This window comes from Antennarius striatus, chromosome 19, assembly GCF_040054535.1.
Source record: "Antennarius striatus isolate MH-2024 chromosome 19, ASM4005453v1, whole genome shotgun sequence".
Classification (NCBI taxonomy): Eukaryota; Metazoa; Chordata; class Actinopteri; order Lophiiformes; family Antennariidae; genus Antennarius; species Antennarius striatus.
Window position 1 is genome coordinate 7918743 of NC_090794.1, and position 72089 is coordinate 7990831.

Sequence of the window (72089 nt, forward strand, 5' to 3'; positions counted from 1 at the left end):
CTCACATTTAGTTTCCAGCCAAAAGATCAAGATTCTGTGTGTCTAAATGAGATTCTTTCTCAAAGGCACCTTTTCCTTCACCAGCCTAAATTTACCACAATGAAACATCAACTCTTCTTTCCATCTGCATGTGTTGCTCTCTGAAACACTTGTGTTCACTCAGCCATCTGTTAAAGTCAACACCCACATCTGTGCCATTGTAGAAAAACTTTGTACATTGTCTAATTCTCAAATGTGGTTTCAATTTGCACTTTATATCTGTTAAAATCTCTCTGGAGAAATGCACCTGCAGTAAATGTGTATTTTTAAAATAGTGTTTATACCTTGCACTTTTTAATCATAAAACCTCACATGAATATTTTTGCCAATAGGTCTTGAGTCCTTTGAACTGTAAATGCACTTCTTGTTTTGTCCACTAGAGTGCAGCAGCTACCGCGGCAACCCTTGCTTTGCCCACAGGGGTCACCCCATATCAACAGCTCATCACCAGCCAAGGTAAAACACAGCATTATCAGCAAATTGAAAATTTAACTGCCTAATTATGTACGTAAAGCTCTTAAAATTTCCTGCCTTCCAGGTCAGATCCTGCAGGTGGTGCGTGCTCCTAATGGGGCGCAGTATATAATCCAGCAGCCTCAGCAGCAGATCCTCCTGCAGCAGCAGATGCAGCCTGGTGGTGTTCAGGCACCAGTCATTCAACAGGTATTCACATGTAAAAGCTAGCTTTTCCAAAGGAAGTGAGGCCCTTAAAAATCATAGGGAAGTGGACGTACAATTTCGTCGGGGATTAATAAAGTATATCTATCTATCTATCTATCTATCTATCTATCTATCTATCTATCTATCTATCTATCTTTCTTTCTTTCTTTCTTTCTTTCTTTCTTTAAGGGCAACGTAGATGATCTTTGTTGTTTTCTGCCACAGGTTCTGGCTCCTCTACAGGGGGGCCTGCCCCAGCAAACAGGAGTCATCATCCAGCCACAGCAGATCGTGTTAGCTTCAGGAAACAAAGTTCAAGGCAATACACAGGTTAGCTCTTCTTCACTACCTTCATTACAGATTTAACTGATATTTCTGGAGGTCTACTCTGAATTTAAATTCATAGTTCTATTGTCTAGCTATTCCCTGTGTGTAATGGTTGTGTTATCCTTGCCTCACTGGCTGCCAATGAAGTCTATGCCCGTCAATTACCGTATTGGCCCGAATATAAGACAACTCTGATTATAAGACGACCCCCTCTTTTTCAAGACTCAAGTTTGAAAAGAGACTTTTTGAACACTAAATTTAATTTTTATATAGAAAATAATTACAGTACATCTGAAACAAATGATTATAACAATATATTCAAGAGAAAAAGCATGTTATTTTTGCCTCATTCAAATCATGCAAAAACTATCACATCTTAATATCTAAACATTTAAATATGTAAACTAAAGTGCAATCCCATTTGTAAATGAATGACTTCTGGTTTTTGAAATGTAAATAAACCAATCTACTGTGATAAAACAACAAAATTGCAATAACTGCCTTAACCATCAAAGTGAAGTCTAACTGTAGTCTTGAAACAAATCTGAATAAGGAAAAACATCTCCATCTCCGTACATTACACTATGTGACACCATATTTCAGAGCTGCTTTGCAGTTGTTTGAAGACTCTGCCTCATTTATCACCATCATCTTGAAGTTTGCATCATAACTTCTCCTCAGCTGCCGGTTAACCTGGCTGGTCTTCGGCCCACTTTTCCCCAGATTGTCGCTACATTTCTCCATCTCTTCTCTTATTTTCTTCTCTTTTCTTTCTTACCACTATTTTTAGTTTTCTTCGTGACAGGGGTTCGCTATGGCCTGGGGAGTTAAATTCAGCATTCACTTTAAAGATATCTGGCGCCATCTAGCGTTGTGAATGGGTATATTGTCTAGACTCTGAATGTAAGACGACCCCCACTTTTTCAGTCTTATTTCAATTAAAAAAACACCGTATTATATTCGGGCCAATATGGTATATTTTTCAACGGGGAGGACTGGGAGACGGTCTGGCAGAGCTTGTCAGTGAAAATCAGGCTTCTGATCATGGAATTTTGCTTGATTTAGAATACTTTTTTTCTGCATCAGTAGGGTTTTATTAGACTAATACCTGGCATCACTCTCCTCATGCGGCGCCTTCTTCCCATTAGGTGATGCAGGCAGCAGCTATGGCACAGCAGCCCGGACAGACAGCTACTGCTCAGGTTCAGCAGGCCCAGGGTGCAGCTGCACCACAGGCCCCACCTCAACAGCAGCCCCAGCCTCAAGCCCAGCCTCAGGCCCAGCAGCCTCCCATGATGCTGCAGGTGGACGGTACAGGAGACACCTCATCAGAAGATGAGGAGGATGAGGAAGAGGAGTATGACGAAGATGATGAGGAAGAAAAGGACAAGGATGGGGGAGAAGATGGGCAGGTGGATGAGGTAGGTGCCGGAGGAAACCAGTGTCAGATTTAAAGGAAAACACCAGTATATACTGTATCATTGATCACTTTTTAGAGCAGCAACTTCACTGGGAGATTGTTCTGTTTTAACATTTCTGAACTGGGATTTCTGTTTCAAAAGTTTATTGTGCCATGCCCAGAACATTGAACATTATTCAACTTCTTGTGTGTGGTTTCCTCATCAGGAGCCCCTGAACAGTGGGGATGATGTCAGTGATGGGGAGGACCAGGAGATATTTGATACAGAGAATGTAGTGGTGTGCCAGTATGACAAGGTAAGAAGTGATCCACTGAGTGAGTAAGAAGCAATCAGAGTTGGAATGGGAACAGTTTATCTCTTGGGATTTGTGAAGAAGAACTTGTAGAAGCACACAATTGACTGTTGGGAACATGAGCATAAGGGTAGCTAGCAGATCTGAATGTGTAAAGAGGGATCAGAACTGTCTAGGCCCCGACAAAGTAAAGTGTTACAGACCTTTACCTTCAGTGTGTGGCAACCTATACCAAGATATATTAATGCTGTGCCATACAGTCCCTGCTGTATTGGAACACCAATGCTAAATCAAGGCCCACTGGTGAATGCTGACCGATATCACAGTGCTGCATTTGTAACAGTCATTTGAAACAGTGTCCACGGTATCCATTTTTCCTTGACACCCACAGACATTCATTTCCTCCTCTCTGCTCTTCAGATCCACAGAAGTAAGAACAAATGGAAATTCCACCTGAAGGATGGGATCATGAATCTGAATGGGAGAGACTACGTCTTCTCCAAAGCCAGTGGGGATGCCGAATGGTGAAGTAGTACAAAAACAGACAAACCAACAGGAGCAGAAACTGTCTTAACTGCTTTTATCCAGTTAACAGACACTTCAGTATCCTTCCATATCCTGAGACTGGATTAATTTCAAGAGTCTCCTGAGTCTTTGAGAACTCTGAGAAACCCAGTGGACTGTGAGGTACCAAGGCACAGTCAAAAAAAACAACAACACTCTACTAACCTTGCTGGATGAGAGACCTACAGGGAAGGGTGCGCCTGTAAACTGAGTGTTCTTCATTTTTTTTTCCAGGCCCCTCTTCCTTATTTCCTGAGAGAATTCAAACACATTGGAAAGTAAGCATTTTAATCGTACAGGTGTAGTGGACCAGATCAGGTTGACCTAACCTGCCCTGCCACAGGTGGTCAGACGTCATTCTATTAGCTCGTAGATGAGAAACACCTTCATGATGCACTGTTTTAGGTTGACTGGATTGACTTGTGTCTACACTTAAGTCTAAGCTTAGTGCCACTAGTCAACATCGCTGCCTTTTAGTATGACCAGAATAACCTTTTGGCTCCTCGTTTTTGTTCTTGGATCGTAAATCTGTCTCAGAAGTTTGTGAACATGGTGCTCCAGACTGTTTTATGTAGTTTATGGCCTGTTGTTTTAAAACATATTTTTAAACACACTTAATGAAGGAATACAATAGAGACGATCAGAAAATAATTAGTTATGCTTGTTTAAATGCTTTCCCCCCATATCTTCTTTACAGAATTTAATCCAAAAAATGCTCTGTCCTCTGTGTGTTCACTGGAGCGTCATTCCACCTTTTTAACCCCAAATTTTACAGAATTTAATCCAAAAAATGCTCTGTCCTCTGTGTGTTCACTGGAGCGTCATTCCACCTTTTTAACCCCAAATTTTTAAAAAAAGGAAAAAAAAAAGGAAGAGCAGAACCAACACTGAATTAATTTAAGTATAACGTCTGTTAATGTTTAACGTTGTCCTTTTAATGTTTCCTCCTCACTCTTCCTTTAGCTCCCTACAGCCATCTGAAAATTTGCACTGTCAGTTTGTTGATTATTTTGTGAGGTTTGTCAATCAATAGCCACAGTGTGCTCTCTTCTGTGTGTGTGTGTGTGTGTGTGTGTGTCTGTGTGTCTGTCAGAAAGACAGTAACTGATTGTGAGTGGTCACGTGTGTGTATGATCACTGATGTATGTATATTGTCACTATTTTCTCTGGAATTGTATGGTTTAGTTTTTTTTGCAGACATATTCTCAAAATGTCACAGTTCAAAGAGTAACATGGGTGATTAGATTGTTTTGATGGCAGATAGGATGGCTGTTTTATTCATTCTTGAAAGTTCAGGAAATGTTCTATAATTCGAAAGCTTGGAAAGCCGCGCCAAACTGTGCTCTTATCTTAAAAGTGTTCCTTTTTTCTGTAGGCTGGACGAAGCTCCATAGTGCTGTGTTCCAAATCATTTCGTCCGCCATGTGCTCCATGATTAATTTTAGCCATGATTTTAAATAACAATATTTTCTACTGAAGTGAGTTAAACTCTGTGGGGGCGGTGTTTCTCTGCAGCTTGTTTTTAGTGCCCCTGTTGCAGCAATTTCAAATAAAGTATGTGTATTTTGGCTATTGTTGATTTGGTTTCTGAAACCCCATTAATGCTTAAGGGAGCAGTGATAAGATAACTTGGTCGAAATGAGAATGATCTAATTTCAGAAAAGATCTTTTAGCTTTGTAGCATTTAGTTTCTTGTGACTAAAATGTAATTGCATCTTTTTAAAATATTTCCATATTTCCACTGAAGATGACACCGCCATAAAAATGTTTTCATCTAAATAGACATTGGACCATCACTTTCAAATCACAGTAGTCCTCCGTGGTCATTGGTATCTAAAGTTAGACCCACGTGTACTAGCTTCACTTTTTTATTTTAATCTTATTGATGAATGTTGAGTGTGCCTTTTGAATATTATTTCGGCTCTCCATTATTTACAGAAGATCGATGAGCTTTTAAAAAGGTTGTCTGCTATGATGTATTCACTGCTTTCTGTTTTGTCGTGTTCTAGCTGCTGTCCTGATGATTAAGGATCTGTATTTTTATTTGTTTTTGTTTTTTTTTTAAAAATTAAATCAAGTTTGGAACAAAACTTGAAGGGGTTTGGTTTGAATCGATTACCTTTAAGCAAAGAAGAAAATGTAAACCGGGCGGCTTGGTAGCACAGTGGGCATGCTGTTGCCCCACACCAAGAAGGTTTCAAGTTTGAGTCCCTTATGTGCAGAATTTGTATGTTCTTGTGTCTGCGTGGGTTTTCTCCAGGTTCTCTGGCTTCCTTGCACCTCCAAAGTGTACCCCGTCTCTAGCCCATAGTCAGCTGGGATGAGCTCCATCACATCCGTCACCTGCAAAGCGGAAGGAGCTATTATGATGGTAAACTATGTAGCCACTGCTGCCCTGGGGCAGACTGACGGAAACTTGGCAGCCAGTCCGTGCCAAAGGCTTCAGCGACCACCAGAACATTCACACACATTCACACACAAACGAGTACCTCACTGGAGGCATGGAGGGTAAAGTGTCTTGCCCAAGGACACGATAGATGACTGGGGGAGCGGGAATCAAACCACCAATCCCACAACCGTTGGATGACCCTTTCTGCCTCACAATCAACAGTTTGTGAGGCAAACAGTTTTTTGAGGAACTTTCAGTGTGAAGCTCTGAGCTAGGACATTACTGCACAATGCTACCATAGCCTGAACGAACTCCCCCTCAGGGATGGCCACGCCCTTGGGGATGTCAACCGATGAATATCGTGAATCACTCTGTCCAACCACAGAGCGCAATTTGTGATATAACAAATTGCGCTCTCAAATTCCAATCGTTTTGATTCAGTCTGGGCCATGAATTCACAAAATTCCGAATATTTATTGATGCAGGAAGTGTTTGTTTACCAGATTCTAGGAGTTGTTCGGGTTATGGGGGACCACTATGTATGAAAATTTGATTTTCATAATAGGACCCCTTTAAAATAGGTACCTACCTGTAGTGAGGTGTGTGGCTAGCCCAAGAATCATTCACTAGAAGCCTGTAGAGGGTAAGACTTTCCATCAAGTATCAGGAAATCCTAGAAAAACATGTCTCACCATGTTTGAGGATGGATATCGGGACATCCCAAAGACCTCAAAGACCACTGAGGCTGGAGTTCAGGAGAAATCCTGGAGTTTTGTTATTTGGGAGTGGGCATTTTTCTGCCCTGTTTGTGCCCCATAGAAAATAAAATTTGAAAAAGACAGTGGCATTAGAGATCTTAGGCCTTTGCTAATAAAGAGTGGATTAAAATTCAAAAGGAACATTGTCAAAACATGATGTCTGGGTATGCATCATGTTTGAAACAAAAGTCTACAAAGTACATTTGTTATTACAGGTTTGAATCATTCAAAGACCGCAGTAGTCTGTAAAAGTAACACTCTGTATTTGTGAAAACATTTATAATAGTGTTCAGCAGGTAGAGCTTCCCCATCTTTATTATCTTTTGAATTTAGTTGAGTCTCTAATCTTTCCAGATATCCCAGCTAGCTATTTAAGCAAAGGTACGCGAGGGGTAAAACCCCAGTTGGGAATCACTTCCTTACTACATCTAATGCAAAGCAAGACCCAGATTGTACCCCTGTCTTCAATTACAATTTTCTAGCTGGGTAATCCAGTCTGGATGTCTGTCAGGTTAAACTGAGCATGGGTACTCTCCCTGCCTTTCCTGTTAGTCCTACCCAAACTGATAAAATCCCCTCGTATTTTCTCATAGGTAATTATGAGATAAAGGTGTGGTGCTGTCTGGTATTAACGTTGAATCTGAAATAACATGGAGATTTCTGCCCTTGATTGTCAATGGATTTGAGGCAGGCTGTCACTTCTACATCGAGTCACGTGTCACAAAGACTTAGTCAGCCCTGAACAGATGTAGTGGAAGTGGAATGTATCCTGGGCTCCCTCTGATGAAGTGAACCCTGTTGCTACTCCTGGGCACTCAGACATAAGAGTCTGAGCTGCTGGCGAATGAGGCTTATAATGAAGCCCTGGAGATGTCTCGTTTAGATTCTATAGCTTTCTCTCCTTCCCAACTAACTGACACTGACTGCCAATCAACTGCATGGCAAAACGGAGTTTGTAGGTTTCAATGGAATGTACTGACCTGCTCTGTTTTCTGTGGTATGTTGAGTTTAATAAAGAATTTGTAGTGGAAACCTTTCCCTTCCTGTTTCTCTCCACTGTCTCAAGCCTTTTATAGAGTCCCATTATGATACACTGTAAAAGTCAGAGAAAGTATAACTTTATTTTAAATGAAATTTTTAGATCTAAATACAGTATAAGCAATAGTCTGAACATGTAAGTACACCTCTGACTGAGAGCTAGATTGCTGTGTCCAATCCCAGATAAAAATATGGGAATTGGAATTAACCAGACCCTGATTGCATTTTCTGCCTGTGAATTTGACTAAGAATAATAACAATGTCTAACTGTGTTTTTACTACCATGATCATGGATCTTCGATCCACGTTTCTTAGTAACTACAGTTCTTGAAAAAATGAAGTGGAGTAGGAGCAGTGCTTCATATTAATCAGACCATATGCAAGTAGCTTCATTTGGCCAACTACAAGCATCAAATTATTTGTAGATTACTTTTGTAATTCATGAACAATATGCTATTTTGATCCCTGGTCGTATACCATTCAACACCAATGAGCCTTTCATGTTGTACTGTGTAAAAGCAGCTTCTTCACGGATCAACTTTGCCTAGGTTAGAGGCAGCATAGCAAATGTAAAATGTGTGTCCTGTGTGTTCAAAGCAACACAGGAACAAATGTTTTTCACTTTACAATTTGCACTGGTGGACATTCAAGAGCTTTCTGTGAGAGAGTAACTTGATTTTTCAAGGAGATCTATGTCTCCCGGTCTATGAAATGGTGTTACATCATAAAACCAGGGATCTTCTGTTCCCAAGAACAATGGATACTTTAAGTCACTGACCACATCTGATCAGTTGGGCTAGTCTACATTTCCTGACAGAAATCTCATTTGTCTGTTCAGTCCTGCTCATAGATTGCTTATTTGAGGAAAGGCTTATTGATGGGTTTATTTAAAATACTGGGAGAGGAACAATCACAGAGGCCTGAGAACCAGTATCATGAAGAATTTCAAAATAAATCCACATCTAGATCAGATTTATTTTACCCTTTCTTTGCATTGGTCAATTTATGAAAGTGAATACAAACAATTCAATAATTATTAATGAAAATCCTGATGCCTTTAAAAAACATTGTTCATTCCATTTAATGATAAAATGTGCAGCAATTAAAATTTTTCTCGAACTTGCCATGCACACACTTGTGAAACAACTATAATCTGTGAGTTCACATGAACTGGCAGTGGAAAGCAGGAGGCCCTCATAAATGCAGCCAGGCACATCATACTCCAGTTCTGTGTGCTTAGCATTTGAAGAGTCCACACTGGGCTGTTGTCAGCTTGTGATTGCAAGAGATGGAAATGAAGCTTAGGAAAATATTCAGCCGAAAATGATGTCCTGTTAGTCTGCGAAGAATTTATAGTGTATGTCAAAACTGGAACACAGAGAAGATGCCACTCTTGATTTTTTTTTCATCTTTAAAGCTTGAAATCCTTCCAATTTTGAGGTTTTGAACATTTCAAATTCACTAATGCTTCGAGGGTGCATTAGTTTGAGAGTTGGGAATGTTATATTTTTCATACCGAAACAAATTATCTGCAGTCTGGTCAAATACCTTCACGGCTGCTTTGCAAGAAAAATCAAAAAAGGCCTGTAATGATCCCTTTTTCCTGGAAAGCCCCTCCTGTTCATCTATATGTTTCCTTGAGAAAATGTCACCCACCAGATAAAATGCTAACCAGATGTTAAGCTGCTATTGGCAAAGCGTGTCTTTTAACTCAAAATGGCTCAGTATTGCACCAGTTGCAGTGGCGCGGCTCACGCGTGTGTCAGCTGTACTTGCTGTAAGCTCTCCCTGCAAAGGAAAAGCTATCTCTGCTGATTGCATAAGTCACTTGTTTCCATAAGAGGATGGAAAAATATCAGGATCATGCTGGAAAAACAACCATGACATTCCAAAGGAGAGCCAAAGCTTTAACAGAATATATTTGTGGTTATCATACCTGTCTGTAATTTGTAGAAAATTGCTAATACTCATAATGTGTCCTGTGTTTACTTTTGTAATTGGAGCACACACTCTCAGGAGATGAGGACTTGCTTCTGCAAGGTGTTTTCACGGATCAAGTAACAGTATGTGGTTACATAAGAAAAAACCTTAGATTCATAAAATACATGTGTACTTTTGTTCTAAGAAAAATATACATCAATTAAGTGCAGGTATATGCCAACTGAAAGTAGAACATCAGATTCAAAATGCAATGTAGAAACATCATCCAGTTCTATAATGTACTTCTATACAAAGAGACAAAACTGTTGGAAAATATCCATAAATCATCTAAAATTATAATGCACTTTCATTTTGTAGAGAGTTATTGACAGCATATATAACACAAAATTAAATGCATTTTTCTGATTTCTTTAACTGGATAAAGTTTACACTGTGAACGGCACTGAGCCAGCAGGCTGTCCTTTGACACAATAACCGAGTATAAATAGGGTTCCATAGAAAGGCTTTCATCTCATTGAATTTAAAAAAAAACAAAAAACAGCAAAAACCCAACAGTAATAGTAATAATAATAGTATTAGTAGTAATAATAATAACAATAATAATAATGCCAATCTAGAGTTTCAGACAAAATAGCTTTCAAAAGACCAGTTTATATATTTGAGTTTTTATCTTAAAAATTTTTTTTAGCAATTTTTGTTCTATTTTAAAAAAGTTCATAAAAATATAAATGAGATTAATTGTGTCTGATATTTTAGTTACATGTGATTTTCTCCAACAACTGGACCCATAAAATCATCACAGATTAAACAAATGAAAACAGCTAAACTTGGCCTGAAAACTTAAGCCAAATACTGCAGATTTTGTTATATTTCCAAACAGATCTGTCCACAAACACTTCAAGGCCTCTCCCACCTGAAACTGTCTTTGCTTTTTTTTTTTCTATACCTCAAGCTCATGTTCACCTCATGTGTTGAGGCTCTGGCTCTCTTCAGGGCTTGTGTGCTGGTAGATTGCTTGATTGTAGTTATGGTCAGAACATTTCTTCAGGTGCATGCGGACCTCTTTTTGACCTTTCCTCACCTTATCCTTGTCTCTACGAACCTGAGATGTCCCGCTGCTGCCCTTTGATGAGATAGTCTGGCCTCTGAATAGTTGGGCTCGTTTCTGACAAAGACCCACCTTACTGAGGAGAATGAATACGTCCCCCCTGAAGGCTTTAGTGAAGATTGCATAAAGGAATGGGTTGGCACATGAATTGAGTGGGTAGAAAAGCACCAACAAAATTTTGGAGTTGGAGACTGTGATGAGAGGCCGGTTTAGTGCAGCTGACATGGCATAAAAAGAGATAGGTGCCATACACAAGAAGTCAGTAAAGATGAGCACAGCCATGCGTTTAGCAATGTTGGTATCCTTGGATCCAGAGTGGTAGTGAGGATTGTGCACAGCGCAGTAGATCTTGAAGTAGCAAGCACAGATAACAAGAAAAGCTAGGATGTTGAGGACCAGAACTGACAATATATAGATCTGAGCTGCTGTGGACTGGGTATCCATTGGGAGACAGATGCTCACCTTCTGGTAACTGCTTACCCCAACCAGTGGAAGCAGACCCAAAAGGGGGCAGACAATCCAGCCACCTAACATCACAGCTGCGGCATGGTGAAGATGCAGCTTACGATCCAGTCGCATGGCAAAAGTGATAGCATACCACCTTTCCAGAGTGATGACTGTCAGTGTGTACACTGATAGCTCACTTGCGAAAACCGTAAAAAACCCTGCAAGTCCACAACCAGGGCCCGTTTGCCAGTCTATGGCATGGTTGAAATATTCGGCTTGTGTGTGGAGGTCTACAGAAGCAATAAGCAGCAGATAGATCCCCATGCACAGATCTGCAAAAGCCAGATGACACATGAGGAAGCGGGACACTGAAAGCTTGTAGTGGCTGGTGAGCAGCACCAGGAGCACCACCACATTTCCCAGAACAGCCAGCAGACTTACAAACCACACAGACACTCGCAGGAAGCCAGAACCCATTATGTCCTCACAAGGATTGAACTCATCAGGGACCGGTGCACATGCCACCTCTTCTCCTTCCTCACACACCACATAATCATAACGGTTGTCAAAGTCCTGGCTAGTGTCCTCCTGGGGGTTCTTGAGGGTCTCTCCAAAACCCACATCCTCATCTGGCTGGCCACCAAAGTAGGCGTGGTAGTGGAGACTGCCATAGAAGTCACTTCTCCTCCAGTCTTGCTGGGACTCTTTGTGACCTCCATCATATGGTTTCAGGTCTGGAACTGTCTCCACTACATTGTCTCCTTCAAGGGAAGGCATGCGTAGAGGCCCAACAGACCGTTTGTGATGCTGGTCATAGAAAGCAGTGAGGTTACAGATGATGTTCTCCAAAAAGCTGAAAATGAAAGACAGCAAATGCACATAAGATTGAGTCTATGTACAAAAGGATGTCATCCCACTAAAAACACACCAAAATCCAACAAATGTCACGTCAAATCAAATAATTCATACATTTCATTGAGGAAAAGTGATTCTTGTTTTGAAAGTGATTATTAGTCTAGGTTAACCTTCCTCTTATAATAACAGAAATGACTGACGCTAATAATGGAAGCACTGTAAAAAGTAATTAGTAAGCACACCAGAGGGTTGATTCAAACCCTGGCAAAATCAGCATACGAGTGCAGCTGCATCATTCGCTCTGGTGGGTCATAAAAAAAATAATTAAAAAAAACTACAAAAGTATTCTGTTAATCTTTTTGTGATGCCTCCAGGTGTCTGTTCTTAGTCTCACTGAGTGCTTTAATTTAGACCAAACAAAAGAGAGACTTGACAGAAGCTTACCCTCGTTTCTTTTTGAGGTTCTTGAAGCCACAGCAGTGGCTGGGGTAGGTGAGGTTGGCGATGGTGAGGTGCTTGAAGGTTTTGATGGGAGGCAGTTTCTTCAGAGCCCATGCATCACGTGCCTTCAACTCTCTGAGATAATTCATACCAGTGGTCGGGAGGGATGTGATACCTGTCATGGACACATCCCTTCATAAAAGACAGGGGATCATTAGGTTTAACAAGATGTGTTAGACAAATTAGAAAATATTTTTGTGTTCTGTTGCAATATAGAGAGTTTTGATAAAGAGAAAGTCAAGGAGTGGTAGACCCATTGATTTATTCATTTGACTTTTTCAGACAGAGAATCATTCAGTCAGTCAGTCAATTGGTTAGTTGAACATTGGTATCATTTAGTTTTTTTGAGGAAAACAAACACATAGGGGAGTGTCAGGGATTATGAGAATACCATCAAGTGATCTTACTCTTCTTCAGGTCTAAATAGGAAATTTGACCTACGTGACCTACGTGACCAAAATCACTGAAAGATAAAGGAACTTTAGAGTCCCTTTGCTTGATAGTTGATAGCATTCAACACTGTACTTATTTTATATTGAAATTAATAAGAATCCTTGATATTAACAGTATCTGGTACCTTTCAAGGCTGAATATAAGTACCATCAGCAGATCTATCGAGGATACAGGCTAATTATGGCCAGAGAGCTCAAATAATGAGGAAACAAACACCCTCCATCTGTTTTCAAGAGTGAGATCCTCACATTTTCATCATCTTAAAACAATTACACATGGTATTTCTAGAAATGCCAAGCCAAAGTCAGCTCAAACTCATTTGGACAAAGACATACAGTAAGTTGACAACCTCACCAATATCCTGTGTGATCCCATTATCAGGATGTTCCGCTGTTCAACACCAGATACTCTCCCCTTCCACGGGTCAACAGGGGCTGTGATCTCATTTGCCTTCCTTAGTTTCTTAGGTCATTAAACTGCTAATACCCTTGCAATGGCTGGTTAATTTGATTAAATAAAAGAAACAAAAGCCAAACAATTCCATATTTAAGAGCTCAATGTCTATTTATTTAGTCCCATATGCTTGTCTTGTGTTTCTATCCTCTGCTCTTTTTCCTCTCGTAGGGAATACTGAGTAAGGCCATAACAAAGAAGTAGCACAGGCTGATTTTGTCATTGCCAGATGTTTAGCTCATGACCTCATGGAGCTGACCTCACTTAGGACATGTTCTTCAGTGGAAGAGAGGAAGAGGGCCTACACACAACACTATTTACTTAGACAGACAGTGGGGTGATAAGAGTCAGTGTGGCAACCAGAAATCTGTGGAAAGGGGGTTTGGAATTAAACACTAAGATTTGGGAACTCAGGTTTGAAAGCCTAGAGAGGGACAAAAAAAGATAGCAGTATCAAATAGAGGTCATTGTAATTCCTCATTCACATCCTCTCACACAATGGGGTTCAGATTTCCAGGTCAAAGACACAGCTGCGGAGGGACAGTTTCCATTCTTTGATAGTCTGCCATTACTTTTCACAGACACATCTCACCTGGTGTATATTTTATGAATGGAAGAGGAAATTGTTGAAATGTTGACATGGTGGGAGTAATGAGATCACTAAGCCTATTGCTTCCTGGTGTGATCTAAAGATGCTTTTGAAATATACCACTGAAAGTGTAATACTTCCTTAGCTATGAGTAAATCGACTCCACACCTTATATCTGTCTGGTAAATACAAAACTACAGCCAGTTCATTTTGACATAAAGTCTGGAAACAGGAAGAAACAGCTAGTCTTGTTCTTTCCAAAATCTGCCTAGCACAGATGAGTATTGGATCTTATTTGTCTGATCAAAACTCAAATTGGTAAAAAATTATTTTACCCAAGAAAATGTCAATATATATTCATTTAAAATTAGGTTATGTAACAGAGGTTACCATCAGCACAAGTGTAATTATTGTAAATACTGAAACATTTTGGAATAAATTATGTCAGGTCATCCAACCTGGGTTTTTGGGTGACAGACTAATAGAACCTACTAGAAGCTTTGTCATCTGAAGTTTCCCTTAAGATAGTTGGCAGGAAGGGTCTCACAGTTTTATCCACTGAAAGTAATAAGTAGTCTTCTGGATGAAACCATCTCAACCTGTTCTCAAACAGAAAATACCAGCTCTCTGGCTTGGAGCTGGGCATGTTTGAAGGGAAAAAAAAGGAGCAGAAAAAGAAAAACGCATTCCATATCTGGATTTATTCCCTAAACTGAAATCATCATACCAGAAAGTTTCTGCAAAGCTGCATTCTCAGTCATTCAACCTGTTTTTCATAAGATAATAATCAAACAAATATGTGAAAAAAGCAAAATAGTGTATGACCAAAATTTTAAAAAAATGTTCGGCTCTGCTACATTGACTGAAACATGAATAATAACCTAATGTCTAAAAAGTGACTATACAATTATACAATTATACAATCATACAACAAAATTGTGAGGTCAGATTGAGAGTTGGTTGGGCCGCTGCACCCTGGGCGCCCTTGACACTGTTGGCCAACATGACCTAAGGGTCCTTAGATGCATGTTTTTTTTTTATCATGATGGAGGGAAACTGGAGTACCCAGAGAAAACCCATTCACTGCAAACTCTTCACAGAAAGGCCATGTTGGAACTGCTGGGTTTTGAACCCATGACCCTCTTGCTGTGAGGCAACAGTGCTAACCACCATGCTCTTTTGTAAAACCAGAAATATAACTAATATCTGACTTACAGGTGAAATTTAGCTACCTTACATTAAGAGATCTTTACCAAACTTAGATAATATTAGCTGTCCTTGTATACTGGTCATACTATAGCATGTAAGTCTATAGCTATACTTGTAGAAGAAAATGGTTTGTAAAAGAGTAAGAGTTTATTGACTGCCCATCTTTTAAAACCGTTTTTGTATTAATTTAAACACGCTTTTAACATTTAACTGAGATACATGTTTGCAAGACAAACAATAAAATCTGTAAAGAAGTAAGTTTAAAAATTGTGACAGGCCTGTGGGAGATGATTAAGGTTGATTTAAAGTTGCTCAGACTGGTAGAATCATGTGTACTAACACACATTTTTGATGAGAGGGACTCAAGCTTTTCCTCAGGTACTTACAGAAGCATCGGACCACTGATGGTGCCAGAAAAAGCCCGATCGTCCATCTTGGTAAGGTAATTATTCCTATGAAGATCACTGGAAAGGACAGCACAAATTTAAGCTTATCAAAATGAAAGTTCACATTTCAGTCACACTGATGGAGGCAAGACATGGCATAATATTTTGTCAAGCCTCATTCACAGCACATTTCTCCAGTTTCAGAGATGAACTGTAACAGAAAAGAGTTTTGCTAATTCAAATTAGTGTGCCATATTCTTGAAACACCCTCATTGCACATTTCCCTGACTCCCTTTAATCTAATAAGGATAACAGACCTACAGAGATTGACCAATGTGTTTTCCTTGGTCAGCTGTACTCGGATCACTTCTCCCCTCAAACGCCAAAGCAAACACCCATGTGCAAAGAATCACTAGTGACAGTAATGGATTAATTATCCTCTTATAAGGACCTGAGATGTCTGCAGGTGTGGTAAAAGAGGAGAGGGCTCTTAAATCAATACCATTCATACCTCATATCGTAAATATGCTGGATTCAGGACTATTGGGTGAAAAAATGTCCAGAGTACCAGTAAAAAAGAAGCAACACATGTCGCTTCTCTCCTAATGTTTCCTTCTGGTGGCCTCGAATGTTCAAGCATGAAACTGATTTTGTGAAGTCTGACAGGACCTTGGTTCGATGTCGCTGAGTGTATGGGAGATATAAACTCCTCATACAGATTTCCAGATACCCTCTTTTGGAAACATATTTTCCCATGGGAACCACAAGTTTCTGACTCAACATATGCTCTTTTTCAGCACACATGAGAATTGCTTTTTTTAGTGCAATCTTTCGGAAGAAAATACATATGCCAGATGTCGGAAATAATATAGTCCAGGCAACATAGTGAGAAACCTATTTTTCCATGATTAATTATCTAATCTATCTATCTATCTATCTATCTATCTATCTATCTATCTATCTATCTATCTATCTATCTATCTATCTATCTATCTATCTATCTATCTATCTATCTATCTATCCATCCATCCATCCATCCATCCATCCATCCATCCATCCATCCATCCATCCATCCATCCATCCATCCATCCATCCATCTATCCATCCAAGACCTACAAGTCAAGTGACTTTGTTGTACCAGTGAAGATATTAAATAATTTTATTAAATAAAAATATAGTAACCAAGAAACAACATGTTGATACTGTTTTGATTATTTAGTGTGTCTAATGCTAATGAGGAATGTTCTTTGAATAATAATAATATTAATAATAATAATAATAATAACAGAATATCAGTGTAACACCCAAAATATAATAAAAATTCCCAAAATGTCAAATTAATTCAGCCAGGCCTTCAAGCACATCACAAGACAATAAATACGCACACTTGATCTAACTTTGTCCCATTGAAGGCATGATGTTGGATTTCTCTGAAGCCATTTCCATACAGCATCCTGGAAGAAAACATAAACTTACACAGAAATATAAAAAATAATACACCAAATACAGTTTGTCGTATAGCTTTAAAAAGTAACCTGCTGAATGTAAATGTTTTCCATGTGTCTCTGTGCTTCACTGTCTCTAAGCAGCAGTGAAAGAGATAAGTAGCTACTTATTTTACATTCTCTGGTGAAGTCTGTAATTCTGCGGGTTTTAGGCCAACAATTTCTGAAACATGCAGTTTTCTGAATCAAAAGTGCAAGCCCACTTCCATTTCTATGAAATTTAACCACATACATGTGGCTGGTTGTTGTGTGTGAGTTCCTGTGTAGTTGTTTTAATATCTTTGTGAGATTTGAGTAAGTTCAGAGAGAGAACACAATTTAAAAATGAGTAATTCAAACCAATTTCAACTCTGTCTAGTCGCTATTTTTGGGTTTGGACTGCATTTGTGGGATAAAGGAGAATTCCAGTATTATAGCAGTCATTATGTGTTTACTACATTTTTTTTTTTGTGGTCACATTTCCCACATTCATTTCTGTATGATACAAATACTGTATATACATAATTTTATTTGTGTTCTTTATTACATAATATAATTACATACATAATTTTATTTGTGCTTTTATTTGTGCTCTCATGTACATGATATGTATGTGTGCATTGCTGCGGGGTTGCCACTGAGGACAGCTCACACTGTCAGCATGTTGCTGGTAATTCCATGGAATGAATTAGCTGGGATCTCAGCGATGAAAGGGTGATCAACAATTTCCCTGCAAAGTAAGACACCGAACATATTGGAAGTGAAGTGTTGTTGTAAATAAATACATTTTGTTGGAAAATGGCACTAGGAGGAATATGCCTGATAAAGTCATATGACTCAGGAGAAAGATTAAATTAGAGATGAGTGGTTGATACAGACATATAAATATATGTGTATAGTTACAGCAGTTTTATATGGAAATTCAGGTACTTATCTGTTTGATAACAGAAATGCAAACACGCAAAGTTATCTTCTCATTAGTGTATGAAAACAGGGAGACCTTTCTCCCAAAATGCCACCTTTTTCTTATATAGGAATGCAAAGAAGGACAAAAATTTAAGAAGTGGCACACATTCACAGTATAAAAAATAATTGATGAAGCTGCTGATGAGTTATCATCATCATTTATAATAGAATGATGGCTCTGAATTAATGTGACAATGAAGTGGTGCCATTTAAATAGCGATTTAAATAAGCATAAATTCTGGTATGTGGGCTTTGTCTAAAAAAAAAATATTGAAGAGAAAGAAACTTACAGGATGAAATACATGTCAAGAGAATGGATGTTGCTCAAGTCAGGAAAGAAAGTGAGGCCGGTGTTGAAAATTCCCCTGAAAAGACCAATATAGAAATAAGCATGGTTAACAATGGACGTAACAAAGAGTAAGGACATAGAGCTGTCTTTGCTTATTAATATAGCAGAATGTAATGTGTCTTGCTAATGTTCAATTATTTTGCCAATTTAGTTCAGTGACAAAATAGGTGATGAGTCTGGAACTAAATAGGATGAAAAATACTCACAGGTATTTGAGGCTTGGCAGGTTTTTAAAGGCCTCTGGGTCGATGTAGGTCAGACTTTTTGCATTACGTATCTCTCTGAAGACAAATACAAATTTAAAAAAAAGTGGAATGAAAATGTACTTCCACATAAAATTAAACTGATTCAGAACATAAGTAAAAGACAGCAGCATGCTGGTCGTGTTAAAAGAGTGAAAGTCACACTGCCTCAAAAGCTGCTGACAGGATGAGGAATGTAGCTGCGATAGAAGGGGAATTCAGTCACTGCCAGGACCAGAAGTAGAGTCCAATTAGTGTTTCATTAGTGTGTTTATTCTGGTCCACCCTGTACTGGACCGAACACCTTTCTTCTATTTGAAGCCGTGTACTTCTCTGGAATATGTGTGTCCTCCTGTACACACCTGAAAACCTCAGCCCAGCAGATAAAAGTCACCAGTAGCCTCTGCGAGAAGTTGTCTTCTCAAGGTGAGGAGCTCAAATCTTTGCAACAAATATAAGAATACTAGAAAGTTGGTGAAATAGGACTCCTGAGAGATCAATTTCTTTTTGCTTAATTTTAAAACAATAAGATTTGTGTTTCACTGTGTAGTTTTTTCTTCAGCCATGGTGCCTTTGGCTGGTCATAAAATGCTCTGCGCTCTTGACTTAAAAGATAGAATCAGATTTTTTCAGCCAAATCAAACTGTATCATCGTCTCATGAGAAAATGACTTGTCCTGAATATAAATGGAGAAAACTAAATTGAGCTGACAGAGATCTGTCTATGTCTAATGCCCTCCGTACACTGTGACAGCAGTATTTACACGTAAATTTGATTTACTTTTGACGTAAATATATTGATTAACTCAGTTGTAATGACAAAATGTTCACTCCCCTTTATGCCACATATTTTCTGCTGTGAACGAACAAGAATACAGAAACTTTTATTCAAAATACAAAAATAAATCTTGCCCGTAAAACCAAGAATTCCTAAACCCAGTTGTTTATCTTAACGGTAACCAGTTTCATCCAACCTTGTTTAATTTCTCAGTCCTAACTGCAGTCCTGGATCCACATCTGCTCTCGACCTCAAGCAGCTAACAGGAAGGAGAGCATTAATTTGTGTCTGACCCTGAACGAAACCTGAGAGAGATGCTATTATCTGATGTATGGTACTACACCACACCAATCAGCAGCAAATAGGCCCCAGAGATCCAAAATCGACCTCTAGAGCACAGATACAAACCTTAGCTGGCGGCTTGAATCATCATTTCAGTCTGTATTTTAGATTTTTGGTATTCAGCGGCTAGTATGAAAAGACTAAAAGGAAGGATGATGAAGACACAATTTCAGCCAAATGATATACACACGCATGTCAAACTGATTTCCATGGATTTTTGTTACAGACATTGTCACAAAATCCCCCAACCGCCCACCTTCAGTGCAGTGATTTAAACAAGTGGCACACAGACAAATTGCTGTATTACAAGAAGCTGAAAATCAGCTTCAAAGGCTGAAATTGTCTTTCAACAACAGATGAAGTGCAAACTAGTTCTACTGGAAAGTGTGTGGTCCAACTGGATATCCTGTCATAAAGCTATACCATAATGGCAAAAAGGGTGCACCTTGCTAGACTTTCCTCCTGAGCTGCTTTAGAAGAGCTGAAGCATAAAGAGGCCAAATGCTGACAGTTCTTTTGCTCTAAAATGTGTATTCTGTCTCTTTAGATCAGGTTCAATAATAATGGTCCAGGCAATAAGTAATTTCATTAAACTGATTAGTTTCTCATCTAATTTGCATTTAGCACTCTCATAAAAGAGTGCTCAATTCATTTTCTTTAATTGCCAGTGAGAAATAACTGCTCAGTGCCTCTGCACTGAGGGGCAGCAAGTGGTGTGAAATAGAGAAATAAGCTCCTGATGTATTTCTTCCTGCAGGCAGGTTCAACATTAAGCATTTGTCTCTCCACGGACCAAAGGAACAGTTTAATCAATACAGATCAATAAAGAGCATGGCTTTTTCCTGTAGTTACTCACATGTGGGTGATTTCCATGAGGCTGTGGAACGAGTGTCTCTCCAGCCTCTGCAGCATAACATCCACTGATATATATCTATGAGGAGAACACAGTCCTAATAGTCATGCTATTAGAATTATTGTTATAATAGAAAAATGTGGGTGCATTTTTAACCATTTGTTAAATGAAAGTGCTGCGCCAACATGCAATAGAAATTTAAGACCCACTTTCTTAAATTACTTCAGAGTGAAAGGCTCTAAATACTATTCTAATGCTTGCAACTCTATCCTGAATTTATTGACCCACCTAATCTAAAGCCTCCAGTCACGGGTAATTTTACAGGTATGTGCCTCACATATACATTACCTAGTGATCAGTCACTCTGCTTCTGTTTGTTATTTCTTGGTAAGAAGTATATGTTTCAAGTAAACCAGAAACTCCCCACATGAACTTACCTTAAAATGCCTTAAAACAACAGAAAAAAAACATGCCAAATGAATTTTGTTTACCTACAGCTATCACAGGTACTGTACTTAATAAGCAACAATATTAAGAAAACATCTTCTAAAACTCTGGCAGACATGCAGTCTATTGTTATAGGGGCAGCCGTAGCTCAAGTCCACTGTCTTGGGCTGGGGACCGGAGGGTGGCCGGCTGCTTCAGACTCAGAAAAACCGCCTCCGGCTGCCTTTTAAGAATGACTTGAACGAAAAAATTTAAATCAACATGCTGAGGATTGGGATTCCAGAGTATATTTTACGTCTATACAGAGAATTCACCCCAAATTTGGACTATAAAATGACCACACATCCAAAATGCTGTGCTGAAGTACCCAGACAATGTACAAGCCCCACTGTGGTTGAAGGACCTGCATTCCAGCTGAAGGAATGCATTAGTACTTCCACTTGTGATTAGGAGCCAGAAGTGATACTAAGCATGGAGCATGTCATCTGTCATCTAGGTTGGGAGACAAAAAGGAAAAGGGCAGGCAATTTGGAACAGGTTCCCATTATTAACCCGAACATATAATGGGGGGATATAGCTGTTGCTTTGTCTGGCTTTATGTCTGCAAAGAATTTTCAGTTCAAAATGGGGAATAATACAAAAATCATGGAATATTTTTTCATGATACTTGGCCAACACATCAACCATAGGCAGGGAGAGGCATCTTTTGCTATTTTGGGGATTGTAATGTTTCCTTTTCTCCACATTGTGGAGAAAAAATATTCAACTTGGACTATTTAGTGCGTATTTGTTTCTGAAGGACATTTTTTCATTAGCATGATTTTGATAGATATTTCTAATTGACTGCTGAACTGACAGAGTTTGTGTTGATGCAAATACACTAGGGAGGAAAGCGTAATCTCCTGACAGCAAAGCTGTGAAAGACAACAGGTGGATGCGCTCAACTGTGAAGGGCTTGTGATTGAAAAGCAGGTAATGAAAAGTGTTTGGCCTGGAACATAACAACTCCAATGAATAAATCCCAACTCACATCTTTGAGATGTTAACCATACTGGAAAAGGCATCTGCTTGCACGGATGATAGACGGGTCTCGAACAGCCATCTGGTTAAGAAATAGAAACAGACGTTGTAGTTGTTACCATCTCGTTTTGTTCTCAACATCTGCATGACTGTAAGGACGTATAACATTTTCAAACTGTTAGATATTTTTTGTAAAATGTTATGTTTACTTTCTGGAAGTAGCTGTGACATATATTCCTCTCTCCTGTGTGTACTCAATCTGGTAAACTGTCATTTTAGCTCATCTTAACACAAGGATTAAAAACGTGTATTTTAAATGTTAAACAATTACTTCAGCACTCAAGAATATTAAGCATGGTAGAGATTTTTTTTTTTTTTACTGACGGTAAAATGCACCTAGTACCTGGTGAGAAATAATTGTGCGAGTGTTGCCATGTCCCTCTTGGTTAAGAAATTATACAATGATTATTTTAGCAGTTATTAAAATACCAGCATGATTCAGTTATTGATATAATGTACATCAACATCAATAAAGCAAATCTTTAAGTTGAGATGAAGTGAATGAAATAACCCTCTGTAAAATAAAAACATTAGCTTGAAATACTTTAAAGTTATTCAATAACACTAAATAGGGTGCAGGCACAGACAGTAAGAAGACAAAACAAGGTGAAAAAAAAGACAGACAAAAGTTCAACAATTATACATTTTAGAACCAGATGAAAATTTTATTTGAAGCAAATGCTGAAACAAACATGCCAATTCAAGAGAATGTGGGGAAAAAAACAATGAGTTGGAGCTGACTGGACCTGAGATGGCAGCCAAATCAAACAAGTTCTGGGTCTGTTTAGGACACCCCAAGTGTGTGACACACAAACTAAAAAAACCTTCAGCGCTGTTCATGATCAAATTGTACATAGGAGTCAGATACTGAAAAGACATTTTCTATATTTTACATTTATATGCAAAAGATAAATCATTGGGACATATAGAGCTCTGGAAAAAAATTAGGAGACCAAAGCAAAATTATATATTTTTTCTGATTTTTATTTATAGGCGTATGTTTTTGAGTGAAATCAACTTTTTTTTTCATTATTTAAACTACTGTAAACATTTCTCCCAAATTTCAAAAAAAAATATTGACATGTATAACATTTATTTGCCGAAAATGACAAATAGTCAAAATAATCAAATAAGAAAAGAAAAAGTTAACATTTATTTCAGAACATCATAAAACTAATACTTCAACTTAGTTTGTAAATTAATATTTGGTTGGATAACCCCTAATTTTTTAATGACAGCTTGTATTCATCTTGGCATGCTCTCCACCAGTCTTTCACAATATTGTTGGGTGACCTTATACCATCCCTGGCACAAAAACGCAAACAGCTTAGCTTTGTTCAATGGCTTGTAACCATCTTGCTCTTGATCACATTCCAGATGAGTTCAACGGGGTTCAAATCTGGAGATTGGGCTGGCCACAACAGGGTCTTGACCTGGTGGTCTTCCACCCATACCTTGACTGACCTAGGAGCATTGTCCTATTGGGAAAATCAGTCCTCTGACCTGGGAAACATTATCAGCGCACAAAGAAGGAAGTTATCTCCAAAAATAACCGTGTGCATGGCTTGATTCATATGTCCTTTGCAAAAATGAATCAGCCTGATTCCAGCATTGCTGAAGAATCCCAGACTATCACCAATCTTCCACCAAATCTCACAGTGGGTTTGAAACACCCTTTCCAGGTCTGGCAAAGCAGAAAATTTGACATATCAGAGGAGATTACCTTACTCAAGTCCTCTATGGTCCCACCCTTATGGTCTTTTGGAAACCTCACTCTGGCTCTTTGTTTCTCACTGATGAAGGGCTTTTTTCTAGCTTTACCCGACTTGAGCCCTGCCCCTAAGTGCCTGTTTAGGATGGCTCTCGCCGTGCACTTCACTCAAGCTGCCATTTGCCATTCTTTTTGTGGGCCACTTGATGTCATCCTACGATTCCTGGGTGACATTCAAATGAGGTGGTGGTCATCCCGGTCAGTGCAGAGTCATTTTCGCCATCTGTCAGACTAGCTTTTTTGTCCCCAATGTCTGCTACTTGACCTTGTTCTTATGAACCTCGGTCTTCGGCATTTTAAGGTGGAAGCAATCTGACATTCACTGTATCCCTCTACTAGTAGAGCAAGAATTAAATCATTCTAAACCTGATTTTGGGTTGCTGGCCATTTGCTGTATCATCAAAAAACAAGTGAACACTTGCATTTGTTGATAATCTCCTCTGTCCTCTCTTTTTTCATGAACATCTTTAGAACTTCTGCAATGTACATGTGTAGTGTCAATCATGATGTTGTCTATTGCTTTTAAAGTAAGTGTGAAGAGATGATACCCTTTTCCATATCTCAGTACATTTGGATGAACAAACATGACCACTATGGTTGGGACAAAAAATTCCACCAGCCAGCAACATAAAACCTACAAATACAGTAAATATATCACATATCTGTTCTTACTATTAAAAAAAAAAGAAAGGTTAAAAATTGTATTTTATGGATGCATAAACCATAATACACCACACTATATTTTTTGGCCAGGACCTGTAGATTCTTTCGTCTCCTATGGTTGCCCGATAACTTACTTGGCTAAACTTCAGAGATTCTGCTAAATGGGTTCTGTTAGTTTTGGAGTGAGCTGTTTTCCCATATTTCCAATCATTAAGACCTAGTGAGCCAGCCAGCTGTAGAATCACAATTAGAGATTATGAGTGATACTGATCCTCTCCTCAACCCCTAAGCAGCAACACTAAAGCACATAACTCTTACTTTTGCTTGTATTTTGAGATTTGTTTCACCGCTGGGATCTTGCTGCAGATTTTGTTGTGGTGGATTTAAGAATCAAATCATAGCCATGGAACAGCTAAGGATGGCAGCCATGTGTGTTGATGTCATGTTGTATTCCACGGTCACCTGCAGGACACGCAAGTTTGTTCCAATGCATCCTGTCACAACTGGCAACAGTGATGTGTCCAATTGGAAACAGGTATAATAGTGACTCAACTACAGACACAATCTTTAGTCACCTTTGGTTAATTAGAGGAACAATAGACTAATTCAGAGGCTGAGGCTTAGCCCATGAGCCTGAATCACACTCACATTGAGTTTTTAGACACTCAGTCAATGCAGGAGCAGAGCACCCTGCACACGTCTGACAAACTAAAACAAACCAAGGAACACAGAGCAGACCCTGACACCAAACACGGCTGTGAGAACCACAGTGTTTCACTGCCACACTCAAACCCAAATAACCACCATGAATTTTCCCTCTGAAGAGCGAGGACGATGCCAACGAGTCCATCTCTGATGCAGAGACGTGTACTTCCAATTTGTACTTTTGGATGGAAATTCAAGAAACCAAACAGGTTGAAATTGAGTTTGAAGTGACAGAAGCCACATAATTCATTATATTGTCAGGACTGGATTGACAACATGTGTTTACTATGGTGCTGTCTCATTTTGAACTGTGGTGGCCTTCGGTGGCAAGCCCAGGGTGAGTTAATTTTCTGATACACATTTCAAACATTTGAGTTATTCAATGTAATCTTCAACTCTGTAGAAGTGCTGACATTCCTAATTTCTCAATGTCTTCTCAGTCTGACTGCTGGAATATGCACCACAGACTCACTATTTCACTTTGTTTTTCTGTCCTGGTCTCATTTTACATTGAGTGTGGAAAGAAAAAAGAAAAGAAAAACTTGGTCAGAATAAGCGCTCGTGTGCACTGATTTATCCATGCAATGATTTTGATGCTTATAAAATATTACATTTCTAATTATTTTTCATAATTTCATGAGGTTATTATCGTAGAATATGCAGTAACAGTAACAGTTTCCATTACATGATCCATCCGTATAACTGAATGGCTGGGAAACCGTCAGTATTTCCAGTAATCTCAGCTATGGTCAAGATGTTCAACATTCTCTTACTTTACAATTAATCCCAGTGCTCATCTGTTACCATTCAGGGAACAGCTTCGAAATGTAACTCATCAGTCAGTTTTATTAAATAAGAGGGTGAGGGACAGCAGATATCACAAGTTATCACGTTTAAAACTTCAATCCAAAAATTCAGAGGTTTCTGAAAGACTGGAGCTGCCGTGTTTTGCACTCTTTCCTTTGAAGTCTTTTTTTCTCTTAATTGTTCTCACATGGAAGTCTTTGGGTGTTTGAGAAATGTGCTGTAAAACATAAATATTGCATCTGAATGCATCGTCCAGACGCAGGCGAGAGTCACGCTACACAGGCTTTCAAAAGTGTCTGTGCTTTTCTTTCTACCTCTCTGACTCCCAGTGACACATGGAGACTAAAGGTTCACACACACACACACACACACACACACACACACACACACACACACACACACACACACACGAACACACACACACACACACACACACACACACACACACACACACACACACACACACACACACACACACACACACACACACACACACACACACACACACACACTCACACACACACACACAAAGGACTCCAAACAACACAACATGCACACTCAAGCACAAGCAGACGTCTGCTTTGCATTCACATTTTTTCTAGATAAAAGTTTTATGTAAAAGATTTTTCTAACCAAACTTTCATTTGGAAAAAAAAACTGCAGAGGGTTTTTGGCCAAAGTGGGAAAATCTCTGAAATGTCATATTAATAAAGAAAGGTTTTAATGCAATTTTAATACCAAAAAACATTAGTCAGTTACAAAAATGCCAGTTTCTCAAACAGTAAGAGGATAATTCTGCCATCATTCTTCCCACAGAGAGTGTTATTAATATTCTTGTGTACATTAAGTCCCTCCCATGTAAAACTTTTTTTGTTTTTTAATCTTACAAAGGGATGAACAAGTGTCTTAACCATCTTAAGCCACTGCACAAATCCCATTTATTCTACATTTGTCTAATGAGATGTATGATTTTATTTTTAAAATCTACAATAAAAGTGAACTGCACTGTTTTTCTTAGGGCAGTAGGGTCATTCATTCTTTATTGTAAGAACAACGAAATAAATCACGTGTCATCTGCCTGGACATCCCTCCATCCAAAAGTGGTATTTGGGCTGGTGGGACACCCCATTTGCAGGGGTGGAATGATGCTATCATAACAGGTGCCCTGTCTTAGCCTAAATTGTCACTATTGACCTCAATATCAATGGACATTTTCTTAAATTTTCATACTTACACTGTCAATATTTTGAATAAATTTAAATTTTTAACTGATGACTTGAAGACATTTGATCAAAAATCAAATGTAGGAAGGATCAACATGTCACTGAACTTGATTCTTCTTGGAAAGAGTGAAGCCTTGTTCTGTATGTAATGCAAACATCTTTTACCTCTTCTGAGAAACAGCAAATATCAATATTGATTGTAAATACTAAATAAAAACTGATATTTTAAAATGGACTTTAACATCACCAAAAAAGCAATTCGTACAATCTAATGTCATTCTCATGTCCAATTCACTCTTCACAAATGCTGATTATATAGGAAAATAGCCTTTCTGTCTTTTCCACTTAATGTTTTCACACATGTCCCTGAGCTCTTCTGAAGGGCACGTGTTTCCATTTGTCAAGGCTGTGGCAGTCTGGTCGCTCTCTGTTGTATAATTTTCATAATGTAACCAATTTAGGAAGTGTTGAAGACATTTCTCAGAGGTGACTAACATATTGCATCATGTTGGCTCTAAGGATTTATGGATTTAGATTTTTGGGGGGAAGGTAGGGGGTTGGGGGGGGCAATAATAAGAAGATGACTGGTGTGCACAGATCAGCTGTTGGTTTGCTCAGTTTGTGTTGTGTTGTTTTGTGTTGTGTTGTCTATGATTTTCCACTGCTAAATACAATTGTGTCTTACACTCTAATCATATGGATGTGGATTTATTTTTTATACATATAATATATTAGCTATGGACAACCCTTTTGCTTTTCTGCTGTTTTACTGTAAATTGAGTATTTAAGTTTGTTTGTCACACAAAACACATGATATCTTTGTGATTATGATGGATAATTATATTTTTTAGACACTCCAAGATTATGCAATTTATAAAAAAAGCTCCATAACTGCTACTGTATTCCCATTACTCATGTGTGTATATCATTAGTTTGGACACATGTATGAGCAAATATACTGCAGACTTAATTTCAAGTCCTCTGTGTTGTGAGTTTCTTCTCATTCATTTACTTCTCTTTGTCACTGTCTCTCCCTGCATCTATTATAGTAAATATAGTACATGTAGAGTAGTAGTAGAAATATAGTACATGTACAAGTGCAAGATATGGGGGCAAATCAAAATGCAAAAAAATTACAAAACAATTTGTAGTGATAATTAAAAAGCTGAATCACAAAGCACGAACAAGTAAACCTGAACCACCACAAACAAAAAGAAACGTATATTGTTGATGGTTTTTTTTAACACCTATTCAGTTATATTTGAGTATTTTGTTGTTGCATAATGTCTTTATAATGATGGGTTAATTGGTTCGGGTTTTAATTAAATACAACACATATTAATTTACTTTGCAGTTATTCATATTCTGCAGTTAGGCCTATATATTTTATAAACGTTTTTCATTCAAAAATTTATTTCACACCAAACCAAGAATAAAAGTCAAATGAAAACTGGAATAAAGTTTGGTATTAATACACAAAACAATACCCTACCTTATGATGGAAAAACTACTTAACATCACAAGGTCTCTGTGGGAGCACCTTGAAGAGCATTCATGACATGAGCCTATAATGATTTTTCCTCGGGGTTGAGAGCACTTTACATTTAAAAATGCATGAAGAAATCTGCAGAATCGTTTTCACAGATGCGCGCTTTTCGCCTACTCACAGTGTCTCCGTGCTTGCTGGAAATCTGGGGAGGATATCAATGTCAAAGCAGGAGATTGTGTGAGTCCTCCACTCACAGCATTCGCAGACAGCGGGGCAAGAGTCAGCCTCCGACGCGGCGCTGATAGGGAGGGTGATGAGCGTAAACAGCGCGCATGTTATCACCTGCATGCTGGTATGTTGCTCGCTGTCGCTATCGGTTCAAAATATCCCCAGACTGACTTTTCCACCTGATAGTCCTCTCGAAGTCCTGAACAACAAATACAGAATACAAATTTATGTCAACCAATGTAATTATTTTTCCCCTGTATATTCTCCGGGTAGAACCGGTCGGGCTGCAGTCGAATGTTATGCTGTTTTCTCCTCAGGGGCCTCAGGAGTTTCTGTGTTGTGAAGGTGGGGATGCTGTAGGACGGATAGCTTCAGCTCTGTAGAGGGTATGGAGGTGGTCTTCAAGTTGAGGGGAGGGTGGACTCTTGTATTAGACTCAAGAATAAAGTTGCTTGGTGTCCTCTGTTCTACAAGAACAACAACAGAAATGAAATAAAGGAGAAAAATCTTAAAAGAAAAAGGAAAAAAACCTGATCTATCTATCTATCTATCTATCTATCTATCTATCTATCTATCTATCTATCTATCTATCTATCTATCTATCTATCTATCTATCTATCTATCTATCTATCTATCTATCTATCTATATGATATACTCCAAGATAAATAATATTAAAAAAGTAAAAATAATACAATAAGAATAATGTTAGTAAAGTAGTAATATTAGTAGTAATATTAGTAGTAATATGAGTAGTAATATTCTTTTTGAGTCTACGCTATGACAAAAGTGAGTTTTATTTTGTTATTTTTTCTTACTGAAGTTTTTATTCTGTTTTGTAATACTATGCTCATTTTTCATTGTTTTATATTTGATTTCCCTTTGAGGCGCGGCAGTCCTGGCGCAAACATCTGCTCCTGGACCATGTAGTTAGTAAATGCTACATTCCCACGCTAGTCGATGGTGCCGAGCCTACAGTTCCCGTCGTCCTTTGAGCCACTGGGGTCGTTTGTTTTCCTAAGCAGACGCGGCTAGTTCAAGTTGCCATAGCACGGCAAAGCTGAGTGTTATGTGTCAGTTATCGCTCCCACGGCGAGGAAAACGCGAATCTTTTTGAACATGCTTACTGCGGTAGAAATTATGTCTTTTATTACGTTAGACATATGCAGTGTTTTGTAGTTTTGCGGGTTTGTTTGAAGCCTAAACGTTGGCTAACGTGGTTTTAGCTAGCTAACTATCTAAGTAGTTGCCACTTGTTGCTAGCCAGGAGGAGCATCAATCACAACCATGTCCTGCAGTGATTGTTTAGGAAGAGGACGGTGTTAGTGTTTTGCTCTTCAGATAACGTTCTAACCGTGTATGTTTCTAAGTTAACAATGACAAAGCTCTCGTTTCTGATAGGTATGACAAAAATATCTAGTGCAAAGAAAGTTATTAAACAGCCTTTGTGCTATAACCTGATTAACTCTGCGGTCAACGATTAGCTGACGTTTCCCAAAGGCAAAGCTTGTCTTGGTCACTAATCGTCAGAATTGTGTAGTCAGGCTTTGATTGTTGTACTCTTTCGGGTTCAAACTATGGATACATCCAGTGATTCTGACTTACATGACAATCGAGTGCAGAGGCCTCGGGGGCGTGCAGTCCCCAGCAGAAATCGACGGGACAGAGCCGGAGCCGCTGGTAATGGGGGAGGTGATCGACCAGCAGACATCTCGGAGAAGATGAGCACGCTGGCTAACACTTTACAGGTAGGAGACAAGAGACTGCTGCTCACATTTCATCCACCTACAAATAGTGGACACACTTCTGTGTCCGGTTGACATACAGTCAAGTACTCCACTTTTTAACTGATGCGTTCCTTATTTAAGAACTGTAGGTGACATCAGTATAATACAAAGGTATTATACATACAGTATAATACCTTTGTTTTGAGTATTCATGCATAGCTTGCATTGATTATGCTGAACTCATATCAGTCATTGCTAATAAAGGTTGTTTTTCTTGTAGGACACCAGTAGAAACTTGACTAAAGTAGACCACATGCTGGGCCGATACAGAGACCATACAGATGATCAGGCTGAAGCCATGGCACTGGTCAGGGTTATATTAATCATTATTTATCTTCTTTTAAGTCACTGTCTAATTTCTTTGTTCTGTTCCAGTGAATTTACTCTGATTTCTCTTCTTCTGAACTTTATCACTCATCTATTTCACCTTCTCAGATCATTTTAGGGGATTGATTTTTGTTTTATGTACTGTATTTCTCCAGCCTCTCCCTGTTCTTATTTGAAACTACTTACATTTTTTTGTTTTCTAAGTTTAGTGTTTGTCTGCTTTTTGGCACCAGCTCAAGGAGAATCTGGAAGAGTCGATAAATCAGCTTCAGTCTCAAAGGCTGGGCAGATCCAATAGTGCTCAGAGCGCTTCAGCTTCAGCCTCAACTCTGCACTCTAGTGATCTGGATGCCGACTCTGGGTCAGGTACAGAGAAAAAAATAATTTTCTTGAGAACAGAACACAAACTCATGAAGAATTCACACATACTTTCTACACGTCACTAAGTTTTTTCTTTGAGTAATATTTTTGAAGTGCTCATTTCTTCTTTAATACTTTAAACACATGTAAATGTATTATTTCAGATGATCTGCGATTCTACCCCACATCTCCACTGAAAGACTATACAAGCACTCCAAGAAGGAGAAGGAGGTCACGGTCTGCCAGTGTTCATTTCAAGAATACCGAGCAGACAGCAGAGGATGTAAGAAATGGGGAAGGACCAGCTCTCAATCAGTGCTTCTTGTGACTGTCATGTAGTTTCAGAGAGTTTCCACAAATGGGCATACCGAGTTAGCAGTACATCTGAAAATTGTTATGCTAGCTGTCATGGAGTCTTAAAAGATTTGATTCAAGTCAAATATTGTTTATTAATATTGTACTTTTCAGATACCTTTGTTGTGTTTAGGAGCCCATTTGCATTTGTAATCAATTGATTCTGCTCTAGCTACCATACATATACTTTTTTGGAAAGATGTATCAATTTGAATTTATATCTGTGTATGTCCCAAATAGATTCATGTGATGCATCAATCTTTGAGGGATCTACGCTGTGACCAGCAGAGACTGTCTGATGACCTGGGGAGAGAAATCCTTAGAAGGAATAGGTAACAGAAGGACACGCTGACTTCCAATTTGTGGTTTTTCCATGTAAGACACTAGATTATTTCAACTTTGTCATTATTATGGCACAAGATGATTGTTAGAATTGACTTTGAACTTGAAACAGTGTTGTTAAATGAGCAAGTGCTATAAAATTACAAAATTTATCCATAATTCATCAAGTGAAGCAATATGATTATACTTACGTTTTGATAAATAATATCCTACAGTAGGATTTTTAAAGTGAATGACAAATATGTAAAATTTTCTTTTTTCCTACAGGAAGGATATTGACACCAGGCGTGCAATGGAGAACATTATAGGCCACGTGACATCTTCCCAGAGAAAGGCCTCAGTGAGTTGCAACTGTCTATTTCACCGTACTTGAATTATACCACCTTATTTTATGGTTAATGCATCCTAAATTTAGAGCCATCTCAGTCACAGTCATTGAGAAATTTTCCACCAATTGTGAAAAACGGAATCCTGGAGCACGGCCGTAGCTCAGTCCACTAAATCTTGGGCTGGGGATCGGAGGGTGGCTGGCTCAAGACATATGTTAGGCAAAAAATTTCGTGTTGTGAACTGGCAGTTGAGAGGTGTCAGTTCACCTCCCCGAGCACTGCCGAGGTGCCCTTGAGCAAGGCACTTTCCCTTTTTTTAAATTGCTCATTTGGGTCCCACCATGAAGGAACTACACAGGCCTGTAAGCATGCAGATGAGGTGTGTGTGTGTGTGTGTGTGTGTGTGTGTGTGTGTGTGTGTGTGTGTGTGTGTGTGTGTGTGTGAGTGTGTGTCACGGGTCTGTACACATACTGTATATACTATGCATGTGATTAACAACATAGATTAATTAGAGTGGACACATAATTTCCTTTTGTCAATTAATTAAGTTGATTTAATCTTTAATCTTAATGTTTATAAGTGGGAAAACCTGCAAAATTGGCAATGTATCAAATACTGTACTTCTTTTCCCCACTGTATTTGTTTTCCATGTTTATTTAATGTCCTTATCTTCAAATGTGACCGCGGTGAGGTCAAACTCTGCAAACGTTTCAGTTCAGTTTCTAGGCTGCTAACTGTATATCGCTACTCTGACAGATACACTCCACCTAATTAAAGCCAACATGTTGGGGGAAGGGAGTTTTTTGTTGTTGTTTTTTTAAAACATGTAATGATGTGCACTTCATCAGATAAAGTTGAGGTGTAATTATTTGACTAAATTCTTACATTATGAATTTATTGCTTCCAGTCAGTGTGCTCGATATTTTCCTCACATACACTTTTTATTTCCTGGTGTCTTATCTATCAGACCTTGCTGCCATTCGTGTGACCTAAAATATCTTCCATCTCAACGTCTGCAGATCCCGTCTCGTGTGGAGCAGCGTCTGCAGGAGCTGGAGAGAGAGATGCAGACTGAGCAAAGTCATGTGAGGAGAGGGAGGAGGTCTGATCAGCGGGCGACGGTTTCAGATGAGCTACCGGAGGTGACACTCCTTCCCCTCACAATTCAGATATTTTCACACATCTCACTGCTGACTTTTTGTGCTATGTCTTGATAGAAAAATTGTGAGCAGTGTACACACTTTAATATAGGACCAATTATTTGATATTATGACATCCTATTTTTAAGAAAAAAATTAACATTTTAAAATGTCACAATGATGATTAAGATTTTTTCGTTCAAAACTTGCATATGTCACTTTTACTATGTATCCCTATAGCAAAAGTGAGATATGCAAGTTTACTTCTCTTTTCATGAAGTTTTTTGGCGTATTTTAAATCTATATGCAGTATTTTGTTTTTCTTATTAACAATATCAAACTAAATCAGTGTTGAATTACTGAAAAGCTCTCAGCTTCAGGGGGCGGTAACCCCCTCAACCCCCTGCAACATTAATAGTTGAGCTGAAAAAATACTTCCTGTTGTTGTCCCTTTGTTAGCTATCTAGTGTCATTTTTCTATCGATCCTTCGCAGTTTGTTGGCAGAACACAGAGGGGCGCTGTGGAGCTCTGCATCCAGGGTTTGTGAGCCAGGTTTTAACACACTGTAATGATAGTAGCTACCAATTCATTTGCATCTAGCTCCTCTATGTACCTCCTAATGGTACACTAGCAAGGCCTGGGGCGTCCAAAAATTAAGGGTAAATAAACAAGCATCAGGAAATGAAGAGGAAAACAATCTCTTTTACTACAGAAGAGCAGGAGAGGAGGTAGAGCAGAGAGCACATTAATTCCCTGTTGATGGGCCTGCTGTGATGTGAATCAAATAGATGATGAGTCACTTGGGTAGATGTTATTACTGGCAGCCGGTAATTCATCACCACTGCCTGCTCAGAATGAGTGGGATCTAAGCTCTTACACAAATCCACAATAATGCCAGTATCTCATTCCAAGAGGATGAGATGGGAGAGGAAGTGTTGCAATAACACCTCTCATGTTGCATTCTTATTCAACTTAAATATGTGGGGTCTTATAATATATGCTGTGACCTGTATGTTGCATCATGTAGATTTCAGGGAGACACCAGTTTCAAGATCATGAACGACAGGAAGCCATGGCAGCCAGGCTACTGACAGCAGAGAGGGAGAAGTCCAAGGTGAATTGATAGAAATAATATGCAACATTTCAGTTTTAAAATTATTACATTTAAGATTTGTAGCATGTTAGCTTTAATAGATCAGAAATGACCGGACCTTCCTTACCTTTCATCTACAATGTTTTTTTGAACAAAAAATATATGCGACAACTAATGAACATACTCATTTACAGCAAAGTTGAATGATTTATTTTCTACTTTCCTTACCAGTGTGATATCTTTATCCCACATTACACAAAAACATCCACAGTGACCCAGAATTGTGCAGAAATGGTCAATTGGCTAGACAAGCTTAACTGACAAAAATGTCTGTTTGGACTTGGCAAAGGTATATTCCAAAGAGACCTATTTGACTTCTCCTAGTTTTGATTGATGGAGCTTAGCAGGAGAAAATATGTGTAAATAAATGTACTTTTAATTAAATTAATTAATTGGACTCCTTTTTTAATTAAAGTTTCCATCATCGCGTAATTAATTATTTTTATAGAAATAGATATCTGTAGCTTTTAGCATTATTAAATCAAATGGAACTACTTCCCAACTTTTTGATAAATTATGCCTTAACTCATGTTGTACACTTCCTAAACCTAGAAACTGTAGATTTAGTCTATGTAAAGATTTACTTTTTGACAGGGGCAGACACTACTTTGTATTCCTACTTTTATGTCTGTTCCCAGACCACATCCCCATTATATAATGTTCTGACATTTTTATTTTCCTCCCATATTAGATGAATCAGGAACTGGAGAATGCACGACGATTACTTGAACAGTCAGAGGACAGCAGACAGACCCTAGTTCAGCAGGTTTGCTTATAGCTGTGTGTACTGTATGTGCAATAAACAAAGCAGCATCTTACAAGAAAATGTTAGAGCCAGATAGCCTGAATGGCTTTTATGTCACGTTCCCCAGGTGGAAGGCTTGCGGGGTGATATATTAAGAATGAGGAAGGAGAAGACTCAACTTCAGAACGCCCAGTTCATTGCCCAATCTCATGGCAGCCACATTGACAGGTTGGAGGGAAGAGGTGGACAGCAAGGTACTAAACATAGGTTTGGGTGAACAGAAGTGGAGAAGGCAGAGCGGGATTGACACGCAGGTGATGGATGGATGGTTTAAAAGATTGATGTGTTTGTACAGGAATGTTTCTCGTTAAAATTTATATAAATGTCTGTAAACCTGTTCAGCTAGTGTACACAGCATACACAGGGGCGGCAGTAGCTCAGTCCACTAGGTCTTGGGCCGGTAACTGGAGGGTCGTTGGTAAAAGACCCTTGTCGGACAAAACTGTCGGAGTGTGAACTGGCCGTGGGAGGTGCCAGTTCACCTCCCAAGCCCTGCCAGGGCGCCCTTGAGCAAGGCGCCGAACCCTTTTTAAGTTGCTAATTTGGGCGCACCATAAAGGAGCTGCCCGCTGCTATACCACCCCATCACTTGCATGCCATGCCTACAGGGTGTGTGTGTGTGTGTGTGTGTGTGTGTGTGTGTGTGTGTGTGTGTGTGTGTGTGTGTGTGTGTGTGTGTGTGTGTGTGTGTGTGTGTGTGTGTGTGTGTGTGTGTGTGTGTGTGTGTGTGTGTGTGTGTGTGTGTGTGTGTGTGAGATTTACAGGCCTGTACCCAATATATACAGGTATATATGCATGTGACTAACCATCAGGGTGTGCTAGAGTGGACTAGCAATTTCCTACGGGATTAATAAAGTTGATTAATTAACATTGGCAGTTTCTGGTTTCCAACATCTCAAATGGGAGTCTTGTGAACACGTAAATGAAATCAAGAGTGAGCACAGCAAAGTTGTGGCAAGAGCAGTGTTTATGAAAGGACAGATATTTTATTTGCCTGTATTGCAGAAATAAAATGAAAATTGTTATAGTTTATGGAATGAGATATTCCACTTTCCCACTGTTTTTGTAATGTTATTGATTGTAGGTAATCAAAAAATGGAAACTTTGACAATGCCAAGGTCTTTCATAGTTGTTGAGTTGTTGAGCCACCTGTTCCCTAGTTTTGTATCAATACTTTATATGCCCAAATGTTTGTGTACTAGACTTGTGTGTAGATCCTTTGGACCTAGTGAAAGAAGTTGCAGATCTGCGACTCCAGGTGCAGACAGCGTCAGTCCTCAGTGAGGTTGAAGACTTGAAGAAAGCTCTGGATCGCAAGGAGAGGGAAAGAGTTCAACTGAGCTTACGGGTAGAGGTGTGTATCACAGTAGTTTTGTCACAGCGGATGTTGATTCCCTCTCCTGTTTTCTTTTATTTTCCACTCCATTAGTAGTCGTACCCACACATGCACGCACATACACATTCACACATGCACACTCACAAATGCATGCCCTTGACCTTTTAATCTATTCAATATACCAGGAATTGTCATCAGACCTGGCGAGACGGGAACAGCAGCAGCTACGAATGCTGGAACAGCTGAAGGAAATACAGGTATTTTAATTGGTCAATGTATAATTCATCAGCGGATAGATAATTCTATTCAAAGACATGAAAGATGTTTCATGTAGTTGTTTCAAATGGATGTACTCTACGAATGGTGCCTCAGTCTTGGCACAAAAAAAAGGAATTAAAAAAACAATAATTGAATGAAATATGACCCCCTCAGAATTAGACCTTTGGGAGATATTGGGACCCTCACATGAATAAAAGCACAGTTTCAGTGTAAATACACATTTCTATAAAGTCATTCATTCTCTTAGAGCCGGGGTCAGGCAGAAAAGAGGGAGTCAGAGGCGTTACTCCTGGAGAGCAGGAGGACAAGAGATGAATTGAAGACCAGGGCCCAGGAGGCTGTGCACCGATGGAGGACAAAGTGCAAAAGACTGCAGAAGGAGATGGAGGATGCACAGGCTCACGCTCAATCCCTTACCGACAAGGCCTCGCAGGTCAGTTGAGACAGATGCATTCAATACCAGACTTTGGACATCATAGCCTTCAGCAGCATCTGTGGCTAGGTACATTGATCTTTATAATACTGGCTTTTTTCCATGTTGGAGAAAGATTTTTCCATCAAATCAGTGCAGGGAACTGATGTACCTGAGGTTGAATTATGAAAATTTAACGTTAATAAAGAATCTCTTCTCATTTATTTTAAGGTAAGAACGTGTAACTCTCACGACTGCTAATTATTCTGTTAACACAACTACAAAAGTCCTTCTGTAGAATCCTCACTTTTGACTTCATTGAGGCCTGAAAATTTTATCATGTCATGTTCACTCTTCGGATACTGCTTCTCGAATTTAGCTTTGCAGCTTATTGGTGTTGGCAATCACCTTTCCTGTTGGTGTGTTCAGCTATCAGTGGTGTGTTGATCTCGAGTTCACTTTTAAGTTTTATGTCTCAATATTAAATGTCCATTTAAGAATTTCTCTTTAATAGCCTAAGAGAAAGTCTTCTCTCTCCTGTCCTGAGGGATCATTCATCCTTCTCATTGCTATAACATTGTGTGGTCTGGAAACTGGAAACAGTTCAGAATCTGTAATGGTTTACAAGATTATTTCCTTCCTCCTGACAGCAGCTGCTAATATACTGTATATTGGAACGAATCACGAATGGGTAGATTTCATTACATAAATGCATTGTTGCATGATAAATATTAATTCACATAGATACTAGTAGCATTTTATGCAAGATGTTGTGGAGCTTTATATTCATGCAACTTTTAACCCCAAGAAAGCGGAAATGTTTGGATTCTTATGGAATTATGTCTTTTATTATTTATAACTCTTTTATTTTATTGTTTTATCTGTTCAACAGAAACGTTTTTGTCAAACTCAGATGATATTCCTTAAATGATATCTTTTGAATTAACTTAATTATTTATATATCCACTTATTCGAACTGTGTTATAACCCTTGTGTTTTGTTTTAATTAGCAGCTAACTTGTTATTCGCGTCAAAGTCACCTCCCAGTTATTTATTTTCTATCAGAGCTGAGTGAGTTGCCTCCATTCTGACAGTCAGCTGCCTCACAGCTCACAGGCAGAACTGGCGAATGTGATGTGACTTAATTACAAAATTATTCCTGGCCTGTTAATGAATTTGAGGAGAGACTCAAGTGCTCAATTAAATGATTAGGTTTTGAGCTACATCAAAGTCCGCAACATCCATTGAAAGAAAATGGACGAGTCTGTTCAATCTGCCTTGAACAGACTCGTCCATTGTCCCTTATCAGAGTTGAGCGCTACCATTTTTCTGTCAGTTCAAGAGTTAGTATAGCACATGCTTCTCTCCCTCTGTCTTTTTTTCTTCGCTCTTTCTCTGGTTCTGGTCATTATTGGAAGTCATCCTTTTTGTACTCCGTTACCTAGATTCTCTTCATTTGTCATTCATTAATTCTGCTTCCCCCCCATGTTCTCACTTTCTCCCTCTAGGCAGCCAGGGAAAAAGAGAGCTTTCAGGCCCAGGTGAAGGTGCTGAGTCATCAGAGTGAGGTGACCCGCAGAGAGCTTGCTGATATCCTCGGACGTTTGGCCCACCGTGAAGAAGAACTCAATCGCAAGGAAGTGGAACTGTCTGAAACCCGCCAGCGGCAGCTGTCACTGGAGCAGGAAATCCGAGAGGTGTGAAGTTTGAACATCCAGGAAATTAAAATATCTCTCAAATCACTAGGGACGCTGACACAATTACAGTAGTTTAGTTAGAAGTATTCTTTCATTTTCGTCACAGATTATTCTGTTTATCGATCAGTGGAAGTAGTAGTAGTAGTAGTAGTGGAAGTAGTATTGAATGATATAAATGAATGTGTAATGAACGGTGCTTCTAATCAGTCATCAAAAGGAGATTTGATCAAATATTAATTTTGTCATCTAGGTAAGGGAGGCCTCAACTGCCCTAGAGGAGGAGAATCGGCGTCGGGCCACCTTCCAGACAAGACTGGAAGAGGAGAACCAGAGGCTGGATCAGAGAGCTGACAGCCAGGCCCGTATCCATCAGAAAGCTGAGGAAGCACAAGCTGAGCTCCAGTCCACCCTAAAGCAAATGACCGCAGCCCATGTCCAAGTAGCCCAACGATTGGTTGAGGAAGAGAGCTCCAAGAAGGATCATCAAAAGAGTGCCTTGCAGCTACAGGCCAAGCTGCATGCAGTAGAGGAGGAACGAGCTGCACTCGGAGAGCAGCTTCAACTTGAAAGAGAAGTGCATCAAAAAGAACTGCACAACGTAAAGATGATGATGGAGGAGAGCAGGACCAAGAAAGATGAGGCGCAGGACATGCTCAAGCTCTGCCAACAGGAGCGAGATGAAATTCAGGCACGCATGAATGAGGTTAAGGTAAGAAAAATGTAGGCTTTGGAAGGTGATAGACCGTTTAGGACTCACACTTAGTTTTGCAGAGACTCATGATACAATTTTTATATCTACACAATTAAAAGTTAGCCAAGGACGTAGCTTAAACTTTGTAAGAAGAATGAAAAAAGGTCACAAATCAATTACCTGTTTTCTTCTGCGAAATAGACTGGCAGTGTTATAACTTGTTTATTAATACTAATGTCTGCCAAGATCTAACCTGTTTCCCTCTTTAGCTACATATTTATCACACACACATACGCACACACACACCTTGATCCTCTATGCTTATGGTTGGCAAGAAACTGAATAAAGATTTAGATTGTTTAAGTGTGCCTTTAAAAGAACATAAAGACCCTTCTAAAGAACAATGTTGAGCTCTGCATTATTGATGAAATGTGTCACTTTGTAATTTTTTAAAAATGTTAAAGTCAAGTGGACTTAAGACAATTTTCTTTTCATTTTTTAATTCTTCTCTTTGCACCAAGGCAAAGATCACAAACTTGGCATTTATAGTGTCATTGGCATACATTTTAAATTCAACACAGGATAACTCGGAGACGCAAAATATCTGAACTATTTCTGACTCAGTGAGACACAGACAAAACTGTCATTATAGTAATTTTCTTCATTGGCTGTTTCTCTGTTCTCGGAGTATGGGTGAACCAAGGGTAGATGAGCTCTTAATCATGTGTGCTACCCTGTGGATTTTCATGACTGCTCAACAGCTCCAAGCTTGGATATCTAAAAACTCTTGACAGAAGATTTCAGATGTCTCATCAGATGTGTTGGAGATAGAGGACTCCACTTGAGTTACTTCCCCCTCCAGTGATCTCCAGTGATGAGCCCTCATGGGTACTTTGTTCCTTCAGGGGTATAGTCTTGGCTGATTAGGTAAAATTTATTCCATTAGAATTGCGTTAATATGTGACACAGCTCATTGTAGTGGTGCCCTTTCTGAATGTGGTAAGGAAAAAAGGTCTTTGCTAGAATGTTTTAATGCACTGCCTTGTGGGTGCTATCCCTAGGATGGCCAGCATGTCTTTATATAGCGAAACCAGAATCATGGGTTATGATTTTAATACAGTCAACTGTAGAAGCTTAAAAAATATTTTATTGCCCTTATCTTCTCAGTTATTTTTTCTTCCATTCCATCTTCCGTCTCAGTCTCTTCCTGTCTCAATTCCTCGGCTGCCCCAGCACTAATTTTGCATGTTCTGTTTTTCTTTTCTTGATCTCACAGCATTTATTCTTTTTTGTTTTTTCTTTGTTTCAGTTCAGGATCAGATTTCAGTCTCGGCTGAACACCGTCAGCTTCTATATGTCAGTTGTGACATGATGTCAATCAAATGGCACCTGAAATTGTATTTGTATTACTTGCAGTAGTGTACTGTAGTATTACTCACACTACCAGATTGAAATTCCAGATACACAAACTGCAACCTACATTTAGTTGATATTTTAGGAGCAGGTAACTGGTCAGTTCTGAACCAAAATCATTGTTTGTCACTTTTAGGCAGATGCAGCATCATCCAAGGAACTGTGTGGGCTGCTGCAAATCAGGTTGGATAGGATGAAGGATGAGTGTGATAAGCTGGTAGCCCAACTGAACTTAAAAGATGAGGCACACTCCATTCTCCACAGGAAATACCAACTACTGAAAGAGGAAGTAAGTCCTGATGCCCAAGATTGTTGTTTATGTTTTATTTGGTAAACTGAAAAAACAACAACTATATTACCCTGTAACAAGCAAACCTAGATCTCTCTGCTCCCTGCTTAATGTACTGTATGTCTTGTAAAGTTCAAATGGCATAACTTAGACACAGTTCACATCAAGCTTTAATTTGCATCCACAGTATCCTGTTTGGCTCTTCTCCACAGGTTATATCAAGTGAGCAGAGACTTTCTTCGCAGTCAGAGCTTGTTAAACTCGAGGAGAAGGTATTGAGAATGGAAGCAGAGCAAGAGACTGTCCTTACCTCCATGGGTGAGGAACTAGATGCAGCTTGCCGCAGTCTGGCTAGGAATGGTGAAGACAAACTTCAGGTATTTTATTACTAATATTCATTTCTTGCTTGGTTTTGTTGTACAATGTGAATTTACCTATTCCTTCTTTATAAATAAATAAAGATTTACAGCCTTTCCTGTGTAAACTTGACAGAAACTGGTGAAGTATCAACAAGCTCTTTGCTAACTGCCTTGTTGTCAGTCAGATAACTATTCATGACTGGTTTTGAAATAGTAGCTTCTCATTCTCCTACTTCTCCTTGATGCTCATCATAATTGGTAGTTACATTAAATAACTGAAAAACAACAAAGATGACTCCCAAGATGATCCCAATGAGCAGAATGTGCAGCAGATAGCAATAGGAGTTGTCTCAGTATAGGACCCTGGGTTGTACCTTTTGACCCAAAGAGAAAGACTTACCAAACTACACATATTGTTGTCGCTGTCCACGGATTTGAAAACGGACTTGCTCATATATACCAATATTGTGTGAGCCTATTCATCAAAATGATGTCCAGATGTCCAAAGGTCTTCGACAAGCCAATGAATTCTTATATTCTGATAATGTAATTTGGCTGAAATAACAGCACATATTTGGTTGTGTTTTTTATACTCTAATGAGAGCCATTATTTATTTTCAGTAACAGATAAAAACAGATCAAATGTACCTTCCATCCAATCATTGAGTTTGAAAAGATTTAAATATGTAGAAATTAATAGTTGATTGCACATAACATACACACTTTGAGACTACCATACGTTAAAGTATATAATGCATAGTGTATCTTCAGTTGCACCGATCAAATGCTAATGATGTAACTAGTTTTCTGTTGCTGCTCTAGACTAATGAGCCAGTCAGTTCTTATCTGCTCATGTGGATTCCCTAAGTTAAAACAGCAGTGCTATAAGCGGATATGCAAACAAATGCCTCGCCTCGTCTACTATCTGTCATCTTCAAGTGAAGTCAGACTTACTGCTGATTGGCTTAATGGCATGCAATTCACATGTTAAGGCTGTATCAGGTTTTTTATTTCTTTATGGTCCCTCCATCATTTCTACAGAAGTACTTGTGAAATGTTATTTCATTGCAGTCTCTGACTGCCTTATTTTACTCTGTTGTGATTTACATCCTGTTCACATCTTTTTTTCAAGGAAGTACAGTACAGTAATTGTAAACTATAAAACATAGTTCTGTTTTAGAATTTTGTTTGTTCTCAGAATCTGCTCTCAGTATATCTTGTTTTCCATCACTTACAGTATTGAATGAAGTGAAATAATATATCAATATCTTTAAACACCAATTTCTCATTCCCCTTTGCTAGCTGTTAAACTCTGGATTTCCTCTTTTCACCTCTCTTAAAACTGCTTTGCTTCTAAGTTTTGAGTAGTAGGTCAACAAATCAAAGACACACAATCACTGACTACTGTACTTGCATTCTGAAAGATAAATATGAACCTTGCAGTCACGCATGCAAATTAGCAGTGGCACATTTGGATTCCACATCAATGATGTTAAGAAAATAGTGTCATTTCTCTCCCTTCAACTTCACAGATAGCTTTTTCAACTGCCAGGCTCCTTGTTTAGTTTTTCAAGTCTTTCCTCCTTTATGTCTACCACTGCACAGAGCTACTTTTTATGCTTTAGAAAGAGTAAAAAGAACAAGAGGCATGTTTTTTTCATCCCACACAGTGACATACTGCCATATGGTTGTGCACTCCCTGAAACAGGGACTTCGACACAGCAGCTTTCCAATGCAGTAGTTTAAGCTTCCGTTACAATGACTAATGAAACTGTTTTTGATTGCCTGTGGTTTTGAGCGACAGCTTGAAAAGAATGGCTGACATGTGCGTGGTAAGATGGTTGTTACTCAGGAAAAGAAAGAGTCCAAAAATGTTGTTGTTTGCTTTCTTTGTCTGTTGATAATGCATATACATGTGTTCTCTTGCATGTAGTTAAAAAAAATATGTTCCCTTTTGAGAAGTTTGCTTTTGTTGTGTCATCTGCTTTTTCTTTTTGTCTGTACAGCAGGTTGTTAGGTATGGCTTTTGTCTTTATGGTAGCAGTGTGGCAGAATGGCCTGCATTGTTCTCATTCATATCCATTATTCTCAAACACTACTTCAGCATCTGCAGTTGTTTATTGTCTGTCTTAAACTAGTGTCACAAGATGTAGGTGAGAGGTGTTTGTGCTACTGAAGATGTCACTACAGTTTCACGCACCATCACTATGTTGACCAGCTGCACCGATGCTTTGCTATGACCTCCAGAATAGTACGTGTTACCAAAGATGAGCCCTGTCAACAGAGCTGGGTCCTTTCACTCTTGGCTTCATGAAAAACTTTTTTTTTTATTACAGTGACGGCTAACACAGATTACAAAGCTCATCTTTATGTGTTGATCTCTCTTCTTTAACAGGCAATCTCACAGAAGCCTGGGATAGTGAAAGATCCCCATCGTTGGTTAGCTGAGACAAAGGTAGGAGCTGCATCAGTGGTGACTTTTCCTTTCAGGGGATTATTCTAGATGATCAGTTATTTAATTTAAAAAACAAAACAGTTAACCATGAACATCATGCTCCTCTCCAGGCCTAAAAAATATAAATAGAAGATTAATGATAAGAAAAACATGTAGAAATTTGGTCTAAACATACAAGTATCCTACCAAAGATACAAAAGATATGTGGTTGTTAGTATTTTACTTGTTGTTAACTCTATATTGACAAGAATTAAGCTAAAGTTCAAGCATTTCTATCCATCATAATCAAAACAAAGACCTGTTGAATGCATCACGCTAAAATATTCAGCCATGCTTCATTTTACTGGTTTTTATTCCTCTAAACTGCAAATTAAACATTATGAATTTATAAGTTCATAACACTGCAAATTGTTAATTTTCTTCATCTTATTACATCCCACTTCAAAGCGGTGATTGTCCATTAAATATCTTCACAACCATTGACCTATGAAAGTAAGTCAGGGTAAAATTGTTGACTTCAGAGACTAACATCCCGCGACTTACCCTGACCTACCCTGAAAGTAGGTCAGGGTAAAATTTTGCTTTCAGGGGTTTCGCAGGATGTTGCAATCTCTGACTGCCTTGGTTGTAATTTGTAACAGTAATTGTCTCCTGGCATCTCTCCCTCCAAGACAAATGAGTTTCTGGTTAGTATAGCATTGATGAATTGCTAAACAGGAAAGTTTTTTTAAAATATGTTGCCGTCATCAAATTCTAAATTATAATCTGATTTTCAATTAAACATTTTATCTCATGCTGTTTTCAATTACATGTTACTGTGTCCCAGGGCATGCAGTGCTTCAAGGTAGAAGCTCAGGTCTTAGTTGCAAAATCCTATGTATGTAATTCCCTCTTCCCCAGTGCTCTGATCCCTTTAAATTTAAGATGATTGAAAAAAGGAATTCATGATAGGACCCCACAAAACCCATCATTCATCAGCCCCATCCAAAACAATCATGCATTTATTTATATAACCAACCAGATCAAGCTCCGCTGGCTGTGTGAGGAGGTGCGGGAGAGCCAGACAAGAGAACAGAGCCTAAAGAAGCAGTATCATCAGACCAGGGAACAGCTGAAGGTGCTCAGACAGAGCCGGGACACACAACAAAATGTTCTCCTGCAGCGCCTGGACCAACAGGAAAAGCTGCTACACTCTGTCAGCGCTGAAAAGAGAGGTACACACGGGTGTTTAATTAGTGCGTGCGTGCGTTTCTGCTTCTGATTCACAGTGGTCATAATGCCATATAAGCATGTCATGAACACACCCAATATAGAATGTGAAAGCACATGATCATGTGAGACTACTTAGGCTTTCTGGTCTTTATTGAAGAGCTAATAATGAAGAAAAAAAATTGTAATTGTTTGTGTTTAATGTACAGTACAACTATGAAATGTGTGTTTACTGAACAACCATGAAAAAGCTTTGATCTTGACCAAAACTAGGTTGAAAATAAAACATTACTCCTTCACTGATGGACCTCTAATCATTTTGATTGTTGCATCCCAGTCAGGCATTTCCTTCATAATTTATTTTTCTTGCATAAATTAAGTTGAATTGTAATTAAAAGGAGGGGCGGCACGGTGGCACAGTGGTTAGCGCTGCCGCCTCAAAATACGGCGGACCCGGGTTCGAGTCCCGCTCTGTGCGGAGTTCGCATGCTCTCCCCGTGTCTGCGTGGGTTCTCTCCGGGTTCTCCGGCTTCCCACCACCTCCAAAAGCATGCGCTTCAGGTTGATTGGCCATTCCAAATTGCCCGTAGGTATGAGTGTGTGCATGCATGGTTGTATTTCTTTGTGTGTGGCTCCGCAGTGCACTGGCGTCGTGCCCGGAGTGTCCCCCGCCTCACGCCCTGTGCCGCCGAGATAGGCTCCGGCTCCCCATGACCCGCTGCGGCGGATATATCATTGGTAATCTGAAGATAACTGACTGTAATTAAAAGGAAGCCGCTTCCTTCATATCAATGAAGCACTGAAGTCATGGTTTATGTTTGAGAAAGCATCTTAATGTGTGTGAACTTTAACACTTCTTTTGAAATCAAATTAGTTTTACCCATCTTAAGTTCCATTTGAATTCAGTTTCTCTTAATGAGCAATAACTGCCAGAGAAACAGCGATACATTTTGTGCTTTATCCACCCAAAGTGAAAATGGCCTATTTTGTTTGTCATTAACACCAATAAAGATTTTTTGAAGAGACTATGATGTCAGAAGAAGGGATAGATGAAAAGTACAGAGACTTCAAACACCTGCACGGGAGAAATTAAGCTCTCTGTAATTATAGTCCAATGTGCTAGCATTGCACCATTCAGAAAAGCCATCTGTTGGTCCCACCTCGGGGAATATGGTCCTTCTTTGAACCCAAACATTTATCAAATGGTATTATGGGTCATTATTGTTGTTGAGAACACATCTGATTGAAAGACCATTTCCAAACAGGGTTGAGGATCTACCCTACCATCAATCAACCACACAAAGTGAAAGACAGTCTTATTATCTTACCCCAGACATGATAATACTCACATGATGCCCCAGTATGTAAACAAACCACTTTTGTCCATAATGACTCATAATTATGCTGGGAGGGTCAGCCATGATTATTAGAATAACCCCCCCCCCCACAATGTGTTAGAAACCTCGAAGAAAATTCAATACCTGAAAATAGCCACCACCAAGTTGGCGTTTTCTTCAAAATATCTTTAGTCCATTTGCTTCTGAATCAGTCTTTGAGGGTGAACTTAATAAAAGACATGATTGATAATAGCTCAGCAAAGCACTCACTATTTTGCAGATTGGCATCCTTTCATGAATGCTTCACATTGACTAGCTTGTTATCAGTCTTGGCTACTGTGAAGTTCTTTGTAAATAGAGTTTATACTTTACTCCCCGGCGTGTTGTTGAGCACAGCATGAAATCATCATCTTCAATGTGTCTTTCAGAACTAATGGAGAAGAGTCGAAGAAAGGAGGAGGAAATGAAGACCCTTCAGGTTAGCATTATACGTTCATCCTTATCTTCTTGTCTGTTCATATGTGTCTGTAAAAATGCAAAATGCAGTTGAGCTGTATATTATCCCCCTATTTTTAAATGGATTGATCTGAAAATGTGGCGGACCAAGCCCTCTTATTATTGTATGAATCTCAGGGTAAATTGTTTGATCTTCAAATAATCATGCATTAGTAATTGTATGAAGCTGAAATAGACACATTTATTACTAACCGTTGTTAATCAAATCATCAATACAATAACTCTAACCCTTGAACAAAGTAAACCTTCTCAGAAGTGGCCTACCTTCCGAAGTTCTTCCAAGAACAGAATGAAGTTTCATCTGAAATTTAACACAACACACCTCAAAAGTTTTTGGTGGTAAATCTGAAGACTGATAATGATGATGAGTAACTGTTGGCCTGAGTCATCTGAGTTCTGTGATGCAGTGCTGTAAATACAGTATTACTACACAGCCATTGGCCTGCTGTAGTCCTTGCAGTCATGCTTGAATAACTAGCTAAGAAGAACCAGTGCAGTCACAGACTGCAACACCCTTGAATTAAAAATTTTACCCTGACCTACTGTATTTGCGTAGGTCAAAGATCAAAGCTAGTACTCTGACCTACTGGCATTGACCAAAGCACTAGCTTTGATCTATGGTCTTACTCACACTGGCCTTCTCCCTCGTCTATCTTACTCGGTTCCTGATTGTACAAAAGTTAAAATTTGACCTTCACCTAGTTTTCTCACGGTCAAGGTCATCATATCATTTTCATCCCCTTTGCCTAGTAATATGCTTTTTGTTTCATCTTTCTATCTGCAATGATTGTGAAGATATTTGGTGGACATACAAACAGACGGACAGATGAACGAACAAACAAACACACAAACACTGACCATTACAATACATCACCGCCTTGAAGCAGGATGTAATTACCACAGACACAAGGCCACAAGGAGTTTATAAGCCACAAGAGACCTTGTTTCTGTCTTTCAATAGAGCAGCATGTAGGTTTGGCAGGACACCAACTCACCTCATCTGGATTGGACTGGCCTCCAACACCCCAGTGGCCCTTTATTCACCATTAAACATCCAAACACACACAAAAGTGTCTGCTAAGCATTTGTTCTTTTTGTACCACTGTGAGTGTGCATGTGTTTGTATTGGATACCAGGATCCCATCTGTGGCTGCAGGATGGCACCTGCTAGAGCTTGTGTGCAATTAATCAGGCCTCTCAGACCCAGCAGAGCTTTTAATTATGAAGGATGAGGAGAGAGTGGAATGATAGAGTGAGTAAGAAGTTGGTGGGGGGGTGAGGAAAAGAAAGCACTCTTGTTAGAAACCTTCATCACGATGGAAGGTGGGGCTGGGGTGGTGTGGGGGTGGCATATGTGTGTTTCATTGGTAGATAAGAGGCATGACATCACTTATGCATCATCAGAGAGGGAACATCAGTCAGGAGCCGGATGAGCAGCGAGAGCGGTTTGTCTTTATGTTGGTGTGTGTGCGATAAGAAGTCTGTTGTGTGCTGCAGTCTCTATTCACCTCCACCATCCCCCCTCCCCTTTACCTGGTTTGTTAAAGAACTGTAGTCTTCTCCTCTGTCTCTGTTCTCCCACATACACTGGCTTTCTGTCTGCTTACCCTCCATTTTGAGCTTTTACCTGGACTCACAGTCACCACTGATTTTAGTACAATATCTGGTCTTTCTTTTATTTTTATATGCATATCAAATAATTGTGCTCTGATTGTGTGTTTTTACAGGATCGCATATTGGATCTGGAGATGGTAAGATTTGATTTTTACCTGGATAATGAGGTGACATAAAGTTGTATGCTCACTTTCAAAAAACTGATTAGTCGGCTGTCCTGGAGTTCAGTAATTAGAAGTCATGGTGAGTTTTAGCATGAGTCAGCAGTGTAGGCAGGTTCACATTAGTTTGTCAATTTTTCATCAACCCGTGGAGGCAATTGAGGCCCAGAAATTACTTTAGTCAAGGCTCAGAGATCTGTTAATCATCATAAGTCAAACTAATGGGCGTTAAAAACCATGCTGTACTTTCAATATTGTATTAACCTCGCTAAGCGCCCTGTTGAGTTTCACCAACAGCATGCTTTACCACCTATTAGATGTCAGTATGACATTACTAAGCGCTACTAAATGGTCATATTGACCCAAACCGTTTTTACTTGAATGGAAAACGTTGATGAAGCTGTCCAGTGCACGCTGTCCATCCATCACAGTTATGCAGTGTGCTTACCGAATGCAAAGTTCAATGAACTGCTGTGTGAAAGAAGAAACACCTCAGAGCTGTGTCAAGTCAAATAAATTCTCTTTACTTTAACGACTCAACACCGCCTCCTCCTCCTTTCAGCTTGGGTGGTGGGAATCAGCCAACAGTCTTTCTGTATTGTGTAAAGTATTGTTCTGTCCTGTTTAACAATCAGTGTGAGATTGTAACAAGTGCCTCAGTTTATACGTACCTGAATTGGAACGGGGAGGTTATTAGAACATCCTGTGGAGAGGTGAATAGAACAGAGTGAAGCTTGTGCAGTTAAAGAATCAAAGATTGCAGTTGACTCGATTAGCTGTCCTTAATTTGCTTACGAAAGGAGCAGGCATGTCTGTTACCGTGTAGGCTTGAGCACTCAATTTTAAATTTCTCACTAGTATGAATGTGAATCCGTAGAAAATGTTTGAGATTACATTTTTTATGTTAAGGCTTAAAAAATTAGGGTTCAAAATATATTGCACGAGCTTTAATGCAAGGATCTAATGCAAGACAACCAAACGGTTTCTACAGAACTCTTGGCGAACTACATTATTTACTAGTGGAAATACTATATTTACATATTATTACATAGTATTAAGCTTTGTGCTTGTGTCTATACGGCATTTAATTTATATTTCATTTTGTTGTTGTTTTCAAATGGCATAACTGATAAAAAATACTGTAATTGTACATGTTAAGTGTCTATAACTTCTGTGGTTGTACCACTGTGTGTTACATTTCCGTAACTGCTTTCTCTACTATCTTAGAAAGAAATTGTGATGTAAAGTGATGTCTTGTGTTTTGCTTCCAGAACACAAGAGTAGCGCTGGACCACCTGGAGGTCATTCCAGAAACGCAATGTTTGATGGAGAACTTTGAAGATTTGGAGGTGAGTTCATTTAATGTGCAGATCTTTTTTTTTTCTTTTTCTTTTTGAGATTCAAAGGTAGGTGTGGTAAACAGGGACTGCCCAAATGAAATAAAAAGAGAGGTTTTCGGCGTGTATGCTCAGAACGGGTTGGAGATTTGTAACTGAGTATATCTCAGTCCATTCTCCTCGCGAGTAAAAAATATAACTTGTCTTCTCCTTTTTGTGAGTGTGTTTTTAATGTTCTAGGTTTTTTTGAACCTGACAACAGGAAACATTCATTTTCATTAATTGAAGTCAAGTAGGCAAGGTTTTGATTTGTTGTAATGACACAGCCTCCATTTTTACCTGCAGGAGTCACAGCGTCAGAGGGAGATGGTAGAGCAGCGTTACACCAAATACAAAGAGATCATCTGTGATCTGCAGCACCAGTTGGAGGAGTCCAAGCGTAAAATCCAAGAGTACAGGGTACGACAAACATGCAGGCCGATTAAATTCTGTATTCTCGACAAATTTGCGTTATTATCCCTTACAATAGAGAGTACATCCCAACGACAGCCCACACTTTTCTATTTAAGTCACTAATTGTGCTGCTTTGTTCAAACAACAGTGCTTTTGGATAAGGCTAACCTGACTTTGAGGGCCATTTATGATCGTAGCTCGCCCACACTGCTGTTAATGTGCACTTCACCTAATTTGCAACTTGTATGAATATATGAATAATTTCACATGCTGGTAATGCATCATGGACTGGAGAATGGGGCAAGCTCATGCAGTGGCACAAAGGTACACTAAATGAAACTTGAATTTTAACTGCCACAGTCATTTTCTATGGTATAATGCCATCAGGGGAACCATCAGGACATCACTGTTGACAGCTGATTGCCATCAGTAGTTTTCATCCTCCTCTAAATAGTCTTGCAGTCACTATAAACGCTTGAAATCTGCTAGATTGCCCTGCTGGTTTGTTAAATGACTCATGTTGAGTGGTAAGTGGCAACTACATTAGTGAAATAGCTGCCCAGGGTTTGTTTAGGAAAAGGATGGATGAAGATGTCCATTTTAATCAGAGTCAACCATGCCTACAACAAAAACCTACACTGCATTCCTTGCTTAAGCTACAAGAGCTTTTAAATGACTTTTCAGAGATTAGTTCTGTGATGTTGAATATAATGTCTAGGAGACAGGAGAGACACGATGGGCCTCACAACAGAATAACTGAGTATCAAGAGGTGTCTTTTAGGGATCTGACAATATTCACTGCACGTTAACTGGCAAACGGGCATCTGGATAAGACACTTTTATCCTATTTTGCCCTCTTCCAGGAAGAGAAACTGGACGCCACCTCTAGAAGTTGGAGACTGGCTGCTCTTTCGTCCTCCATTAAAGGCCACAGCACAATCCTTAGCAGCTCTCTGAGATCTGATTCACTGTGTGAGTACATATCCTCTTAAATTATAGTATAGGTATATTTCAGGTTTATACAAAAAGGCGAAGGAGAAATGGGTTAACTACTTAAAGCAGTTCTGCAGCAACGGAGGTTGATCAAGCCCCGAAAGTTGGTGCTACCAATTCCACCAGTTGTCTTAACCACTCACAACCCGCTCTGTCTGCATAAAAGTAGTGTTGGAACACACTTCGTTATCATACCATTGTGAGCATTATTTCAACAGTATTGTACTGCAGAAGTGGTATGTTACTGTCAAAATTGTGATGAAAAGGACCTTAATGATCGATAAACCATCTAAATACTTAAAAATGTAGGTTTTCCATACAGAGAAATTGTGTATGTGTGTATATATGCAGATATCGTGTGTGTGGTGGCACAGTGGGTAGCGTTGTTGCTGCACAGCAAGGGGGTTCTGGTCTCTGTGCGGAGTTTGCATGTTCTCCCCGTGTCTGTGTGGGATCTCTTCGGGTTCTCCGGCTTCCTCCCACCTCCAAAAACATGCGCTTCAGGCTTATTGGCCGGTCCAAATTGACCGTAGGAATGAGTGTGTGTGTGTGCGTGTTTGTCTGCGTCTCTGTGTGGCTCCACGGCGCACTGGTGTCTTGCCTGTAGTTTCCCCTGCCTCACGCCCTGAGTCAACTGGGATAGGCTCCAGCTCTCCACAACCTGTGACAGCGGATGAAGCGGCAAAAAGATGAATGAATGTACAGTATTTGTGTATATGTGTGTATATATGGTGTGTGTGTGTGTGTTAAATATAAGATGGTAACTATCTCATCCACTCCTTCAGTCTGATACCACAACACAAACTTTCCATGAATGCTCTATGGTTGTGTTTCTGCATCGCTGCCAGTGGCTCATAGCCAAAATCAGTTAGGCTGCTTTCATTTATTTGGCACACTCTTATCTGTGGCTTTGTGTCTGCTTTATTTCATGTGGCAAGACCATTTTCAATTCACACCTAAATAGTTCTGAAGGGATCAAACTAGTGAGAATCACTGAGAAGCTTCTTGGGACCTAAAAAAAAAAAAGCAGTTCAGACTCTGTGGACTGCCGGGCAGGAGGCCTAGAGGAAGACCAAAGAGGAGGTTTATGGATGTAATGAGGGCGGACATGAAGATAGTTGGTGTGAGAGAAGAGGATGCAAAGGACAGGGTTAGATGAAGGCAATTGATTCGCTGTGGCGACCACTGAAGGGAAAAGCCGAAAGGAAAAGAAGAGGCTCTGTACCATCCCAAGGTGCTGCACTGAAGCAGTTCTGTAAAGAGCAGCGCCAAAATGAAAGCACAGCGATGTCACAGATTGGTCAACAAACACATGCTTTTGGTTTCCGGTGCTGCTACTAATGTGGCTCGATTAACTCAAGATTAATGGTCTCTGGATGTAGGTTTTGGGTAACCCTTTTTGACTTAACTGAATAAACTATAACAAATTACTTTTAGTAGGTTATATTTGTCTGCAGCCCCTCTGTCTCTGCTTCATTATTTTGTGTGTATTATATACCCCTTCGTCTCTGGTTTAAGAGTGGGATCTTTTCGTTGCAATCTTTGAAGAAAAGTTCTGTTTTTGGCAAACTGATTCAGTATCCTTAGATATATACAGTTGCAAAAACTTGAAACACCTCACACTGATTGCTTCCTTCCACTTCCTCCCACATCTCCGTTAGACTGTCTTTGACAAGACATGAAGCAGTTGATAGGTAGGACATACAGTTTTCACAGTCTTTTTAATTTGACAACTTGAGGGGGTGGGTGGCAAATGTTGCGAACGCAGCAGTGCTACTTGCTAAGGTTGTGTAAGAAAGGAGAACTACTGTACAATAGTGGGATTAGGCGGGGCGCCTTATCATATCTCCGATTGTTCGTAAATTGAGGACTACCTGTATTTAAAATGATTCAATATAGGTAGATAGCTAGAGATAGATATGCACTTTAATGATCCCAAACTGGGAAATTCTAATATTCAATATACAGTTTAGTCAGGTTCATAAATATTGAGATTTTTTTGGGGAGGTTTAGGGATTTATTCACTACCACAAAGTATAATATAATGAGAAAGTATATAAAAAGTTTAAGTAAAACGTATAATAAAACTGTGAGAGGTAACCCAGCCATTGTCTCACCTTACCTCCTGTTTTCCTTCTGTCCGTCTGCTACAGCTCCTGCAAAACTCCTGACCACTTCATCCTTGAATGACTCTGCAGTCAACGGATCCAGACCCCTCCCAGATTAGCTAAATCTCAAGTGACCCAAGTGGTGTGTCCCCAAAAACTTAAAACATGGTGCTCACAGCTGTTGTACCTGCCTGGAGCTCATCCAGAACAAAGAACATCTTGACTTTATCAAGAGGCCCTGCACTCAAACTCAGTCCTTCTTTACCTCAAGCAGACTATCTCTGAAGGTGCTCAAGAGAAGGAACGTCAAACTGAGATTTCACAGCAAACTTTAAAAATATTTGAGGTGACACTGTGAAGGTGATAACACTGTGAAGGTGTTAAAATGTTATTTATTGAAATCCTGAACTGAATGTATTTTATGGATTTGATCAAGTTTTAAGCCAAAAGAATTTGACTGTGACATTTTTCAATTTGAGATATGTGAAATGCTCAGCAGCTGTTTGGATATTTACTCTGTGATCAAGCTGAATTCCTTAAGAAATTTATAATTTACTTGTGATACAGTTATTTAGTATAAATCTACTGGTGCCTTTTGTGCAATATACATTTTTACTGACATATATTTCATCATCATAATGTGGTAAATGTTTTGCCATGTCTTATACGTACTGACTGATTTTGTTTCTGACTTAATATTTTTGTTTTATACAGTTCATATTTTTAAAAACTGAATAAGCAGAGATGTCTATTTTTATGCACTATGAAGGAAGTACAGGAATTTATGAATAAATCCTCTTGCATTACATATGTGATTGTGACCATACTTGATTTAGTGAAGTGTTTGTGTTACTGTTGTTGAGAGACTCCATCTACTTACCGATATATCTTGCAAAAATTTGCAAAAATTCTTCATTGTAGAGCCATACGGGAGACTAATGTCCTCTTCAAACTTTGAATCATACTTTGAGAAAATCCTGTTAAGTCTTGTAACATTAAATGACAAATACAGTAAATAAGAAAACTTGAAAAACCAAAATTAAAAAAAGAAAATTACAGGTGTAAACTTTTCCTGACCAAGCTCTGACAATGAAGTCAATTAGCTAGAACTTGTTCACCGTCCAGTTGGTAGGTATTCCACATTTTGTCTTTGTAGTGAATCTAGTCCAAATGTGTAATTGAAGTTATGTATTTTGCAAGTTCCTACATTTCCAGTTGTCACTTGGAGTCTTAAGCTTTTTATATTCTTCCTACTAACCTATTTATTTGTAAGTTTTCAAGATGCTTGTGACCTTCGACAACAACTGGTGTGTGTTTATGTTGTGCAGCCACCACACTCACCAGGATCGCCAACATTTGGGTTAAAGCCTTGTCTCAGTATTTTGCTTAGAGCCTCACATATGACATGTAGACATTTGGAGATGAGACACTTGGCCAATCACACTGGAGGAGACACAGGAAGCATAAATCCATCATTGGCATGAATTTACAAAATAGAACAGGAAACCGACAGTTTTCTGAAATAAAATTTATCACATGAAATGGTAAGATAACACTGTTCACCTGATCTGCATGTTTTTGCTGGTTGAAGGAAAGTAATTTTGAATCCAGGGCGTTCATGACGAGAGGTAACAGCTACTACACCACTGTTCCAAGCGTAGAACCATTAAACACTCATTAAGCATTATATCTATTCCTTGTTGCTCAAGGAATCAATCTGTTTAATAAGGTGTTATTATTACTGTTATTATTAATTGGATAATACAGTATTTCAAACTCAGTTTACAAAAATGGCCACCAGATGTCGCCAAATTGTATATTAGGCTAAATGATGACTTCTCAGAGGAGCCTTGGTGAAGCGTGTGCTTTCTTCATCTCTAGACTTCAGGAGAAGAGTGAATACATTTACAATTCAAAGACATCTCATACTAATTCTGAAGCATTAAAGGCTTCTGTTAAAAATAATCTGCAAATGTTTGATTTCTCTACAAAAATAGTATCCTCTTTCAAATGTCAGGGAATTCAGACTTAAGCAAATATTTCACTTCAATTCCAGACTGCTCACTGCACTATCAGTACTCTGACAGATACATTCCACTTAATGTCATCAGACATCTTTAAATATTTTTTTAAATCTTGTCATGTTGTGGACTTGATCAGATAAAGGTACTGCTTCCTGATTTGTATGGGACTTAATGCATTACAAATTTAATACTTAGAATCAGTTCTCGAGATATTTCCTCACAGACGAATTTAATTTCCTGGTGTCCTATTTATCACATCTTGATGCCATTCCTGCACCAGTGATGTTTGTGTGACCTGAACGTCCTCCGCCTCACCGTCTGCAGGAGCTGGAGAGAGAGAGATGCACACTGAGTAAAGTAACATGAGGAGAGAGAGGAGGCCTGATCAGCAGGCGACCGTGTCAGATGAACTGCAGGAGGTGACACTTCTCCCTCATCACAAGTCGGATATGTTCACACACCTCCCTACTGACTCTTGAATGTTCTGTCACACTCCAAAATGATGCCAAAACAGACATAAATAAATTTGTAAATATACATTCAGAAATAATCCATCCATTCATCCATCCATTTTCTGCTGCAGCCTCTCCCAGCCGACAGGGGGCATGAGGCAGGGGACATTATGGATACAATGCCAGTGCACCTTGGATTTATAATTAATGCATATATTAATTTTTAGAAAAATGAATAAAATGTATACTCAGGATTTGAAAGGAAACATGTCAGAAGGAATAAATGCACATAAATGAAAAAAAAATATCATTGTACACTCTTGGACAAAAAGACAAACCCAAGCAAACAAGGCATCCAAGATCACACTAATGTGTATTAAAGCATGTAGACTTCAGATACACTACAAAGAATAGATTTTAGATCAAAATTACGTAATATGTTATTCTGGTGAAAACTCTTTTTAGATTTGATCACCTGCGTGTTTCAGACATCCGATGTTTGGAAATGTTTGCTCGTCGATTGGTAACTATACAGTTTTACTGTAGATGTACACACAAATTTACCCTAAAAAAACAAAACAAAGTCTTTGATAATGTTAGAATATGATGCCTCTATCCAGTTATAAATGGTAATGATTTTATTTTTGTTCAAAACTCTCAAAAGAATGGTTCTGAGAGCATATATTCTCGTGATAGAAATTATGAGGAAGATGCACTGCATTCATAACTCATTTTACTAATGGTAGGTGGCATTCACCGATATTTTCTTTTATCAAGAGTAGATATTTGAAAGAAATACTTTCTCAGCTTAAATCACCAGCAGTGGGGGTATCAATAAGGGCCTGTTTGTTGAGCATATAAGCTGCTTAAATAATTATGAGTAGAAGAAGAAGAAAGGTTCAAATTCGACCTTGATTGCATTATCAAATGAAATGTGATGCGTTCTCAAGTGATCTCTGATGAGTAATCATCTCTAAGTCAGAGAAACTATGTAATTAGTCCTTAACAGTCCTCTGTATTTTGGTTCAGCTTTTATTACAGAGACGTCCATCAAATGTGTCTGAACTGAACCACAGAAAAGAGAAGTTTTTTTCTTCTTGTTTTCTAACACAGTATTCTAAACATTTATCCAAGCTTTCCTTTCTGATTTATAGGAAAAAGCACACCTTGACCATTACTGTGAGCAGTTGTTAAACAAGTAATTGCTACTTTCCCCATATTTCACAGTTATGTGTTTAGGATGTGCATCTGTGTAAAACCAATAATGGCTGGTAGAGCTGTGTTATTAGGTGCACTTTAGTCATCTATCTATTAAAATGCACTCCAACAGAGGCTCATAAGTCACAGTGGGGAATACATTATGCTGCATTATTTGTATTTTACATTAGCACCTTCCATTAAGACATGCAGATCATCCAAATTCTACACCATTAGCATAACCTTAAATACCTGAACCATTTTAACCTGGCTACCAGTTTGGAAGGCAGGATTTTATTAAGATAACCACAGCAATGTCCCTTTTATATCCATCACTCCAGCCGCAGTTTTTTAGCAGAGCATGGAGGGGCGCTGTGGAGCTGCATCCAGGCTTTACGAGCCAGACTCAAAACAATGTAATGATAGTAGCTACCAATTCATTTGAATTTAGCTCCTCCATAGTGCCCTAATGGGACATTGGCGGGTCCTGGAGCGATGGGAAATAATGCATTCGTCCAAAAATTAAGGGTAAATAAACAAGCATTAGAAAATGAAGAGGAAAACGATCTCTTTTACTACAAAAGAGCAGGAGAGGAGGGAGAGCAGAGAGCACATTTATTCCCTGCTGATGGGCCCGCTGTGATGTGAATCAAATAGATGATGAGTCACTTGGGTAGATGTTATTGCTGGCAGCCGGTAATTCATCACCACTGCCTGCTCAGAATGAGTGGGATCTAAGCTCTTACACAAATCCACATTGATGCCAGCATCTTCTTCCAAGAGGATGAGATGGGAGATGAGGTGTTGCAATAATACCTCTCATGTTGCATTCTTATTCTACTTTAATATGTGTGGTCTTATATTATGTGCTGTGGCCTATATGTTGCATCATGTAGACTTCAGGGAGACACCAGGCTCAAAATCACAATTGACAGGAGGCCATGGCAGCCCTGAATTATGTGATGAATGCATTATTTGTTGCAGTTAAACTTTAAAAATACATATTTTGTTGAATTGTGTACTCAGATTATCTCAAACAATCGGCAAACTCAAAAAAGACTATGCTTGCCATTAGTTAGACTCCCAAGAGAGCCAGACAGCAAAGTTTGAGAAGATGATTATGCCAAGCACGAATAAAACTTTAAACATCACCTCTTTGTGAACATTTCTACCTTAGTCACATCAGATAGTTTCATTCGCAATGGTGGTTTCTGAACAAAGGATAACTACAGCTGTAATGATCCCACGCTGCTTCACTAGGCCATTATATTTCTTCTTTATCGTCTCTGCCAAAGAAACTATGTTTTTGCTTGTGTCCTTTTGTTTGCTGGTTTTTTTGTTTTTGGATTTATGCTTTTTTATTGTCTAATTGGCTGCTATATGGAATTAGACTTTTGCCAAAAGTATCAAAACTTCTCACATGTCTAACAGAAATTTCAAACTGAAGAGTGAATAAAACTAATAAAAATAAATAAAAGGTCATCCAAAAAAGTGAAACTTAGAACTTGCAAACAAACTCCTGATTAGATGTGCTTTTTGTTTGCAGTCGCCTATGTTTCTCAGGCTTTTGCTCTCACTATCAGATTCCATCACCCTTTCTCCTTGGCGCTGCTTTTGTTTTCATTTTCAAGTTCTGGCTCATAACTCTCTTGTTGGCTTCTGTTAGCTAAAGATGTTTTTCCACACTCTCCCCTCTCCACAACCATGGGAATGGTACAAAAATATGTCACGTACAATTACAATACATCACTGCTTTGAATGTATGTATAAATATTATTGATTTCTTAATGTATGATAAAGTATCCTTTAAGAATGTTTTCTCTTAAAAGCTTTTCTTCATTCTTAGAAGCAGGTATCTCTATTCCAATAACAGTTATGTAAGCCACTGTTATTCATATTTGTATGCTGACATATATGAGTTTGAATCCAGTAGTTCACATAAGGTTGCCTTAGACTAGCATTATCACTTTTCGTTTAGCCACTTTCGTATTCAGCTAGGAATTTTAATGGTATTTTAGTCCAGGGTTGGACATTATCACAGATGACCCACCGATATTTGATGATGAGTGAGTGGAGGGGGGAATGCGGCACATTGGATTGAACTGTGAAAGCCTGGGAGCTATAAAGCTGGTGTATTTGTGTGTCTGATAAAAAGGACTGTTGCTTGCAAAATCATCTGTGCCGTCATTCCACTCAGGCAAACTCATAGACAACAGAGTCCAGAGCTACTCTGACCTTTTTTGATCCGCCTTTCAAATTACTACATTTTACCAGCAACATGCAGACCTACAGTGCTGTCTGAGTGCACTTTGAATAATTTGAATAAACTGTAACATTTTTATCAATTAATTCTGTACTTTCTGAGAATGTGCTTTTTCCAACTCGACTGATATTTTAATCCATTTTATAGATGACTGTTAATTGACTTGTTTTAGAAACATATTTAAAATTCGGTTGTAATGTGTTGATAACAGGTATTACCTTTCATATGCACTTAATGTGTTAAAATGGTGAAATAAAGTCATCCACCCATCCATCCATCCATCTATCCATCCATTCATCCATCCATCCATCCATCCATCCATCCATCCATCCATCCATTCATCCATCCATCCGCTTCCACTTGGGGGCAGCAGTTTCAAAAGACAAGCCCAATCCCGGTTCCTGGCCACTTTTCCCAGCTCTCAAGCCAGCCATGAGATGTGATCCCTCCCATGTGTCCTCAGTTTTCTCCTGGGTCTTCTCTAAGTGGGACATGTCTGTGATAGCTCCCCTGGGGGGGCATCCAGTGGGCATTCTAACCAAATGCCTGAAACACTTAAGCAGACTCCTCTCAATGTGAAAGAACATCAGTTCTGCTCTGAGCTCCTCCTGAATAACTCAGCTGCTTTATACACAATTTTGTTCTTTTGTTCATTACTCAAAGCTCATGCCTATAAGTGAGAGTAGAAATGAAGATTGACCAGTAAATCAACAGCTTTGCCATGTGGCTTAGCTCCCTCTTTAACACATCAGACTGATATAGCACCCACATCACTGCAGATGCTTAGAATTTTTTTTCCTGTTTCTGCTGTTTGTACTGTCTGATTTAATTATTTTCTTTGTGCCCATTTTGTCCTTTTGCTGTCGTCTCACTTTGACTTACCAAAGGTATGACATTACAGAGCCAGTAGTTTTGATTGACATCCCTAGCAGAAGGCATTGAATACTAGACATGTAAATATTTTTATTCACTTAAGTGCCTTACATTCTTATCATACATTATATCATACATATTATTAAAAAGTACATGATTATACTGTACTTTCTTTTATGCATCATTTAGTTGAAATCAACAGGTATAGCAGTTAGCATTATCAGTTTAAAGGAGCTACTTTCCAGCTCTTTGATAATAAAAGCCTTAACACAAATTGTACCCTTACTAAACATAGAGATTGTACATTACTTGTATCATTATAAGTGTATGTAATGATATACTGTCAACAAAGGCATACGCTACTTCATGCTCCTACTACTTCCAAATCCATTGCTAGTCCACTTTCTCATTACGTGTTGTCCAGACATGATTGTTTTTCTGCTGTCTTAGATGAATCAGGAACTGGAGAAGGTTAGAGGATTATTTGAAACAGGGATGTCAAACTAATTTTGGTCTGGGGGCTGCATACAGGCCCAGACCAATAAACTCACTGTGAAATTACATAGAAGTACTTAAATCACAAGATAATAATAGAAATTTTAAAATAATAAATAATAATAGGAATAATAACAAATAAAACACCCCTGATCTTCAACATTTTAGTTCTGTCTTCTTCTTTCTTTTTTTCATTTCGGCTTTTCCCTTCGGGGGTCGTCACAGCGAATCAATTTCTTCTATCTAACCCTGTCTTCTGCATCCTCTCCTCTCACACCAACTACCTTCATGTCCTCTTTCACTACATCCATAAACCTCCTCTTTGGTCTTCCTCTAGTCCTCCTGCCTGGAAGTTAAAAACTCAGCATCCTTCTACCAATATATTCACTATCTCTCCTCTGGACATGTCCAAACCATCTCAGTCTGGCCTCTCTGACTTTGTGCTGTCCCTCTGATGTACTCATTCCTGATCCTATCCTTCCTGGTCACTCCCAGAGAGAACCTCAGCATCTTCATCTCTGCTACCTCCAGCTCTGCCTCCTGTTTTTTCCTCAGTGACACTGTCTCTAGACCAAACAACATCGCTGGTCTCACCACAGTTTTGTACACCTTTCCTTTCATTTTAGCTGAAACTCTTCTATCACACATCACACCTGACACTTTCCTCCACCCGTTCCATCCTGCCTGGACACGCTTCTTCACCTCTTTTCCACACTCTCCATTCCTCTGGACTGTTGACCCTAAGTACTTAAAATCCTCCACCTTCTTGATCTCTTCTCCCTGTAACCTCACTCTTCCACTTGGGTCCCTCTCATTCACACACATGTACTCTGTCTTACTGTGACTAACCTTCATTCCTCTCCTTTCCAGGACAAACCTCCACCTCTCTAGCTTCTCCTCCACCTGTTTCCTGCTCTCAAATTGTGGAAATTTCCCCTCTGTGGGATGACTAAAACTTATCTCATCTCATCTCTTATTTTAAGGACAGAATAGAAACCTCTTGTTAAATGATGTTTATATTGTAATTACATCCCACTTCAAAGCCGTGATGGATTGTGATTGTCAGTGTTCGTGTGTTTGTCGGTTCATTCGTTCGTTCATTCGTCCGTTTGTCCGTATGTCCACCAAATATCTTCCCAACATTTGCTGATAGAAAGATGAAACGAGCACATTACTCGGGCGGCAAAGGCGATTAAAATAAGATGATGACCTTGACCTTGAAAAAACTCGGTCAAGGTCAAATTTCAAATTTTACAGTAATTTACAGTAAAGGTACAGTAAACCTATTGAGAGATAACAACAAACACTGCATTATTTTGCAACAGGGTGTCATTTTTGGTTTTTGAGGGATAGGAAGGAGCACTTCAGAGGGCCCAGTCCATTGTCCATTCACATGACATCCACATTGAGAGGGAGTGGTGAAGTGGATAGCATGGAACTGAACATAGACTTGAACAAACATAGGTGGAGATGGCAGGGTGAATTATAAGATTCATTTGTCTGTGTTACATTTATTATCTTTATGTCTATATAAAAATGTTCAGGTAGTATCTAAAGTCAAAGCAGAGAGTCCATATGAGCTTACCAGTGAAGGTGTACATCTAGTACTTTGGTGACATTGGGTATTTGTCCGTTGAAGTGCTTATTAGTTCAACTCCTCAAGTTCAGCGTGTCAGTCCTTAATAATTCAGTTCCCTGTCTTTGCAATACTCTCTGAAAAAATAAATGGGAAACATAGAGGATCTCTCAGCAGGAATAGAAACAAACACAACTCAGGCTCACTTTTGTCTTGGGTCATGTCAGTGCTCCAGCCAAACAAGGGTTATTTCTGTTTGTCAGGCGCTTCTCATCCATGGTTGCATCCTCCACCAACTTTGTGCCACTTGAGCTGCCGTCAAACAAATTGACAGTTGGAACAGGAGATCAGAAGTCAGCCAGTCATTTTTGATTCTCAAACTGGTGGGTCATTTCCATTATCGTAACAAGACAAGAATCACAATAAAAACATTCTCTTTCTAAGAGAAGTTATTCAGGTTACGGTGGGCAAACACTTCAAACACTGACATATTCCCTCATTGTCAGATGATTCTTTCACTCAACATATGTTTAAGAACACAAGCCTAGCCTATAGCTGAGAATGAATATTCTAAGATGAATGGGTGTTTGCGTGTATCACCTGGGGCTGCCCTTGCGGATTTATGTCTGGATTAAAATAGATGTAAATATTTCATTATGATGTAAAACATGCAAAATGGCGTATAATGAGAATAATGGGGTGGAACACTCAATTTCCCAGTGACTGAATTTATATACTCTCTTAATAGGTCTATGTCTAATCAGACTATGACTAATTACCTGTACTCCTAACAGACAGTCATACTCACTATCAGTGCCTCAACACAGCCAAGCTTACAAAACCTGCTTTCACCTTAGACTTAAATTTAGCTTGTTCTGTCAAGTTAAGAGTGATTGTGGTTTTCCAAAAAATTTCTTAATGCTAGTAAATCAGTTCTAGGCATCATTTAGACAAAATCTAAACCATGAGCTTTTTTGGTTATGCCTTCAGTTCTTTTCTTTGCAAATCCTTTCTTAGTATCGCATATCTATTTTTATTTTATTCCTTCCTTTACTAAACATTGATTTTCTTCTCCATTTTCCTGGTTTCCTTTGCTAAAACCACTTTCCTCTGTATTCCTATATCTCCCTTTCCTGTATTCTTGTACCTTTCCGCTTATTAACTGTAGGACACACACAAACAGACACACAAAGACACACACACACACACGCACACACACGCACACGCAGACATACACACACACACACACACACACACACACACACACACACACACACACACACACACACACACACACACACACACACACACACACACACACAGAGAGAGAGAGAGAGAGAGAGATGCATGGCCTTGACCTTTTAATCTGTTTAATAAACCAGGAATTGTCCTCAGATCTGGCGAGATGGGAACAGCAGCAGCTACGAATGCTGGAACAGCTGAGGGAAATACAGGTATTTTAATATTGGTCATTATGTCAATGTATAATTCATCAGTGGACAGATAATTCTATTCAAGGAGATGGAAGATGTTTCATTTGGTTGTCTGAAATGAATTTACGCTATGAATGGTGTCTCAGTCATGGCTTGTAGTTCACAGAAAAAAAATAATTGAAAAACAATAAGTGGCTGAAATATGCTCCTTCAGAATTAGGCCTTTGGGACGTCTTAGGATCCTCACATGAATAAAAGCATATATTCAGAGTTAATATGCAATTCTATAAAGTCATTCATTCACTTAGAGCCAGGGTCAGGCAGAGAAGAGGGAGTCGGATGCGTTACTCCTGGAGAGCAGGAAGACAAGGGATGAATTGAAGACCAGGGCCCAGGAGGCAGTGCACCGATGGAGGACAAAGTGCAAGAGACTGCAGAAGGAGATGGAGGATGCACAGGCTCACGCTCAATCCCTTACCAACAAGGCCTCGCAGGTCAGTTGAGACAGATGCATTCAATACCAGACTTCGGACATCACAGCCTCCAGCAGCATCTGTGGCTAGGTACATCGATCATTTTAATGCTCACTGTTTTTTGAAAATTAAAGAAAATTTATCTTTGCAACTCACAGTTCAGCATCTGACTTATTGGAAATTACAGGGAAGAGTTCACTTATTAAGCTTAATCTAAAGTGAGAAAAATAATCCTAATCCATGTCCTTTAAGAGTATTTTCCTTGAAATGCTCAAACTGCATTTACAAGAAGCAGACCTTAGTAACAGTCAGGCAAAACTGACTGTTACTATGCAGTCGAGTTGCACTGTGTCTCTGCACATTGTTGTCAAGAGATACTGAACTGAACGGCAGTCAGCTGCTTTCTTGTTCCTGCTGTTCAGCTTGTCTTTGAACAGACTCTCAGTTCTTACACAAAATCCACCAAAAGTTCATTGTTAATTGTACTGCAACATATCGACCAGGTGTCAGTTGCCACAGTTGGGCAACATGGGATCGAGTAAGAATTCTACTTGTCAGCCCCCAAAACCATTGTCTCAAATGCCCTGGATAGTTGTGCTGCTGGTCATGCTGCTAGCTGGCCTAACAGCACTAACCGTGTTTGTTGCTGCCTTGAGTTTTTTATAGTTTCCTAGTAAAAATAATCAATAATATCTGTACAGAAATGTATTTCTCAGCTGTAGCTGTAGATTGATTTTGAGTGAGGCTCCGGGCTGCAAAAAGAAGAACAAAATTCATCTCAGCCAAACTCTCTCTATAGTTTGCCAACCCACCGACATCAGAGGATGGCAGAATAAAACCAAGAAAAACAGTAGTTGCATGTGTTGTGTGGGTTGGAGGGCTTATATATCTCTACTTGTGTAGTCTGCTACTTCCTATCTCCTTCTCAAACCCAGTGAAGAGTGAACACAGAACTTGAGTTAACTATATCACATTGAACTGTGAGGGCTTGGTCTAAGGTATTTTAGAGGACCTCAGATTATTTATTGTAGTTAAGCCAAGATAAGCAATTAGCTACAGGAGCTTAACAACAAAATTAATAAATAATAGTTTAATCATTATTTTTAATAATTGTTAAAGTTCTGATTGTTTATCTGCAGCCCCAGCAATGGACTGATGTCTTATCTGGAGTGTACCCTGCCTTTGGAAGGATGGATGGATGGATGGATGGATGGATGGATGGATGGATGGACGTGTATTTACCCGTAATTCTTCAGAATAGAAGCAACTTTGAACATTGAACAATGAAGAATTTCCCTGATAAGAGTCAGACTGGTATTCCCCGCCCACACAGCGTGGTGTTTGCCCCTCAGGAAGTTCATTATATAATTATAGAGGGCGATGTTGAGCCCTAGGTCTCTGAACTTGGTAATCACCTTCAGGTGCACAGTGGTATTGGATGCTAAACTGTCGTGAATGAACATGAGAAATGAAATGTTGAATATGTCTGTAAAGACATCTGCCAGCTGATCTGCACATAAGGCTTGGCAGGGGATGCTATCAGGGCTAAGTGCTATTTGTGTGGTGATTCTTTGAAAAGACTGATTCTTCGAAATGACAGGTGGGCAGCGGCTCCCCCAGGCCAGCATTGCCTCCACGGAAGGGAGTTGCTCTCAGAGCGGTCATAGAAGGTGTTCCAATAATTTGGGAGACATGAACACATTCCACCAGCACTGCTGACCTTCCATTTCCAGTCTGTGATGGTTTTTGGACCTGCAAATATGTTCCTCGAGTTGGAGCCCTGCTTGGAGACTTTATCTCTGTTGTCTCTTAGCACTGCCAAAAGCTCCCTGGAATACATACCAGGACTTCATTTACCGTTCCAAATGATCCAGTTTGTAGGCGTCAGTCCAAGCTTTCAGTTTGTCCTAGTCTTCGTTAAGCCAAGACTTCTGAAGAATGTTTGTACACTCATCCTTGGTATAATATCATAGTACATTTTCCCATATGGCCAAAGTCAGTGGTCTGTTACTTTTTAGCATAGGAAGGCTGCAGCACAACTGACAAATTGCCAAATGACAGGTGATGTATAGTCTTGTATGTATCCCACAAGCCAGAGTAAATATTGTTGAACATGTTCTTACTATATGTTGAATAGCTGATATGCTGGTGGTATGTCAGCTGGAACTTCCAAAGGTTGGCATTATGCAAGTCTCCAGCCGTCATAAACACAATTTCCAGCCGTGAGGTTTCTGTCCTGTCAATAACCACACACAGGGCAACAAACTGCCCATTGTTGTCAGTGTGTGGCAGAACATACACTGCTGTGCTGATAATCGATGAAAACTCCCTCAGAAGATAATAAGGTCAGTACTAAATCATGAGGAGACTGTCCTTACGTTCTACACAAAACAAATGTCCCCATTTGTGATAGAATTTCTCTGTTTGAATGAATAAATTTGTTGCTGTTCTTGAAAATGAGCATCACAGCTTGTTCAACATGGTGCTCTTCCATGAATATGCTGTTCTGTATGATAATTTAACTTGGGCTGTGGACATGTATATAAAAAAAGTTAGGAAAGATTCACATTAAGGAAAGAAAGAAAAGGGCAGAGTTGAGGAGAAGCCTGATAGAAGGCATCATCCATGGCACCATCATGGGTGTTGTTATAACTTTTGTGGTCTATATTAAATAATTAGCAGCTGCCTATTGTTACTACTATGAAAGTCACCTTCCAGTGATTTATTTTCTGTTTGAACTGAGTGAGTCACCTCCAATTTGACAGTCAGCAGCTTCACAGCTCCCATAAAGAACTGGCAAACTCAATGTGATGAGTATTAATTACAAAATTATTCCTGCCCTCTTAATGAATTTGAGAAGAGAATCAAGTGCTCAATTAAATGATTAGGTTTTCAGCTACATCAAAGTCTTTGCAAATTCAAAGCCAGAGTATTAGAACCAATCTGCCTTGAACAGACCTGGCCACTGTTACTTATCAGCGCTGAGTACTAACATTTTTCTATCGGTTCAAGAACTGGTACTGCATATGTTTCTCTGGATTTGTCTTTCTGTCGCTCTTTCTCTGGTTGTCATTATTATTGTAAGAACTCATTTCTGAGCTCCATCCCCCGCCTCCTCTCCATTTCCCATTATTCATTCCCCTTTTCCCCCATTCGTTTCTCCCTTATGCTCTAGCTTTTTTCCCGTCGGGCATCCAGGGAACCTTTTCCCTGGATACTTGGAGGGAGAAAGCCAGCTGAAGGTGCTGAGTCATCAGACTATGGTGGTCTGTAAAGAGCTCGCTGACACCGTTGGCTGTTTGTATGACTACTGTCCAAGAATGACGAGTGGAATCCAGAAGATTTAAGAGAGACCTCACAACCATGCCCATCATCATATAACACAGTGCAAACTCCAGGTGACTGTAAAGCAAATGACCTCAGCATATGCCCAAGTAGCCTAGTAGTTGGCTGAGGATAAGAGCACCAAGTTGGGTCATCAGAAGGGTGCACTGGAGCTACTTACAGGTCACATTGCAGGAGATGCAGCTGCACTAGGGCAATAGCTCCTTTAGCAGTGCATAAAGTTATTTAAAATGTTGTTCATACTGTATTTATTTTTGATTGTAAATAAAACCATTCCACATGGGGTGTCAATAGTCACACCACAGCCAAATACCAAAATATGGCTTTTGTTTTATACTGACAGCAAAAACAGAGCCTAATAACTTATTATATTTACAGGAAAAAAGGAGTCATCATAACTGTTGATAACATAATCTTAAAAGCAATCTTCAGTTCCTCCATCTGACCCTCCAGATGGAGGGTCAGATGGAGAGTCAGATTTCCCTAATTGGACCGATGGTTGGAGCCATGGTTCCATTCAGAAAATAGGCTATTACTGAATCCTTCCTGGAGTGTAAGTATAACGATGACAGTATCTGCATAACTTTTCATCAAAATGTGTATTGTATTATCAAATATTTATCCAACAATACCATAATGTTCGGGCACCGGGGCACAGTGGGTAGCACTGTCGCCTAGCAGCAAGAAGGTTCCAGATTTGAGTCCTATCCGTGCGGAATTTGTATTTTCTTCCCCTGTCTGCTTGGGTTCTCTCTGTGTTCTTCGGCCTCCTTTCTCTCCATCCAAGAACTTGCAGCTTCGGTGAATTAATCACTCCAAACTGAGTGTAGGTGTGTGGGCGTGCGTGTGTGTGTGTGTGTGTGTGTGTGTGTGTAAATTACTTGCATAACAATCACCAGGTAAACTTTCATGCACTAGTAATAGGAAATGACCACACGTCAGGTAAATATATACAGTGTATCACATTACGTAGGGCATATGCTCCAGGGCACAAATAAAGACCCTTTTAGTGCATTTTTATTGTGTTTTAGTTTGATATTTTTAGCATTGGACAGAGTCAGTCACATGCATCCACTTAACTCCAGTCTTCATGACAGAAGTCAACTTACAGGTTTCTTTTACATACCGGTACATGAGTGGGTTTTTGATCGTTGTGTTTTTAATCGAATAAGCGCATTTCCAGATATATTCAGGTGTTCCTTTCAAGGGGAGAATAAAGGCCCCTCTAAAGAGCAGTACTGTACCGTGCTCTGCATTATGTATCAGATGTGTCACTTATAAAATGTCACATAATTTAAAATATCAGGGTTAGAAGCCAATGAGATATTTGTTCTCTTTGCGCCAATGCATGGATCACAGAGTGCCACACACTTTAATTGACATTTATAGAATCATTGGCACACATATTAAATTCAGCACAGGGTAACATTCCCCAGTCACAAAACAGCTGGAGTATTTCCGACTCAGTGAGACACAGACAACATTCTCATTATAGTAATTTTCTTCATTGGCTGTTTCTCTGTTCTCGGAGTATGGGTGAACCAAGGACAGATGAGCTCTTAATGGTGTGTGCTACCCTGTGGATTCTCATGGCCATTCAACCGTTCCAAGCTTGAATATTTAAAACCTCTCGATAGCAGACCTCAGATGTCTCATCAAGACAGTGTTGGAGATAGAGGACTCCACTTGAGTTACTTCGCCCTCCAGTGATCTCCAGTGATGAGCCCTCATGGGTACTTTGTTCCTCAAGGGGCATATTCTTGGCCGCTATTGTAGAGTTTATCCCATTAGCTGTGCTGAATGGCGTTAATATGTGACATAGCTCATTGTAATGGTGCCATTTTACAATGAGATAAGGACAAGGATGTTTTCTAGAATGTCTTAAAGTACTGCCCTATGGGTGCTATCCCTAGGAGGCCCACTTTATATTTATATAGCGTAACCAGAAAATTTTGTAACAATTCTGATGCAACCAGATGTCAGGAAAATGTTTTTCTTTCCCTCTCAGTCTTGTTTTCTCCTCTACTCAATCCTCAGTCATTGTTGTTTAGACCATTACACATTAAGTTATATACAATGAAGGATTAGTGTTGGATTGCTGTGATAGCTGGTCTAACATTTGATAGTCACCACACTAGGAACATTTGATTAGAACCAGTCTTGATAAAATGAAGGGATAATTAGATGTACCTTTCCTTACTCTGTGACTTGCTTTGAAACTGTCCATTAGCATCCACTGATACACACAAACAACAAAAAACATGTCACCTCTGTTTCTACAAGAAAATAAAGTAAAAGTTGTAACATCCGTTTACTAAACAAAGTTTTTTTTGCTGAGGATGGTTGCCCAGGAAAGATTATATCTGACTTGTTCATTCACTGAACATTATTCCTTATTTCCAATGTATCAGACATAACATTATGAACTAGTCTTCGGGAAAATAATGTCTGAGTTAGTTAGGGTGGTTTGCTATTAATGATGTGATGTGTCCTTGACCACTGATGCTTTTACGATATGTTATATTTTACGGGATGGCTGTATTGTGGGTTTTTTCTCTTAGCAATGTCCTTGAGAAGATGCAAAGAAATAAAGCTGCTTTGATAATTTAATTCCAGGAAATGTGAAAACATTTTTTCCATTTATCTTTCTCATATTTATGTTTATTGAAGAGAAGTACAGTTTGATTTACTTTCCTTCTTTCCTTTTCTGCCTTTAATAATACTCTAATATACAGACACAAGTTCTGTGAGCAGTCCTCCAGTTTTTGCAGCATAATTGAAAATTATGCTGCAAATTGAAAATTTGTCTTTTACACATTGTAATTTTGAAAATATTTATGATTCATTTATATATCCTATGAAGAGCATAACACTAAGAATTTCAGTATGTCATACCAAATACAAACCAAATAACTACAGAATGCATCGCTTACTGGTTCAGCAGTCAGCATTGGAGCGAGTCACAGACCTCTAGCACTTTGTATGGAGATCTTTTGGGGGGACTCATGTAGTGATTAGAAATTGGGTGAATTCAGAAAAGGGGTTCTTGAGAATGGGTGCTTCATTATCTCAGGAATAAGACAAAGATCCACAGTGGCAGCTCAGATCTTTTGGTTCCTTCTTGTGCTTCGGTTGTATTGATTGATTGGTGAACTTTAGAGGGCAGGAAACAGAATAAACCTACTTGATCTTTTGTGAAAGAAAATTGAGTGGTTCTTTTGATATATGGCCTCTCATTGTATATATTATTAAGTAAACTGTAAGAATTACTGAATTCCTCTTGTAACAAGCAAGTCTTCATCTCTCTGATACCTGCATAATGTGATGTATTTGGTATCCTTATATTTTCTTGTAAAATTCAAATGCCATAACTCAGAACCAGCTCACAGCGAGCTTTAATTTGCATTCACAGTATCCCACTCGGCTCATCTCCTCCGCAGGTCATGTCAAGTGAGCAGAGACTTTCAGTCAGGGCTTGTTAAGCTATAGGAGAAGATGTTGAGAAGGGAAGCAGAGCAAGAGACAAGGAAGCATAGAGGATAATGCAGCTTGTGTGGCGAGGAAATATAACTATTTGTTAAATGTTAATTCACTTTATTGTCCCCATGGGGAAATTAACTTTTCAGTATTTACTATATGTTTTTGACCATGCATACACATTGGGTTTCAAGGCCCCTGAAAAACACACACACACACACACACACACACACACACACACACACACACACACACACACACACACACACACACACACACACACACACACACACACACGGGGGGGGGCTTGCTCAAGGGCACCTTGGTGGTGCTCGGGAGGTGAGCTGACGCCTCCCAGTGCCAGCTCACA

The 72089-nt window shown here is 39.2% G+C and overlaps 3 protein-coding genes across 4 annotated transcripts in view; 2 read left to right on the forward strand and 1 right to left on the reverse strand.

The window, feature by feature from the left end:
• gtf2a1 (general transcription factor IIA, 1) overlaps positions 1-7474 on the forward strand; it is an 11862-nt gene extending 4388 nt beyond the window's left edge. For both annotated transcript variants that reach the window (XM_068342894.1, XM_068342892.1), the window contains 6 exons: positions 420-495; positions 578-702; positions 925-1029; positions 2175-2447; positions 2653-2742; positions 3160-7474. In XM_068342894.1, coding sequence (XP_068198995.1) covers positions 420-495; positions 578-702; positions 925-1029; positions 2175-2447; positions 2653-2742; positions 3160-3267 — 777 coding nt within the window. In that variant the 3' untranslated portion in view covers positions 3268-7474. The remainder of the gene's footprint in view (positions 1-419; positions 496-577; positions 703-924; positions 1030-2174; positions 2448-2652; positions 2743-3159) is intronic.
• Positions 7475-10180: 2706 nt separating this feature from the next.
• Positions 10181-28976, reverse strand: tshr (thyroid stimulating hormone receptor). The gene is made up of 10 exons (XM_068343029.1): positions 28807-28976; positions 21921-21992; positions 20447-20521; positions 18436-18510; positions 18171-18245; positions 17567-17644; positions 16816-16884; positions 15431-15508; positions 12284-12472; positions 10181-11837 (listed from the first exon to the last, which is right to left on the reverse strand). The coding sequence occupies exons 1-10, from the start codon at positions 28974-28976 to the stop codon at positions 10394-10396; spliced, it is 2325 nt and encodes a 774-aa protein (XP_068199130.1). The 3' UTR covers positions 10181-10393.
• Positions 28977-29888: 912 nt separating this feature from the next.
• On the forward strand, positions 29889-54987 carry LOC137613414 (centrosomal protein of 128 kDa). The gene is made up of 25 exons (XM_068342625.1): positions 29889-30602; positions 30862-30948; positions 31202-31334; positions 31493-31611; positions 31923-32014; positions 32292-32364; positions 33374-33496; positions 34522-34608; positions 35339-35413; positions 35520-35646; positions 36655-36806; positions 36974-37045; positions 37315-37500; positions 38988-39176; positions 39427-39885; positions 41417-41569; positions 41782-41946; positions 44324-44383; positions 45405-45597; positions 47358-47407; positions 49173-49196; positions 50492-50569; positions 50903-51016; positions 51874-51982; positions 54157-54987. Exons 1-25 carry the CDS (start codon positions 30432-30434, stop codon positions 54228-54230), a joined length of 3165 nt encoding a protein of 1054 aa, XP_068198726.1. The 5' UTR covers positions 29889-30431; the 3' UTR covers positions 54231-54987.
• The last annotated feature ends 17102 nt before the right edge of the window (positions 54988-72089 follow it).

Bases quoted from the DNA above. Each gene is read 5' to 3' on its own strand.
- tshr (XM_068343029.1), bottom strand. From the start codon at position 28,976: ATGCAGGTGATAACATGCGCGCTGTTTACGCTCATCACCCTCCCTATC. The intron at 17,645-18,170 runs GTAAGTTTCTTT...CTTACTTTGCAG, and splicing joins CTTGACATGTATTTCATCCT to GGAAATTGTTGATCACCCTT. The intron at 12,473-15,430 runs GTAAGTACCTGA...TCTTTTATGAAG, and splicing joins ATCAGTGGTCCGATGCTTCT to GGATGTGTCCATGACAGGTA.
- LOC137613414 (XM_068342625.1), top strand. From the start codon at position 30,432: ATGGATACATCCAGTGATTCTGACTTACATGACAATCGAGTGCAGAGG. The intron at 30,949-31,201 runs GTCAGGGTTATA...TTTTGGCACCAG, and splicing joins AGGCTGAAGCCATGGCACTG to CTCAAGGAGAATCTGGAAGA. The intron at 41,570-41,781 runs GTAAGTCCTGAT...TCTTCTCCACAG, and splicing joins ACCAACTACTGAAAGAGGAA to GTTATATCAAGTGAGCAGAG.